Source organism: Pelmatolapia mariae, linkage group LG22, assembly GCF_036321145.2.
Source record: "Pelmatolapia mariae isolate MD_Pm_ZW linkage group LG22, Pm_UMD_F_2, whole genome shotgun sequence".
Taxonomy (NCBI): Eukaryota; Metazoa; Chordata; class Actinopteri; order Cichliformes; family Cichlidae; genus Pelmatolapia; species Pelmatolapia mariae.
The window spans coordinates 9,906,200-9,969,826 of NC_086245.2; the positions used below are offsets into that span (position 1 = coordinate 9,906,200).

Genomic DNA, 63,627 nt, shown 5'->3' on the forward strand with positions numbered 1-63,627 from the left:
TGACTTAGGAGTGCCCTCGTACTGAGTGATTAAAACCAGTGATTAGTATAGAAAGAAAATGAGAATAATTCAATAATGTGTTAAGGTTTAAACATGTATTTCTCTTGTCAAGTTGGCTGTTGAGCTGTGGGTTTATGCAAATTAGCTGGAGCAGAGACACTTCCTGTGTGCGTGTGTGTCGGAGGCTTTCAGTTCAAGAGAGAGCGGTGGCTGTTGAAGATTAGTTGGCGAAATATATAATGGTAAAGTATCAGGATATTTGATTACGGTGGTCAGGTCTGTTCAGAGGGGCAGATTTGGACAGGAAATTTATAATTTAGTGAGGGTACGTTGTTGAAATCGGTTTAGATCTTATGCTGAATGAACACATGGTAAAGTGAGGAAGGGTGACATTGTGCAAACGGTCTTTGATCTTTTGACGAGGTTTTCAATGTGTTGAATGGGTGAAATTTAAGATTGTTTAAGATTTTTTGGGGCTGTTGTTTTTCATTTTAATAGAGGGAGTTTTGATAAACATGGACATGTCTAAAAGGGCCCATAGTTTTTGTAACAGTGCACTTAGGAAAAACCTGTCAGGTGATTTTGTTTTGTACTTTGATGAGCTAATAATCAGCTCTCTTTTTTCATTTTTGTTCTAAGCAGGCCTGGAGGAGAGTGAACTGACGGCGCTGACAAAATTACCAAGTACGAAAATCAGGTGGGCATTACAGAATTATAATTGATTACAATCAGAGACTGATTGGCGGCAAGTCTCTGTCTAAAAATGGATTGTATCGATTCAATCCAGTCAAGAGTATAGCGAACTATTTTCCTAAAAAGGAAAACGAAATAAAACAAATGATTGAGCTCATTTTGCTGATGTGGAGCATCTGATGACGTGCGCAGAAGGCTGCAGATCAGCAAAAAATATCATGTGTGGATGAGTGTGAGTGAATGTGAGTGACTTGGACTAAGGTGGGAATGAATAAATGTGGACAGATTTATCATGTGAGGAAAAGAAAGGGGATGCTTTGTTTTGCTTTTGCCATAAGCAGGACAAGTGGGAGACTTAAATCTGGGGATGCTGATTTTGGGTTGCTGATGTATGCTTGGAGAAAATTTCTTTTTACTGGGGTTAGATTATGGGATTACATTATATTGTTGGGAGAATGCTAAATGCTAAAAGGGAAAACATTGTTTGATGAAATTCAAGTTACCATTAACTGAGGTAACTCATGATTAATAACTGTTTTGTTTAAGTTTGTTTTTGTGATGACACAGATTGGATGATATAGGGGGAGAGTGAAGTACAGGTTTTGTTTCCAGGAAGTTCCAAGGATCCAGACTTTGCATGGAGCAATGATTTTGAGAAGATTTGACATGATGATTAAATTGATTTTGTTCCTTAAACACAGGTTTTCAGGGCTGGAGCAAAATACCGGAGAGGAGGATGGCTGAGCTGTTCTGAGAAATGATATGATATGACTAACCTTTTTTTTCCCTTTTAATTTTTTAAGCTTGGGTGACGCATTTTGAGTTTTTTGCCACATGAGATGTGTCAAAAAAGAGAGGGATTTAAGATTTAATTTGTTTAATTTGAAATGGGTTTTAGTATGATTTTATAACTATTGGGGTTGTTTGATAATTTAGATAGGGTAAAACTGAGGCAGAGATTGTTAATTCTTTAAAGAGAGGATTAAAATGAACTGAATTGGGTTTAGAAGATAAATTGCTGGTGTTAATAAGAAGTTGTACACCAAATTTAGAGGGAAACTGTGGGAATAAAGGATATGCTTTGGGGAAAAATAGTGAACATTTTATGAGAAGAAAGTGTGGGATCTCTTTTTGATTTTTAGAATAAAGTTGTTATAATGTAGGCTTTAGAGACAGATAGTAAATAGATTTATTTCTGGGGTAGAGGAGAGCTTTTTATGAGGATGTTAAAAGTGTCACTGACCCGAATGAATAGCATTGAAGATTACATACACAGGAATGATTTTTTCATACACATTGCATTTTGTGCTTATTAAAGAAATGTTGCTCAAGTCAATAATCTGAAGGTCAGAAGCTTTGTTCGGCGCGATGTCCGAGCAATTTATTGTGCAAGATGACAGAGCATTGAAGGCTGCGCACGCTTACAGACATAGAGTTCATTCACACATATGGCAGTATTGATTTGAGGCCGAAGGCCTGAAATCCATTTAGCATTTAACTGAATAGGAGTTTCGCTTGTGACTAGACTGTGTGACACGTAAAATATTGAGATAACACCTGCAGCTCTAAATTAGTCTTATTATACAAAAAGCAGTTACAGAATAACAAATGCTCGTTGAAGTGACCAAGTTTTTGTTTAAAACAGAAGCAAAAGGAGAAAGCTTATATATTTTGGTTAAGTCTGATAAAGTATAAATTAGAATGTATCATTACATTAAGAGCAGCAAAAATGAAATAAAATGTTATATTAAAACAGGGTATAACACAGGAAATGTGAGTTTTAAAATGAAGTTAGTGTCAACACACAGAAGTTGTTCTTAGGGAGCTTTTAGCTATGATAAAATTAATTAACTATGTGCTTACACTGAGTGATTAAAGTGGTTGTTTTCCTTTGATCCTTTAGGAGAATAAGCGTTTATGATGATTTTGCTTGTGATAGGTGACTTAGATGAGAGGCATTTGCAGCAGCAGCGACAGTTTGTGCACAGGATGTTGATGATCAGATAAGGACCAACAGGAAGCACATGCAGAGACGTGCTTCCTTTGATCCTCTTAAAGACAACGCTTTCAGAGGTTCACAAATGCTGAGTAATGTTGAATAAGATATAAAAATAAATGTCGAAAAACCAAATACGTAATTAGGTTCATGTTTTGAGTAACATTAGGTTGAGTAACATTAGGTTTGAATCTGATTTGTTAAGTCACAGGATGCCAAGAGAGGGTCAGAGCTAAGAACAGTGATCCTAATGTCCATGACGTCAGGGGTGGACAGGGAAGCAGCTGAATGGGCCAAGGAGTGACCCAACATAATGTATGGCGACCTCTGGTGGTCCAGAGGTCGAGAGAGGGAATTGAGAGGAGTAGGAATATTTTCCTGCTATTATTTGCTGCTATTTTATAATCATCATTACCATTTCATGATTGAGAGTGATGTTGCATTCAGATGCATTCAGATGTTCAAATATATTGGTATTATATTAGTCTTTATTACAGGTTCAGTTATAATCAGTTGAATCTATAATTTAAAGGTTTTTGAATGTTTTTATATTCTTACACATAGTCTTCAGTGGGTGAGAAAACTGAGTTGCAGGCTGACAGGAAACGGCGTGCTTTTGCAGAAGTGAAACCGAAAGCAGAGTGAGTGCAAGCCAAGGAGTAGGGTGTTTATTATGCATTTATCTTTGAGTTAAGCTTTAAGTAGTTGTGTTAGATTGAAACAGGTGTTTTATATATTTTACATATAAGTCAAGATCATTACACACAGGATGGCCTTAGCCTGGTTGCCTAAGTTGAGGTCAACTAAGGTTCAGAAAGCAGATGCAAACTCTGCACGCACAGATAGACGAGACATACACATACAGACACCTATAGTGAGAGAGGTCATGACACGTACGCAGTACACAGCATGCACGCGCCCCCGCACGTGTACGCACACACACATACACACCATAGTAGATCTATTTTGGTAGGGCAGAAGTGAAGATGTATTTTTGCTGCAAGTGCAAATTGTGCCGGCGTATTGTCTGATGCTTACAGGAAGTGCACCTGATGTCCGGGGAGATAAGGAGGCGCTCATGGTGCGACACCAGGATGGAGATGAGACATGATGTATTTTAAAATATGTTAAAAGTTAGCAGGAACATTTTGTGGTTTAGGCTGACGTGAGCTGTATTGTGTCTGTTTTGCAAAAGAGGGGGCTGTACTATCTTAACCCTATAAAACCTTTGTCTAATGATTGTAAGTTCAGTTCGACGCTGAAATCTGCACAGCGGTCGGACTCACACATGTGTATTCATTAAAATGTCGTCTAATTGCACACCGGACCGGATCTGTGGTTATTTATGGATTCCTCTCTCAACATTGAACCCCTAACAACATCCACAGGACGTGGAGATTAGAAAGAGACTGAGTCATGTAGGTCACAAGGCTGTGTAGGACTGATGACTCTGACCTGCTGCTTGATTAACCACAGATAGAATATCTTATGATGTTACTCAGGTTTATCTGGGGATAAATTTACAGAAAACACTTTTCTCTGTATTAACTTGTGCTTTCCTCTAATGAAGCATTTAAAATGCCTCACTTGTTACATGCTTGTATGAAATAGTGATGGGTTAACAAAGAGATGGGTTTGCTAATGCTAATGAATGGGTCTGCCTCCCTAAAATATATGACAGTATTAAACCAGTATAAAAAATTTTTAAATGGTCATTTTAAAGCTAGAACATTGAATGGCCTTTCAACATTTGTGTGTGTGTGCTTTTTAAATTCCCATTTCTATACCATTTTGTGAGCATCTTTTTCTTACACAATAGTGGTGATGTAGGAGGTGTGAAATAAGTATGAAGGTATTTGTTCGGTCTGTCTAGCACAGGCCCACCGTTGGAACGAGACAATTTAACTACACAAAAGCATTGAACACCAAGTAGGCAAAGTTCATTGTGTTACTCATGCATGAGGGAGACCGGACCGGAGCCAGGTGTTGTTCCGCCCACTTGGTCTCCGTCGGACTCTCAGCCAGGTTCCCCATAGCACTCCTTTTATTGCGGTTACATGAATATGCATAGGGTCATTAACATATGACGTATACATACACACAAAGAGTACCTTGCCTGTGCGTTGTGTAAGTATGTGTAAGTGTGTGTGTGTGTGTGTGCGTGTGTGTGTGTGTGTGTGTGTGTGTGTGTGTGTGTGTGTATATGTGTGTGTGTGTGTGTGTGTGTGCGCGCAAGAATGTGAACCTGTGAAGACTCCCCAAGCTGGTGGCAGGAGTCTACCGGTCCATCTAAGCAAAAAGGCTCTTATGCTTAACCAGATACAGAGTAGGTGTCCTCCTATACCATAAATCAGTAAGAGCAGATATAACCTCTCTCCTGACCTTAAGTTGTGTGTGCATGCCAGAGTGCTCTGGAATGCACACAAAGTTTGCAGACTATTAAGGATCAAAACCTCTACCAATCTACAACTGGTCATAAAACTCTAAGCATATATGAGTAGATATTTCAAAGCATAAATGACAATCACAATACAAATCCAACAGTATTAACGAGGTACTGACAAAGAAGCAGCAAAAATACAGAAAGTGAAAGAAATAAAACATAAATGTTGATAAAACCATTTTGGTTGTAGGTGTTAACATGTAATTTAACACATATTAACTATGTAACCTTATACTGTATTTGAGGGTTGAAGTTGTCCGTGTGTGAATGCACACACGTGCATGTGTCTTTGGAGGAGTCTGCAAATGCATAAATATACAAAGAACTCAGAAAATCTCAGATCTTTCAGCTGCTTAGTGTGGAAAAAGTAAGGAAACAACTAATTAAGTAAACATGATCAGCTCATACTATATCATCCATATGCTGGTCTCATGTGCTCGTTTTCCCTTTTAATTCTCTCATTTCCCTTAATTTTCCTTCTTTTTGTGGTCAGTGTGTTTACATTATATATTAAAGTGTCAGTACTGTGTTCCTGTAAAAGAAGCAAAATGTGCACAGGTTTTAGTTTGTGGATGTTTGGGATCAGGGCAGAAGTTTCAAAGGGTCAAGATGAGAAGGTCACAGAGGAATCACCGACCTTCCAGTGAGCTGCCTGAAGCATATTAAAGGGTCCAGCCTGTGCTGTGCAGGCTGCTCCTGGGATTTTTACACAGTTTAACTGCTAATTCACATTTCACAACGTGATGTAACAAAGGAAATACTTTGACATTTTTACTGGAACCATATTTGAGTATTTTCCAGCCTGCCATTTGTGCTGTTGCAGCTGTATGGTGAGCAGAGCTGTGAAAGTTCAAAGTGATTTTGAACGCATTGTGTTAAGGTTAAACAGTGAGTTTAAAGCACATCTCTCTGGCTTCTAGTTAGAGATCAGATCCTGTGAGACACTCACAGAGTGAGTTTTTTAGTTAACTGTTTCAGTTTATGCAGCTCCAATATGAATTACTTGTGACAGCCACTAAAAAAACCCATTAACACAAACTTACAGCAAGCACATGATAAATCCATTGTAGTCTGAGTACTACGCCATCTAGTGGTAAGTACTCTGTAATTTATGGTACAGGTACAGCCTGAGAGAATGCCTGAGTTTGTTAGCCTGAGCTCAGGCCTAATGCACTGACTTAACTTATTTACAAACAACTCTTCACACACATTTGCTGATCCACCGTTGCAGAAGTGTAGCAAAAGTCACACATGAAAAGAAGGTAACTGAAACTTATTTGCAAATTTACAAATCTGATCACACAAACAGCCAGTTAGTTTGGCAGAGAACTGTCAGGTTTGTTTCATCTGTTTTTTTTATCAGTTGTTGATGAATGTGTGGCTGCTCCATGTCAGTGCAATTTATGAAATATAAGGTTAGCAGATTTTGACAATTAGATGGACTATTCTGCATTCAATGTTGTACACAATGAAAAAAAATCAAGCAATTCGAAGAGATGTAGCATAAACTATTTTATTATTTAAGACATAGAAAACAAAAAGGTGTTCAAACTGTTGACAGCTGTCTTTTTTCACTTGACTAAATATGCTAAACATTTGCAAATGCAAACAAAGAATAAAAAAATCATTCCAGTGCTGAGACAAAAAAAGAGCTGAGATGAAATAAAAGTCGAGTTAAACAAAATTCAGTGTGGATTTAACAAGTTTAGATGAAATTAGTCAAACAGATCTCAAATCATATATCTGTGAGAATAAACTTTAACTTAAACATTGAATCAAATTACATTGAAAATTTCACCACTAAATTACAAAAGATGAGGTTTTTGTTGTGGTTTCAGATGCAATGTTTGAAATTAATGATCGAAGAGTGTTAACACTTGTCATGAAATACATTAAAAACAGGACACGGAAAAAGATTTAAATCATTAGTTTAGTTTCCTCACATTTTTTGACTATTTGATAAACAAAAAATCTTTGTTATAAACAGGTAAATGATATGCTAATTAACAAAATTAGGTTAAAAATTTATTTATCTGGAAAACACTCTGAAAGCCTAGATGGACGCAACACTGAGAATGTGACTTCTATTTTTCAATTTGTATTTTTGGTGAATTAACTTACAGTCACTCATAACATCTTCTTCATGTTAATAATTAATAGAATTTTCTTTTTCTCAAACAAAATCAGACTGTCACAGCTGGATTCACGAGTTATTAGGTGAAAACAAGTATCATCATTTTCAGCAGATTTGCAGTTTCTTTGGCTCATTTAAACATTTCATCCAGATTTTTAATGGCTTCTTCTTTAGATATGACTTTCCATTGATCTAGAATCGCTGCTTTGCCCTTGAACTTTTTCCCATAGTTATTTTCCAGTTGCGTTTGAAATTGACAAACAAACCATTTACAATATGCCAGGTTAGCCCCATCGGGAGTGATTCTCCAGGTATCATACAGTGGACCAACAGTTTTTTACTGTTTGTAGGGAATGGCAAGTGTTGTGCAGAAAATGACGCTGAGCTCTTCAGTTTTTCTATAGTAATATCCTATTTATCCCATCAGGTCGATGAAAAGGAGTTTGATGGTCATTAGGACTGTGATCTTTCATGGTGTTGGTACAAACAGCTGCACAGAATCGACACTTTACCCAGCAGCAGTTACAAAGCTGATCTATGAGGATTTCTTCAGGCTTCCGCCTGGATTTCTTCAGCTTATCCAGTGAAAGGCTGCTCATCTTCTCAGTGATGGATGTAAATCGTTTCTGTATCTCTTCCTTGAGAAAGTCAAAATCTTTTATGTCACTGAAGTTTTCAGAACAAATGTTGTCAAATGTCAGCTCATCCTTTAGGACATTAGAAAATTCCTTCAGCCACATATCTGTGTCTCCTCTCTGATTTTGGACCTTTTGTGTTGCAGTAAATAAAGCCTGAGTCACACTTGTTTCGATGTCATCAACATTTTTCTTGAGTATATTCACAGCTTCATCTTTGTGACCAATGTAGATGTATTTCTGCACTTCTGCTTTAATGAAAGCTTCTGTTTGTCTCCTTGGATTTCCAATGTATGTGATGAAATCATCAAACTTTTCTTTCTTAGCGAGTGACATCAAAACATGTTTCTCCAAGTTCAGTCTGTTCCTACTGAATGCTGGGAAATTACACCTCATCCTGTCGGCGAGATCAATGGCAGTCTTGTTACAGACAGCCTCAAAAGTGGATGCTTTCAGCTTCTCACAGATCAGTTATCCAAGCACAACTGCAGATGAGTTTTCTTTACAAAATCTTCTAAAGACTCTGTAATACTGGATTTTCTTGCTTTCTAAATAGGCCTTTGCATCATTGTTCTTTACAAATTTTTCCTGGGACTCTAAAAGCCAACTCTCTGCTCTGTAGAACACATACAGCAAGAAATCAACACTAAACTCCTTCGTCAAGGTGTGTTTCCTCTCTGACAGAAATTTCTGCAATTCTATTGTTACATGATTGGCCATTTCATACAAATAAGTTGTTGAGTAGCCTCTTGTAACTACAGGTTTGCTTCTGATTGCATCAAGTGAGTCTTTTTCAGCTTTGTTAATGAACAATCTGATCTGTTGTTGTTCTTCATGGGAGAAAGGGCCAAATGAAATATATTTGTGGTAGGCCCCAATCATTCTAATCATTGACCTATGTCTATGTATCTTTATATAATATGAATGATGACCCACCTCTGATATATTCTTGTATCTGCCACTTGTTTTACATTCATCTATAAGAGTTGGCTCAAAACCAAGTTCTTGAAGGATCGTTAACTGATCTTCTTTCAAGTTGATGTCTTCAACAGGTTTTATACCTGCTGTTAATTCAGTAACCCAGCTGTTCCAAACAGAGCTAAACTGTCTTTGAAGCTCTTCTTCATCTTTGGCCTTATCCTTCAGTTTCTGAGCGAGCTCTTTGCTCTTCTGCAGAAGTTTGTTCTCAAACTCTGATTTCTTGTCATCCATCATTTTACGGCCTTTCTTCTGCTGGATAATGCCATCCAGTTTTATTTTTACTCTGTTCACTTGTTCATCATAACATTCTTTCATTTTGATTTTAAATCGTTCTCTCCACTGAGCCAACATTTCTCTCTCTTTGTCATCCTCAAAGTACTTTGTCATTTTTTTTCTGACTCCTTCATATGTTTTACTTGTTTCTTTAAAAAGATGAGATTTTTCAACCTCATCAAGTTTTCCATTTTCAATTCTGTTATGAAGTTGGTTTTCAATGGTCAACATGTTGCTCCTCAGGGTCCAGGTCCAGCTCCCATACTGGACTTCCAGTTTTCTGTACACTGCAATTTCAAGTGTGTTTTTAAAACTGAAAACAAAATTTTCATTCAGCAGTGCAGTCCACAGGTCTTCAATGTTTGTTTTGAACTGTGAGAGAGTGATTCCAGCAGACTTTGAAGCTTTAGAGAGGATGGCGTTCTTCACTTCCTGGATGCTCTCACTGTAACCTGGATTTGGAGGAGCCATGGGTGGACTGCCCTCCCACAGCTGGGCACAGTATTTCACATCTTTCTGAACATCAAATTCAATGACATCACTGAAGCACTCTGCATCATAAACTTCCTCTTCAGCTGCTAGTTTGGCCATCTGGTCCAGTTTTTCCTGCAGGCGTCTCTTTCCATCCATGTTTTTCTCTGCTGCTGCAACATCTGTGACATTCTGGTGAACAAAAACACAACTGGGAGAAAGTTTAACTTTCTTCATCCTCATGAAAGCCTGAACAACAATCTGCAGGATGTCTTGCATCTCAGATGGATTCTCTCCAAAGATGTTGATCAGTGTCAGGTTTCCCAGACCAACAACAAATGTTGCCAGTTCATTGTCATGATGAAGATTGTTACCTTCTACCTCAAGAGCACGCAGTCCTTCAGTGTCCACCACCAGAACATAGTCAAACTTCAAGTCTTTCTTCATCTCCTCTGATACTTTGAGCAGCTGCATGAAGGCACCTTTGGTGCACCTGCCAGCACTCACTGCAAACTGCAGCCCAAACATGGTGTTCAGCATTGTTGATGTTGCACTGCTTTGTAGGCCCAAAACTGACAACACAAAAACTCTCTGGTCCCCCAGTTTCTTGATGACTTCTTCTAAAAGACTGGAGATCCATGTTAAAGGCACATGACCTGCAACACCATCCATCAGCTCCATCGGGTGTCCTGATATCATCAGCTGTGCAGCCAGCTCAGGGTATTTAGACCAGTCAGTGTGTCTGCTCTCTCTGTGTGTTGTTTTATGGGCTTCATAGATCTGTCCCATTTCTCTGAAGATGTGCTCCAAACCAAAAGTTGCAGACTGAAGTTTCTTCGATATGTATTCAAGTTCAGTTTGTTTTCTTAATAACAGATATGATTTGTCCGGTTTGTTCTTCAAAGCCAAGACCTCAGACCACTTTTCATCATAACTTTGGAGAATTGAAGAAACATCATCAGTGGAGAGCTCATCTATGAAGGTCTGAGTCCATTTTAGGAAATACTCTCTGTCTGTTTGTTTTTGTCTCATTAATGAGAGACTTCCAGTAAACAACTGCATCAGTTTACTGCAGGAAGCAGCACATTGTTTCTGACGTATGTTCATCAGCTCTTGTTGCTTTTGACTTTTCTCCATTTCAATGTCTCCTCTGAGATGAAACATTTCTCTGTGTATTTTGCTCCACTGATGCCACAGTTGGCCTTGACAAGGGAGAAATTCATCTTTGATCTTTGAGACATCCATGTTATCCTTTTTAAGCAGATTGATTATTTTCACAGCAACAGATTTCCCTCTTTGACAGGCTGGGTCAGTTTCATCCACTCTGATTCCAGAGAGCTCAGCCATGGTTTCAAGCTGGAAGGATGGTTTCAAGATGGGACCATCGAGAGAAGACAAAACTTCTCTGATGATCTTTTTCAGCTGTTCAGATACATCTGACTGGCTTTTGTCTTTGAGGCCCATTGTGTACTTTCCCTTTTTTGTCTTAACAGCATCACAGCTGCCATCAACAGTGAGACAAATGAGAGGCTTATGTGACTTAAAAAGAGATGATATGAGTGATTGAATTTCTTCATTGCTTTGCAGAGATGCCACAAGAAAAACATTGATGTAGGATTTTTCAATCAGTATGTCACGCTGTATTTCTGTCAACAGAGCATCACCATGGAGATTACAAAAGGCAATGCAGTCACTGAAGTCATCATTAGGTTTTCCAGCAGGGCAGTACCAGGTAATCTCTGCCACACCATCCATCAAATAGCGAGACTTGGTGCTTCCTAAGGAGTTTCTGTGGAAGAAGGTGTCGTGACGGTTGTTGATCAAAGTGTTCATCAGCTGAGATTTAGACACTGACAAAGAACCCAGACGGAAAAATGACACCAAGGGTGTTTCAGCTTTGTAGACTGGAACACTCTTCATGGTGACAATCTTAGAGTCATCTTTAATTGGAGTTACCTTCCAGGTTTTTGTTATTTCTCTGAAAGTCCACAGAGGAAACTGAATCTCCTTTGTAACTGGGTCAGGAACAAGCAAAGGTAAGGCATACTGACACTGAGAGAGCTTCGTAATCATCATCTGTTTCAGGAAGCTGTCTGAGCAATGAAATACTGCCATCTGAACGTCCATTGGATGAACAGAAGCCTGCTCTTTCTTCTGTGTGTCCACACTGCTGCTCACAAAAACATCCCAGTCACTGCAGGAGGCTTTGAACAACTCCTTGGTCTCACAGCTTGATCTTACAGAAATATATCTGGCCCTGTAGTCTAACATTAGCAGCCTATGGAGAAAAGTGTGAGGTAGATCTTTCTCAGATTCTACATGGTGCTGTTTCACAGGTGGACCTATTTGAAGAAAATCTGCTGATGACAACTTTTGTTGAATTTTGCCTTGAAGATGAAGTCTGTCAAGCAGTGTTTCGGTTTCTATTTGACATGACTTGTTCCGGCTGTCTTCTTCCATCACTGGCTGTAATAAATAAGCAAATAACACACATCATGCATTCAGAATTGACAGTGTCAAAGAATGAGACTATTCTTAAATATTCTCTAAGCTCTTGTGACAAATATTTGGGCTTTCCCACCTTCTCTGTGTTTCCACTCATGTTCTCATCTGAGATACCTGCAACATAAAAATGAACCAGAAAGTGACATATACACAGCTGGATTAAATCAACAGTATGATAAAATTAAAATCATCAATGCAACATCGAAACTGAACTATTGTTTAAATAGTAACCATTGCTGTTTCACAGGTGTAAATGCCCACATCCTTCTGAAATTATATTTAGTGCTTATTACTTCTGCTGCCGTGTGACACTACAGGCATGTATAAAAGTCAAAGATTGAATGTAACAGCCTGCTCTGTGGAAGAAACTGGGCATCAATAGGCTATTTAGGTTTCTGCAAAACATCTGGTCACTTTCTACAATGCCTGAACTTTCACTGTGAAATTCACATGTTAATCTTTGACCCTTTTTGTTTGTTGTTAATATCACTATTTTTTTTTTTACAAATATGCCAATATTGTTGTGATATAATACAGGGGGGGGCTTAAGAGGTGAAAACAGATGTGAACGTTAATTTTTTGATGCTGGAAAGCTGTATGTGCACACAACTAACTACAGATAATGGTCAAGCCAACCTGTCCAAGTTCAAACTAAGTTTCAGGATTTACTGGGATTTTCCATCCAACACAGCCATCTGTAGGGTTTACACAGAGTGGTTGCCGGGCAGAAAATGTTGAGTGAATAGCAGTTCTATCTGAGAAAATGCTTTGTTAATGCTAGAAGATAAATGAGAATGACTAGACTGGATCGAGCAGAAGGCAACAGTAAATAAAATAACCACTTGTTCCAATAAAAGTGTGCAAAAAGAGCATCTGTGTGTGTACAACATAGGGTTACTACAACTGGCCAATAGAAGAAAATTATTGATTAGTCTGATGAGTCTCAATTTGTGCTGTTACATTTATGGAGGAGGAGGATGATCCAGCCATACACACATCACACAAACATCACATTGGGGAGACAGGTCAGAACAGGTAGCGTAAAGAAAAAGAATTAAATGTACAACACAATAGGGTAGAGGAGGAGAAAAAAAGGGAACTCTACTCAGACTGAGCTTCTGATAGGAGATCAGTATGAGACCAGAAAACAAAAACTCAAAAGCACATGAATCTTCACACCGTAACACCATGAAAACACATGACAAGCAACAGGGGTGAGTAGGGTTAGAGTAAACCAATGTAGACAGCAGCATCAGGTCGCAGCATTTCTGCGCGGGTCCAGCTGACCCACCGTCTGCATCGGATGGGGGGCAAACTTCAGAGGCAATTGAAATGGGGGAGGGGAGTGAGTCTGCGTCTGTGTCAGTGTATGTGTGTGTGTGTGTGTGTGTCTGTGCGTGTGTATCCTGTGTTCAGCTTTAAGAGAGACTGTCCTTTCACCTGATTAAGCAAAAGTCAACAGTTCTTCAGCTAATACAGGTGTCCTTGAAGGATAGGGTCAGAGAGACCAAACACAGTCCTGTTATCAGGGACAAGAATTTGTTGTTCCAGAGCCGCATGAGTGAGGGAGATGATTGTTTGGGTTAATGCGAACAACTGCACCAATTTCGCAGTCATTCTTAATGCCCATCACTGGTCACCAGGTCTATCTATTTCCCGTTGCAAAAGCGTGAGCTTCTCCAAGATCTTCTCATATGGTGTTCAATAAAAATAGTCTTAGTACACTTGAGCCACATTCGCCCCATCTCCATCTCCAAGAAATGTTGCCAGCACTATGTTGAATTCATGTCATAAATAATTAAGGCAGTTCTAAAGGCAAAGGCAGTCCAACCCAACACTAGCAAGGTGTACCTAATTAAGTGATTAGTGAGTGTATATGAAAAAAGACTTTTCACTACATAGCTTGTCCACTCAACTTTGAGATCTCCTAGAACACATAAAATGTGGCTTGGGCTGTCTGTATGCCAAAACATACTTGGAAAGCATGCTGAACCCCAAATTGGTCCTGATGTAGTAATCTGTAAGTGACAATAACGCATGGAATAAAATAAAGTGCTGTTTAAATGGGTTACCACTCCATGAAGTGTAAAGCACTTTGAGTGCTCAATAAAACAAGAGCTTTATAAATACCAGTACTCCAGGTTTGTTCCCATGTTTAAAGAATGGATTAATATTTATTAGTAAAACAGTGTAGAGTAGTGGAAAACTGAATATTAATATAAGTTAAAAAAAAAAAAGCTACTTAAATTAAACTAACAAAAATAAAGTTTAAAAAAGTGTGTGGACAGTGGGATGGCGTTGGCGTGCATAGCTGCCAGTAGCACTGGGACATTAGTGTTTATTGATAATGTGACACATGACAGAAGCAGCCAAATAAATTGTGGATGAGGTGTTCAGAGACAAACTGTCTGCTCAAATCCAACTAAATGCAGTCAAATTGATTGGGCAGTGTTTCATAATACAGATGGACAATGACCCAAAACAACCCAGGAGTTTATTAAAGCAAATAAGTGGAATATTCTTGAATGACCAAGTCAGTCACCTGATCTTTACCCAACTGAGCATGCATTTCACTGGTTGAAGAATAAATTTTGGACATAAAGGCTACAAACAAACAACTGAAAGCTGCAGCAGTAAAAGGCCTGGCAGAGCATTAAAAAGGAAGAAAGCTAGCATTTAGTCATGTCCATGAATTCAAGACTTCAGGCTGTCATTGTCAGCAAACAGTTTTCAACCAAGTATTAGACATGAAAATTTAATTTTCAGTTATTTAATTTGTCCAATTACTTTTGAGACCTCCAAATGAAGGGATTGTGTTAAAAACACTTTAGTTTCTCCCATTTTTATGTAATCTTTATGTTGAACCCACTAAATTAAAGCAAGAAGTCTGCACATCAACTGAGTTGTTTCTTTTGAAATTTATTGTGTTAATGTGGAAACTAGGAAATGGTTGTCTCTGTCCAAATATTTATGGACCTAACTGTATTTTCTTTCATCTTTAGAATCATATTTATTCTTAATGTTTTCATCTGTAAGTTAGAGTTAGGGTTTAGATCAAACCAAAAGCAGATCCCATGTCTCTCCTTTGAATTGTTTTATTGTGTTTCTCCACCTTGTATGCACCTTGTGGGAAAATGGTAAGTTTTTTTTTTAAAGGCATGCATGAATTAACTTCTCCCATTGTCTCAAACTAAGGAGGAAATAAAAGACCAAGAAATTATTAGAAGTTCCTTAGAGATGACTTTTTGTTAAATTAAGCTATATTAACTGAGATGAATGGAAATCTGACTTAAATCATGTGCCACCATAAGTGTAATGAAACAAAACCATAAGAGTGGAGCGAAAAGAGTATGATCATGTTATCACTGAGACCAAGCAGCTGGGAAATTTGTCTCAAAGGGTGACTGTAAAAAGGAATTGTAGCCCGAAATAGAAGTCTCGGTGCACCACCAACAAAATAATTTTCTCTATTCTGCAACACAAAAAGCACGGGGGAAAAAAAAATACTTACTCAAGACTCTATTCTTAGAAATGTGGATTCAGAGATATCAGGGACCAAAAATGTTTGTATTCCAGGGCCCAGAGCAGGCGACACTGAAAGAAATTTGAAACTGCTGGCCAAAGGTAAACAAAATTCATATTGAATTAGTATGTGACTTTGCTAAAAATAAATAAATAGAATAAAATAAAAATATAAATAAATAAATAAATAAATAAATAAATAAATAATAAAAATGTAGGACTCTGGAGTTTTCTCTGGTCCCCTCCACAATTGGGCCTTGACAGACATGTGTATGTGTATGTACTGAAAACACAGTGGGGAATCTTGGAGTCATTTTCAACTCATTCATCATAATCAGAGGTGAGTTTTCTCTCAATCTACTGCATGATTAAAGGACATTCTGCTTAAATTCAACAAGCTCAATGCAACATGATAACAGCATATCAAAAATTCATTAAAAATCATCCTTGATAGGTGACATCAAAATCTCAATCGATTGATTGTTTTGTTCACCTACTCTGCATGCCTGTATAATTTCATCTGAAGCTGCTCAGATAAATAAAATTAAACAATTATAATATTCATTATATTTGAAGAATTAGATAACACTTATCCTCAAATTCAGCAGTTAATGGAACATGATGACGTCATATTAAAAATTGTTAAATTAGAATCAGAAAAAAAATCAATTGAATGTTAAATGTATTAAAAATCATCCTTGATAGTTGATGTGGGATTCTCAGCAAACTTCTCGGCCGACAGTTAAGTGGAGAGGGAGAGGGGGGAGCATGCAGCAAATGGACACAGATCAGACTCGAAACCAGGCCAGTGCTTTTTAACAAAACGAAAGTAAATACAACATTAAAAAAACAGTAGATGCCGGGAATCTTAGAATAGTTTGAGATGAAACTCGGCACAGATTTAGAGTAGGTGAGTCGAAGGAGGAATCTGAAGGAGAAGAACTACCAGAAAAGAGCGCAAAAAATATGTAAGCGTCGGCTGTCACGGCATGAAGCCATAGTGCTACTCGCTGATCGTCACTCCTCTTTAAGCCTGTAACAGCTCTTGTACTGGCCTTTTATGATCGTACAGTGACAAGCACTGTTTTAGAGGCAAACAAGAAAAAATAATATTCAACATACATACCTGTCTCGTTCCTGGTTTGTGCAGCTCGGTTTAGTTTCGATTCTAAGGGAAGTTGTCAGCGGGAATAAAAGAAAGTTCCTGTCAACCTATAAAACAATGGGGGGGGGGGGGGGGGGGGGGTAAATTACATTAGGAAGACGATGCATGTATACACTGGCTTGCAAAAGTATTCGGCCCCTTTAAACTTTTCCACATTTTGTCACATTACAGCCACAAACATGAATCAATTTGATTGGAATTCCACGTGAAAGACCAATACAAAGTGGTGTACACGTGAGAAGTGGAACGAAAATCATACATGATTCCAAACATTTTTTACAAATAAATAACTGCAAAGTGGGGTGTGCGTAATTATTCAGCCCCCTGAGTCAATACTTTGTAGAACCACCTTTTGCTGCAATTACAGCTGCCAGTCTTTTAGGGTATTTGCACATCTACAGACTGAAATCCTTGCCCATTCTTCTTTACAAAACAGCTCCAGCTCAGTCAGATTAGATGGAGAGCGTTTGAACAGAAGTTTTCAGATCTTGCCACAGATTCTCGATTGGATTTAGATCTGGACTTTGACTGGGCCATTCTCACACATGGATATGTTTTGTATTAAACCATTCCATTGTTGCCCTGGCTTTATATTTAGGGTTGTTGTCCTGCTGGAAGGTGAACCTCCGCCCTAGTCTAAAGTCTTTTGCAGACTCCAAGAGGTTTTCTTCCAAGATTGCCCTGTATTTGGCTCCATCCATCTTCCCATCAACTCTGACCAGCTTCCCTGTCCCTGCTGAAGAGAAGCACCCCCAGAGCATGATGCTGCCACCACCATATTTGACAGTGGGGATGGTATGTTCAGAGTGATGTGCATTGTTAGTTTTCTGCCACACATAGCGTTTTGCACTTTGGCCAAAAAGTTCCATTTTGGCTTCATCTGACCAGAGCACCTTCTTCCACATGTTTGCTGTGTCCCCCACATGGCTTGTGGCAAACTGCAAACGGGACTTCTTATGGTTTTCTGTTAACAATGGCTTTCTTCTTGCCACTCTTCCATAAAGGCCAACTTTGTGCAGGGCACGACTAATAGTTGTCCTATGGACAGATTCCCCCACCTGAGCTGTAGATCTCTGCAGCTCGTCCAGAGTCACCATGGGCCTCTTGGCTGCATTTCTGATCAGCGCTCTCCTTGTTCGGCCTGTGAGTTTAGGTGGACGGCCTTGTCTTGGTAGGTTTACAGTTGTGCCATACTCCTATGTACAGGAGATAGTCAAAAACACATTTAAGCATTTAAAATCAGTTTTAAACCAACGTGAAGTGTCACAAACTGCAGTCAAAATCTCCCTTTTGTCAAACACATTTATTGCAACCAACTGTGAGCACCAATCTGATTTGATATATTAGAGTTCCAACAGCAGAGTGACACCAGTTTATGTTTCTGATGTAGAGAAACGACCACTAGTACCTTGGATTTTTGATCTCCTTTGCATAATTCATTGAGGGAAAACCTTTAAAGGCTTCTAACCACGTGTAATATTGTCATTATTGGAATTTTCCCCCTGGCTTCAGTAAATGCACTAATGTTATTTTACATTAAACGTTTGGTGATTCTGAGGTGATCAGGTTGGAATACTTTCCAGATTTTTTCGTCTTCATACAGAATCACCGGCTTAACAAGATTTCTCAGTCATTTCTGGACTTTCTAACGCTGCCTCTTGTTCTCCCTCAGTTCTAAAAGCCGTCGGCTCGGCTTCGGCTATCGCCTTCACCGTGACGACCTACCATCACTCACTGCGCTCCTTCCTGCCTGACAAGGAGAAGCAGCAAATAACCTCATCAGTCATCTACTTCATCTGGAACCTGGTTCTCATCTCTTCTCGCCTCACTGCCCTCGCTCTTTTCGCCTCTGTGCTGCCCTGCTTCATCTTCGCCCACTTCATCTGCTCTTGGCTGATTTTCTTCTTCTTCGCTTGGTGATCCAAGACCAACTTCATGGATAGTCCTTGTGGAGAATGGCTTTATCGAGCCACTGTTGCCCTCATTTGGTATTTCGACTGGTTTAATGTGGCCGAGGGGAAGACGCGGTACAGGACTGCGCTCTATCACGGGTATATACTGACTGATATTTGCATCCTCTGTGCTGTGTGGTGCTGGAAGATGAGCACAGATCCTCCTGATTTTGTGATAGAGCCCATGCACGCTTTAATCACAGCTGCCTGTGTTGTTGCAGTTTACGTCCTCGGTCTAATACTTAAACTTATTTATTATAAGTTCTTCCACCCAAACCTTGACAGAGATGAGCTGAACGGGGTCAGCACAGAGCAGCAATCTGTAGATGAGGTGGACTTCCGCATGATGAGATCTACAACAGAAGTCTCAGCACACTACAATAAAAGAATGAGGAAGCTGGCCAAGAATTTCTACTCATGACCTGCATCATTTGACATTCACAGGATGTGGAGGCTACAAAGAGACTGAGTCATGCAGATGTCATGAAACCAGCTACTTTTTAAAGCTACATCATAAAGGCTGTGTGATATTGTGGATCACCTGCTTCCTAATCAACCACTGATACATTCTCACAAGGCATTACTCAACTTAGTTTGGAGACGGATTCTTAAAAGCACTTTCTGCTCTTCATTAAGTGGTGCTACCGTCTAACAAAGCATTTCTAGACAGCAGTCATTTGTTTTCCTTTAAAAGGACAGGCTTTAAAGTCAATAACATGCGTGTTTGAAACAGTTATAGAGATCTTTTTGAAATATTATTGCACTGCATTATCTTTTCTGAAGAAGAGAAGTGTTTAAAATTAATTCAAAGAAATCTTAATTATAACAATGCAATATTCTAACGATGTTGCACTATTGTAAACTGTACTTAACTCAAGTCTCAAGTACAAATGTTCTGTTTTACAGAATTAATGAGTTGCCTTAAAATCCCAAGAGAGCCTCTATGGACCTGAAATCTTGATTTCTTGAGCAATAGAGCACCTCTCTCTCCTGATACAGATTTATTCTGGTTTAGGTTTGAAACATGGGATAAGACTGACATTTTTGAATAATATACATGGTTCAGTGTCAGACTGTTTTTCAACAGCGTTTGCCAAGATCGCTTAGACTGATGTGGATGTAACACGACGCATCTAAAATACATTAAGGCTGCTACATGGTGAAAAGATGCCAATGCCTCCCGTTTGACTCCCAGTGTTGGTGACCTTTACCATCAATAATGTAATTGTTGTATTTTTTTATGTTAAGCAAACTTGGATTTAAAAAGGTGTATGAAGCTACAAAACATATTTATGTCACATAGTGCCTACTTAAGTTTGTTTGATGTGTTTATGTTAATTTATTCATCTATTGTAACAAAATTCCCAACTTTGGGATAAAGTCTATTTTGTCTAAGAATATAATATTATTATTGTTATTATTATTATTATTATTATTATTATTATTATTAGTTTTAATGGAAATAAATCCTTATATGACATATGACTATTCTGCAGTGGGTTATTTATGATTATGTGGTCAATTATTTATTTTTTAAATGCCTGAAAAACACATAATATTAGGTTTAGAGCTATATGAAACAATAGTTTAAAGCTTTGTCAGCCACTTTCAGTTACGTGTGCAAATTAATCCAATCAAAAGGAGACAAATTTTATTATAAATTAAACACACTTTAATGTGCGTTAATGTGCGCAGTGAAGGATTCCACTTCTTGTGTCTTGATTTTGACCCAGGTGTCGTCTACATATCTGTACCAGTGGCTGGGTACTCTTCCTTTGAAAGAGCCAAGAGCCTTTCTTTCCACTTCCTCCATGTAAAGGTTGGCTACAATAGGTGACACGGGGGAGCCCATGGCGCAGCCATGTTTTTGTCTGTAGAAACCCTCGTTGTACTTGAAATATGTAGTGGTGAGGCAGAGGTCTAACAGTGCGCAGATCTGATCGGGTGTGAAGTTGGTCCTGTCTTCCAAGGAGCTGTCTTCTTGTAGTCATTTTCTGACAGTCTCCACAACCTCCGTGGTGGGTATGACCTCAGGAATTTGCATGATAAGGTGGGGCCAGGTTTCATAATGAGCTCACCCGAAACCCTGGCTGATTGGGACCCACACCCATTTTCACACCTTGGCTCAGGCGATTCGAGGATCATCAGGGGGTCCTTTTGTCCCTCTTTGGGGGGAAACTCACCACTGGGTTTAAATCTGGGACTCCCCACCATTTGACCTTAGAACTGAAGAAGCTTCTCGGATGAGAGGTGAAACGTCTTCAAGCAACTTAAACAAGTCCAGACGCTTTTCTTTACAAGCTCCTTTGACTACGATGACCTGGATGACTGAGAACCTTCACAGACGTGATTTTATATGCAATTTTGGTCAACTTCCTTTAAAAAAATGGGCCAATACTTGCAGGCTTTTGCAATTAAAGTACAAGTACAGCACTTTCAAATCTAAACATTTATTTTGCATTTAAATGCATTTCTATTAAATGTGAACATAATAATATTTATAACAGATGATGTGTGTTAAAACTCTCTGACTGTTATCAGTTGCAGATCTTTTTTTTTTTTTTTTTACACTAAGTTCTTCTGATTTCTCAATGGAAATACCACAGCATTGCTGGAGGGAAACCTGTCAGTAGGAGGAGTCTACATGCATGAAATATACCGATACATCTTTAAGACGCTACTGAAAAAAATGGGTGGATCAGTTTGTAGGAGGTTTTTTTTTAAACCAAAGTTTGGTTCTCACTGTCAGTCATTCACAGGTTATATGTGAGTTATAATCAGCTGTCAGTTATAAGATGCAGCTGTGTTAGAAGCAGACAGCGAGACAGGGAACATGTCAGACACTCAGGGTGAGTCTAAATACTCCTGCTGGGATTTTCTCATCACTTGTGTGGGCCTGCCCTTGTTTCTGACTGACATAGGGCTGGATATATGGGCCGCTATTATCTTCTACCAAGAAAAGGCATATGCCTGCCTCGGTGTTCTGCTGCTGCTACTTGTGGGGTCAACACTGCTGGCTCAAGCTTACAGCTGGCTTTGGTACAGCTATGACGATTTTAAGATGAAGACAAAGGTTGAAGGCCTGCCTACCCAGAGGCAGCTCACGGTTCTGCACGTTTGTCAGCTGGGAGTTTATGTCAGGTAGTATTAAAACAATAATAATGTGTATAAAGGCTGAGGCTTTATTTGCCTGTTTCTAGACAGGTGCAGTTTTTTGTAGAGTAGTTCATGGGAAACACAAGCTGAACCATTAAGTGTTGTGCAGCTGAACTGTACTCCACTACAGTGGTGCACATAGTATATAGTCTGCTGCATTAAGTAATCTACACATTATATCATCTATTTCATTCCCTATTTTTTTGCAATATTTCTGTGTTCAAATCAACTGTTGTGAACATGAGAATATTAGAAACATACGCTGTTTCCTTGGTTTCAGAAGATAAACTGAGGACACATTTTATTTCCTTCATCATAAGTGGGTAAACTGGTTTCATTTGCTCCTTTTCACGCAATGAATACCTGCTGGCTCGCAGGAATGGTTCCAGAGAAATTCATCTCAGTGTAGCTAGAAGGAGGATTCGGTCTGACTGGTTATGCTTCATATTTTTCTTTTTCTCAGGCATGCAGGAGTCCTGGAAATGGCAGTACGAAGCATGTACAATAGGCTCCCTGAGCCTGAGAAAGGTGCCAGTACACCAGAAGAACAGAAACCTAAGACTGAGGACATTACCGTGTCCTTGACCCACGATCTAAGCATGTTACGGATCATAGAGACATTTTCAGAGAGCGCCCCTCAGCTCACGCTCATGCTCACCATCATTCTGCAGAAGGGTCACCTGGATCCTGTGACAGGTGCAGTTTTACATTTTTATACAAAAATGTATTTTTGAAATCTGTCAAAAAAATTTTTACATCTAGAATGGACTGAATTCACTGAACTGAACCCATGTTTTTAAACATGGCAGGTGCAGGATTTTTTTTTCCATTCATGTATAGTCTGGTATGTTTGAGAAAACAGTGAGAGTCACTGTGTTCTTAATTATTTAAGTGAGTGCTGAAGTCCTGAAGTAGAAACACCTATAGGAATGTCAGTTAAGGCTTTTAAGGGTAAATTCAATAAGGCGAGATCTCTTGGAAGAATTTAACATGATTTTTTGAGATAGAGAAATTAATGGATTTGGTAATTAGACTCCAATGACCCATCATGGCAGAACTGGGTCCCAGCAGTGATAGGATTTAGGACAGGACCCCCCGGAGTCTAGATGGTGATGATGGTGAAGACAGAGGCTTGCATAGAGGTCTGGCTGAGGTGTCTGAGGTGGATAAGGGGAGGAGGTGGATTGCATGAAAGAGAGTCTGAAAGGGAGAGTGACACAGAACACAGATTTAAACCGTGCAAAGCGGAAGCTGATTGGCTCAAAGAAGGCGGGCGAGAAAACGATTGGACTAGAGCAATGATGTTAGTGTGTCCCATATGATGACATGATTATAAAATCAATAGCCGACCTGAGATTTCAGCACATTGTGCTAAGTTGAACCGGTCGATCCTTCCAATAACACTTCTACAGATTTTAATTTCATGTCGTTGCTTGTGTGAACATTCAAGTTCCCCAGTAGGACAAGAAAGTTCCCGTCCAGGGTACTTTCCAGCAACCAGCCCAGACACTCCAAGATTGTCAGGTACACTGAACTGTTATTTGACACATGAACGCAGGCAACAGTCAGCACCTGTTCCCTGAACTGAAGGCACAGGGAAGCAACCCTCTTATCCACTTTGGAAAACCGCAATGGAAAGTCACCAAGCCAGAGGAGATACGAATATATCCACCCCTGAGCGCCGGCTGTCACTGTGAGCAACTCCAGATAGGAACATAGTCTATCCTCTCTCCAGAACCCATTATATCATCCACCTGACACCACCCATATCCAAACCTAAACAAAACTGGTAACAAATATCACAGTTACTGATCAGGAATAAGTATCAAAAAGTATAAATCAATCAAATAATTTTGCCTTCACTCTAAAACACATTCAAGGCTCTTACATTATTCTGACACTGTCTCTTGTTCCCTTCAGTGTTGAAGGCTGTTGGTTCAGCTTCAGCTATCGCTTTTAGCGTGACAGCCTACCATCGCTCGCTGCGCTCTTTCCTGCCTGACAAGGAGAAGCAGCAAATAACCTCATCAGTCATCTACTTCATCTGGAACCTGGTTCTCATCTCTTCTCGCCTCACTGCCCTCGCTCTTTTCGCCTCTGTGCTGCCCTGCTTCATCTTCACCCACTTCATCTGCTCTTGGCTGGTTTTATTCTTCTTCGCTTGGCGATGCAAGACGGAGTTCATGGAAAGTCCTTGTGGAGAATGGCTTTATCGAGCTACTGTTGGCCTCATTTGGTATTTTAACTGGTTTAGTGTGGTGGAGGGGAAGACGCGGTACAGGACTGCGCTCTATCACGGGTATATACTAACTGAAATTTGCATCCTCTGTGCTGTGTGGTGCTGGAAGATGAGCACAGATCCTCCTGATTTTGTGATAGAGCCCATGCACGCTTTAATCACAGCTGCCTGTGTTGTTGCAGTTTACATCCTTGGTCTAATACTTAAAGCTATTTATTATAAGTTTTTCCATCCAAACCTTGACAAAAATAAGATTAAATGGACCAGCACAGAGCAGCAACCTGTAAATGAGCCAAACGTGGGTGATGAAGTGGACGCATGTAGGTTTACAGCCAAAGCAGCCCCCTCCCCACCACCACAACCATGTTGTAATAAAAGAATGAGGAAGCTGGCTGAGAGCTTCTACTGCTAACCTGTTTCACTTTCACAGGAGGCTGTAAAGAGACCGAGTCATCACAGGGCTGTGTGAGATTAAGGACTCTAACCTTCTGCATGATTAACCACATATACAGTCTGCTCCAGTTTATGATTTCTGCTCGCTATTAACTGGTTCTACTGTCTAACAAAGCATTGAAAGATGCCATTCAATATCTGTTTTCCCTAGCTTTAATCTTCAGGTGTGTAATGTGCTTGTATGAAGTAGTTATCTTTGGCTGTGAAGACATGTTCTTCCATGAGTTTCCAGTGGCTTTTCAGTCTTAAAGAATATAGTCATGATTTTTAATTAAAATCATTTATGATCATTTAAAATACACAAAACATTTCATAAATAATATTTCAGCTTCCAGAAAAAGAAGCAACGATATTTCCTGTTTAAAAAAAAAAATCTATGTATATAATTTGTTTTTTCTGTCTGCATGTCATTGTGTAAATTACTAATTGAATTTGAAATCTAACTCAGTTTTTAAGATGTCTTTAATTATGAAAAACAGCAGATTTTTTTAAAAGTTTTTATGCAGATTTTACTCTAAAGTTCCAAGATAACTATCTAATTAATTTAGGTGCTCCTATTGAGACTTCTTAGCACCAAGATTTGTTTGATATATAACCCTCAAGATGTTTTGTTTACATTGATATGTTTTTGTCAAACTCTGATGTGAGCCTTCCAATTTCACCTGCTTTGGATGTTTTCAGCTCTTTCAGTGCGCGTTTTCAGCAGTGATCAGCCTCATCTCAGTCTTCCATCAACGTGCTATCAGGGTTTAAAGCCACATTTTAATGAATAATTTGCTTAAGGTATAGTCAGAAACACCATATGAAGGTTCTTTGTTATAAATGTTTATATTTGATATTTTATTTGTAATAGTTGATTACACTTGCCTCTCTCCTAATTTCATGCTTGTTTAAAATTCAGGCGCTGCTTACATATAATCAGTTTTATGTTCTTAGTATCAGCCTGAGTGTGTGCAGAGAGGCTGCTGGTGTTAGATGCAGGCTTCTTTCTTTATTAGGGTTTTATTCTGGTTTTTCTTTCCTGACACAAACCTCACATGAACTTGTGTCTGCTCCTGGTGTCAAAGCAAAATCATTCCTGTTATAACCACAACACAAAATTCTACATAATTTTACATCATCTCATGGTGGGTAAAAATCCTTTGAAAAACTCCTGAGGATCGACTCCAAATGTTTATCATTTCTATGTTTGGACCAAGCCCCACCTCTGATAAATTGGTCAGCAAGTCTTACCACAAGGTTTTGATGGGAAATGGACAAACTGAAGCAATCAGTGAGGCAACAATCTCCTTTGTGACATAAAAGTACTTCCCCGTCTTATTACCCTGACACATTTTCACCTCTAAAGCTCCCAGGCTTCAACAATTAGTTAAATCAAACAAGTTTCTTATTTGTTACAAATAAAGAAAGAAAATATATCACACATGAAATTTTATGACAGAAAATAGCCTTATTACCTTAAAAACTTTAGGAAATGATCTGTGTGGTCTGTCTGAATACAACTGAGATGTTTTTCATATGGATTAATCTTACATTAGAAACAAAACTTGTTCTTTCTACACTGCAACAATTCTTATGAAGAACTCCAATGAAAATCTTTTGAAAGTTGTAAGTTGTATTTATACTAAATATGTTGTGAATATTTTCTGTGGTTTACATTTGTAATTCAGTTTCTTCTCAAACAGTTTTTCATATGAAATAAAAAATACAAACTGAGTCTGAAACTTTAAAACATGTATTTATATTATATTTAAATCTTACAGAGGCGTTGGGAGTAAACAGTGATTGTTCTCATTAAATAATTAGCAAGGCAAAGGTTAAAATATCAATACTACAATCTAAATATCAGGAGAGCAAATCAATATGTTTTCAGATGTGTGGCTACATGTTGGTGACCTTTTCCTGGATTCTGGCTCCACTGACAGGTGAGTCATGACAGGTAATCAGCGTGGGTGGCATGTTGAACCTTCCCTACGTTGAGTGAGTGTTCCCTACGTTGGGTGAGTGCTGAGTGTTTGTATATGTGTGCATGAGGGTGGGAAAGCATGTTTGTGTCTGTGTGTGCCTGTTTGTCTGTGTCTATATGTCAGGTCGGGTCTTAGACTCCACCTCCCTGGGAACTCCCAGGCCCTCCAAAGTGTGGAGGCCTATCTCCCCTCACCACACTCCCTGCCGGTAACTGATGCCCTCAGGGGTCGGTGCATTGGTGGTTCTTGGTGTCCGGGGCTGGGCGCTCAGGTATGCACCAGCTCACTCCCGGTGGCTACTTGGCGGGGCCTGGTGCCTGTCGCTCGGTCAGGCCTCTTCCGGGGCAAAGGGGGCCCTCGAACCTCCGGCCTCGGGGCCTGCGACTCGGTTCACTCTGGCACAGCTGGCTGCCGGCAGAGCCGGTGGGCACGCCAGTGCAGCCCCCTCTAGCTTCTGCTCCGTGGCTACTGGGTGACCCCTCGTCTGGGGATCTCCTCAGCCCTTCCCAGGAGGGTGGCACGGATGCCCCTCCGGTGGTACTCCTTGGGCTCTCGCACTCTGGGGCCTCTGGATGTCTGAAGCCTGGATCTCCTCCATGCCTGCTTCATGCCCTGGGGGACGGGGCTATGGCCCTCCACACCCTCTAGCAGACCGTTACATGGGGAAACCTTCTGTATACAAGCGCGCTGATCCACACAGGTGTGCACACGGGTGTTCACTGTTCGTAGACATAAACTACACCTTTCTTAGCTGCTACTTCAAAGCACATTGTGCGCTGTCTGTGCTGCACAACAACATTCAATATTTAGTATTTATTGCTGTTCACACTTAGCTAGATTAACGGGATGGTGTTGTGTTTAGTATGTTGCTTTGTTTGTTTTTTTTGCTTGTTTTCTCTTCTTTTTCTCTCAACAGGTGATCCAGGAGAATTTTTTTTCTTTTTTTCTTTGTCTTTGTAAGTGCCCTTTCTCACTGTCCCTCTTCCCTTCTGTTTTTCTTTTCCTTCCTCTCTTTCTTTCTCCCTTTCCTATCCCCCAATCATGCCTGTCCCATCTGTAACAACTGAAAATAAAATAAATAATAACAACAAAGTTTAATCAAATGGACCAATACGGCAATGCCATGATGATCCATTTGGCAAAATAAATCCATTTGGTATCCTTGTTGGTCTTCAGACAACAATTCTGACGGCTAAAGAACCAAATGGGACAGACAAAAAAAAAAAAAAAAAAAATTAGCAATAATTATTATGATAGTGTTCAGTTTTCAGGGTCTCTATTTGACTCCAAATGGCCTCACATGTCTTTGAAAATTAGAGGAAATATATAAAATAAACAGAATTCTTTTGTACATTAGCATGTTTACCATGGAAAAAAGGAACAAATAAATTCCACTGAGTATTACATGATCATTATGAACTATTATTATGTATTATTTAGAGCTATGGTATATATTTCAATAGACACTTAATATGCAGACCAAGTAAAAAGTGAACATGCTGAACGGATGCAAAGGTCTCTTAGTTTTCTACATTTTTGCTTATTTTTACTTGGATTCACACTTTGTTAAAGCTGCTTTTCATTTTCTGATCTACAATAAAAACACCACAAATCAGGGATTCTGACAGTTTAATTGATCCTAACTGTTTTACAGGAAAGGAAAAAAGAAACTCTTCTTCAAAAGCAGAAACACATCAGACTGTTGAGAAGAATATGAACGTATGTTCACTCCAAACATTCATCACGATCCCTCGACAGAAGCAAATTCCTTTAAACTCTGAGCCGCTGTGCAGAGTGTTCAGAGTGACCTTACAGATGCAGTGCAGACAGAACAATGAAGTAAAAAAGTTGACCACACTAAGATAACACTTAATGACAATGCAGATGATATTTCCAGTTAAGCATATGGACGATGGTTAAAAACACAATCTAAATATGCACACAGTCACATGGGACACAAACAAAGCTACACAGAAAAATATTTAAACTACAAGCAGAAAAGTATTGCACTGTCATATTTCTTTGTTTTGTGTGCACAAGTGTGGACTGTCATATGGATTAGTGATGATCACTTAAAATAACTGCGAAGTTTTATAAAGTAATCTCTTAATTCTCATATATTTCAGTTTTGACTGTAGATTTCTGTAAATGTAACAACTTTCATACATTAAAAAAAAACCAAAAAAACAAAACAAAACAATATCCTGATCCCAACCAAGCATTTATCATTTGATAAATGGTTTGATAAACAATTATTGGTTATTTAATAAACCAAATAATTTATGCTTTTATCAGGTTTCTGTGACTTTTCTCAGACAAGAATTATGTTTAGTTTTAAATTAAAACAGTAAAAAAGTTTCATGGTTTAGGAAACTGAGCCCTAAAGTTCACAGAAAAAAAAGCTATTTTAATAAATTAACCATTTCAGTTAAAAGAATTGGGAACTTATCTACCACTGTGTTCACAGCACACCACTGGGATTTAGACAACAGTCGGCTTTATTCATCACTTGTGGGGATGTGTTTGGTTTAAGTGAAGAAGCCTAAAGAAGACAGGGGAAAGGGCGCCCCCTGGCTAGCACCAGTTGAAGGTGCAAGCATAGGACATAGGATATGTGTTAACCACATTATGTCACAATATACTTTTAAAAAATACTGTATCATGATTTCTTACTTTTCAGCTTATGCCATGGCTGCAGTAATAGGAATACAAATCACAAAGGCTGTACAAAGGTCTAGTATTATTGTGGATGGCTGTATTGAAAAAATAAGCCCATGTGTAGGAGTTAAAAAGAAAAAATGCTAAATCTACTGTAATGAAATCATCGTCAAATCACCAACCTTCTGATCAGTAGGCGACCTGCTCTAAACACATTTCTATGTGTTTAGATAACAAAAGCTAGTGTTTATCTCACTCACCCACTCCGTGTTTGTTTACTTTGTTATCAGAGCTGACACTAAAGTAAAATCTTTGTTTACTTTAGTTTCATTTCAGACTTGAGCTGATCTGATATCAGACAATTTAAAGTTAAAACACTTTCACATCAGCAATTGTTAATAGAAAGTGATCAGATAAACTTTTTTGATGTTTATCAGATATTTGGATTGGGAATCAGTGACAGTGATTTGATGCATTAATTGTGTTGAAAATTTGGAAGTATACAACATCACCTACTTGATTATTTGAAAAGGTTTTTTTCAAACAGCACAAAGAGTTTGTGTTGTATTCTGTTTTTTCTGTTTATGGGGCGTAAGCCTGAAGGACACGTGTTGGGAGTGAGAAATATCTTTATTAACTTTATTAACTTAACACTGGTATGAGAAGATCTGAAATATAAATGATTTAATGCATTCATAACAATCTCTGCTGATATCAAAAGTCCAGATCGTTGCTTATTTTTCATTTTTCTCTCGTCAATCTTGATGTGTTGATGTTGATTTTTTCTTATTCTTTCATTTTTGTTTTTACAGTTTTAAGTTGTTTTAAATTGTATTCATGTCTCGGTGGACATACTACAGTTGATTATATGTATGCATGTGTGTAAAATACAATATGTCTTTAAGATGGGTGGATATCAGCTCATATCATGGGTGGATCAGTTTCTAGGAGGTGGTTTTTAAACACTGGCCCTTTCAGTTTCAGTTTATGAGCTGTCTTAAACCTTAACATATAGCTGCTTCAGAAGCAGGCCATCGAGGCAGCATGCCGGGGTCTGAGGATGAGTTTAAATGCTGCACTCGGGACTTTCTCTTCACCTGTGTGGACTTGTTGCTGTTCCTGTTTGATATAGGGTTGGATATATGGGCTGCTGTGTCCCTCTACAAGCAGGAGGCCTACGTGTACTTCAGCCTCCTGCTGCTGTTTCTCTTGGGCTCGTCCATGTTGGTTCAGGTGTACAGCTGGCTGTGGTACCGCTACGATGATTTTAAGATGAAGACAAAGATTGAGAAGAAGCCGAGCCAGTGCCAGCTCAAGCTGCTGCATCTTTTCCAGCTGGGGATCTTCTTCAGGTTGTTTCATGAGTGTGTTCAGTGTGTTCATAGTGCCCCAGGCAACATCTTTACATTTCCTCACCTGTTCCTAGAAATATTTGATTTATAGGAAATAAATTTACATGAACTTGTTTGATTGGCAGCTGCACTACAGAAGTACACACATGTAGTAACATTAAATCATCTACAAATTATTCTGTTTAATTTCCTCTTGATTTTAGGTTTCTGTTTATAGACCCATGAATCATACATCCAATTTCTTTTCAGTATATAAGCTAGTCACATCACTCGCTGACTTACTTTTTTACTACTTACGTTCTGTAGATTTTTCTTTATTATAATTGGGTAAAGCCTGTTTTGTTCGGACGTTTGTTGCTCCTTTTCTGCTTCAAGATATTTTCAGTTCAGCATGTCTGGCTGAAGGATTTGATGTAACTGGTTCTTCTGGTTCTCAGGTATGCAGGAGTCATGGAGAAGTCTGTGCAAAGCTTATACAGAAAGCGCGCTGACGCTGAGAGTGTGGCCAAGTTTCTGAGACAGGATCTCCGCATTTTGCGTTTCATTGAGACGTTTTCAGAGAGCGCCCCGCAGCTTGCTCTCATGCTCACAATCATTCTGCACGAAGGTCGGCTGGATCCTGTTACAGGTACAGTTTGTTACTCAGCTTTTGATCACGTATGCTTGGATCACTCAGGTGTAGCTTTTCATTGAAAGTAGAATTACGAATAAAACCACATTCAAAGTTTTCTCATCTGTTTATAACCTGAATTCCAAAAGTATTGCGACGCTGTGTAAATTGTAAATAAAAACAAATTCCAATGATCTGCAAATTAATAAACACTTATTTTATTTACAACAAAACATAGAAAATATATCAGCCTATCATCAAGCTAATTTTGAGTTTGATGGCAGCAGCATGTGTCAATAAAGTTGGAACAGGGTCAAATTTCCCACTGTGTAATTTGCCCTCTTCTTTTAACGACAGACTGTAAATGTCTGGGAACTGAGGAGACCAGGTGCTGGACATTTGGGAGAGGAACACTGTCCCATTCTTGCCTGATGTAGGATTCTAGCTGATCAACAGTTCTGAGTCGTATTTTTTGTTTCATGATGCTCCAAATGTTTTCAGTTGGTGAGAGATTGTGACTGAAGGCAGACCAGGTCACCCAGACTCTATCATGAAGCCTTTATAATACACGGAGTATGCAGTTCAGCCTTGTCTTGCTGTGTTGTTCAGTTTGTTTCTAAGGCTCTCTCTACAAAAAGGTCTGTATGGGAGCAGGTGTTGTTCTAAAACCTTTCAGCATTGATGGCGCCTTTCCAATTCAACAGGTGGTTCAATAGGCAGCCACCATTTGGTGAGAGATGAGATGATGAGATTTTATTTGTCAGTTGCAGTTGCCCACAACCGAGATGACAGACCTTGCCGACCGTACATACAATACACAAATATCACCTTGGGGAGACAGGTCATGGTAGGTAGCAAAAGGAAAAACAGTGAAATGTGTAACACAAAAGGGTAATCCAGGAGGAAAAGAATGCCTTAAAAAAATGAGTATGTTGCATGTACTTCATTCAATAGTGGACATTGGTTGCACACAATTGTTTTACTTTGGCAGAAACTTAAACAACTTAGTTAAATCAACACAACTTATTCATATTCAATAAGCCTGCTCATTTTGTGTTGATAAAACGTGATGAAACATGTTTAGATGAAGTAGTTGAGCCTTGAAATCTGGAACTATTCAATAACTTTTACCCCATTACTACTTGGTCACTACATATTACATAATGTTCAACAAAGTTTAGAGTCCGGTTTACATAAAAATTAAATGGACTTTCAACAACTACCAGTCTCCTATCCTTATCCGGGTTCTGGGGGGCTGGTGCATAACCCAAAGTGATAGGTTAAGAGGCAGGGTACACCCTGGACAGCTCACCAGTCTATCACAGAGAGACAAACAACCATTTACACTCACATTCAGGAGCAATTTGGAATCACCAATTAACCTAACTTTAATTGTGTTACTGTTAACTGTGGGAGGAAACCAGAACACCCAGTGGATTGTGGATTTGAACCACAAAGCGATGGCATACACGTGGTGTGTGTGTAGCTGTCTGCCTCTTATAACTCCAGTGGTTTTCCTGCAGTTTTTCAAATCTCATGTGATCTTGTTAATTTCATGAGTCCAGAAACTAACCACTCTTACTAGATTGTAACAGGTCATCTCAACAGGAACAAATTAAGTTGCTGAATTTCATACAGATCCTACATGATTTAATTACTTTCACCATAGAAACATGAAATTATTTTCTTCAAATTACAAGTTAGACTTTTTTAATGTAACAACCACCCAATTTACTTTTTTCGATATACTTAAAAAAAGTAGAGGCGGCTGCTCGACTTGACTGAGATGGATGCCTTCCTCAAACCACGATCCAAAGCACGCGAGACTGAAATCCTGCGCAGTGTCGCGGGATTCAACATTGCTATATTATTGACTTACTTCAGTCGAACATGATATGAACAATTTAATCTAGCCTCTCTGCATATCATGTAGTTTCTACACTATATAGTTACACTTAACTTTAAAGCATGAGTCACTTGTGTTAAATACATGCAAGCTGCTTATGTAAATCCAAGAGCTGGCCAATTCCTTTTTTTCAGTGTAGATGATGAGGAACACTAAGGAACATTTTTCTGAAATTGTTCACTTACTTGTCCAGCCTTCTTTTGCCTCCATGAGACGTGTTGCTGCCATCAAATTCAAAATTGCTTCAATTTTTTTGTGAAATCTGGTCATCAAATTTTGGAAAGTGAAATTGCAGCAGAGAATTAAAAGCATCTTTGTTGGAGCTCACACTGAGATGTGAATAGAACAGAAATAAATATACTAACCTATTATAATTGGTTGATGTGAAAATTTTAAATGCCAAATGGTCGCTGTTTCTGTGAAAACAAACATCATACAGTCTAAATAATAAAATACTGAATGACAAAAGATGTTTGAAAATATTTGGGGTTGCTTTTTGAACTCATAAATTACTTGGATCTTCTAACAAAGAATCAGCGTTTGTTCTAACTCTGCCCCTCGCTCTCCCCTCAGTGTTGAAGGCCATCGGCTCGACTTTGTCCATCGCCTCCTTTTTGACCACCTACGATCACTCAATGCGCACCTTCCTGCCAGAGAAGGAAAAACACCACATGATCTCATTAGTTTTCTACTTCATCTGGAACCTGGTTCTCATCTCTTCTCGCATCGCTGCCCTCGCTCTTTTCGCCTCCGTGCTGCCCTGCTTCATCTTCGCCCACTTCATCTGCTCTTGGCTGGTTTTATTCTTCTTCGCTTGGCGATCCAAGACGAACTTCATGGATGACCCTCGTGGAGAATGGCTTTACAGATCCACTGTTGGCCTCATTTGGTATTTTAACTGGTTTAGTGTGGCCAAGGGGATGAGGATCAGGTCCGTGCTCTATCACGCGTATATCCTTATTGATATTTGCATCCTCTGTGGTTTGTGGTGCTGGAAGATGAGCACAGATCCTCCTGATTTTGTGACACACCCTTTAACCACGGCTGCCTGTGTTGTTGCTGTTTACGTCCTTGGTCTGTTATTTAAAGTTATTTATTATACGTTCTTCCATCCAAACCTTGATAAAGATAAGCTGAAAGGGGCCACCATCCCAGAGGAGCAACCTGAAGATGAAGAGCGATCTCATTCAGTTCCTACACATCTCCTTAAGGCCACTGACAATAAAAGAATGAGGAAGCTGGCCGAGAACTTCTTCTGCTGACCTGCATCATTTGACATCCACAGGATGTGGAGGTTAGAAAGAGACTGAGTCATGTAGGTCACAAGGCTGTGTGGGACTGAGGACTGAGCTGCTGCCTGACTACAGATACAGACACAGATACAATATCGAATTATTTTGCTCAGGTTGATGTGGGGATGAATGTACAGAAACTCTTTATGCTCTGTGTAATCGATCCCTTAATTGATTAACTTAGGGACATGGATATTCTAGGTACTTTCAATGAGGAGAAGAGGAACAAGAAAACTATAACACCTCCTTATGCTGTTTTATAGAGAACACTCTATGGCATTTATTACAACATAACACATAACAGTCTCATCAGCAACTTCAATAATATGCAGAATGTTAACAACACTTCTGAGACAAAACCCAATATAATCCCCCCTTCAGTCAGTCAGTTCAGTTTCCATATTAGTATTAGTCCATTTATGTCTCTTATCACAGTTCTACCTCCACCAACCACTCTGGTTTGGTGAGGAAAGGAAAAAAAGTAAAATATGGTGTTGAAGTAAAAAAATAATAAAATAAATTCAGAGCTCTTAGAAAAACTTTGTCAATCTACCCGGGTAGTGTGTGTGTGTGTGTGTGGATAAGCCCAGTGCTTATCTGCAAAGATGAGTAAAATCCTCGTTCGCCGTCCTTCTGGGTGAAGCGATGCGTCTCTGGAAGAAAACCCCTGGATTCGCCTTCCAATCGCCGATCGAGTATCCAGCAACTGTCTCTCGCACTATGTCTCAACAAAGTAAACAAACAACTAGAAAAAGGGATGCGTGGTAAGCAAATCCTAATAGTCTGTAACTATAAAAACCTTAACACTTAGAAAAAAGGTTCTTATTCTCTTCGGTACTCCATGCGCTGGGTGCGTTCTTCTTCTAGCTTGCTGGCTATCTGCTCCGCTGCAGCTCTTCTTCTTGCCGCATAACGCAGTGCAGGCCAACTATAGCGCCATCACTGCCCTCTGTTGGATAGCATTAGTACTGCATACATTAAACATTAAATCACTGGCTTGAACAGCAGTGGATAACCTTGAGAGGGTTACACTCTGTATTAACTGGTGCTTCCCTCTAATGAAGCATTTAAAAATGCCTCACTTGTTACATGCTTGTATGAAATAGTGATTGGTTGACAAAGAGATGAGTTTGCTAATGCCAATGAGTGGGTCTGCCTCCCTAAAATATATGACAGTATTAAACCAGTATAAAAATCATGTTAAATTTTAAATGGTCATTTTAAAGCTAGAACGTTGAATGGCCTTTCAACATTTGTGTGTGTGCTTTTTAAATTCCCATTTCTATACCAGTTTATGAGCATCTTTTTCTTACGCAATAGTGGTGAAAAAGGTATTAACAAGGTATCGACAACGAAGCAGCAAAAATACAGAAAGCGAAAAAAAAAATAGAAACATAGAAAGATTAATAAAAAAAAATCATGTTTAAAGGTTTTTAATTGGCCATTTTAAAAGAACGTGGAATGGCATTTCTATATTTGTGTGTGTGTGTGTGTGTGTGTGTGTGCTTTTTAAATCCCCTTGTGTGGATATGTCCATTTTCTTACACAGTAGTGTTGATGTAGGAGATGTGAAATAGGTATAAAAGTATTAACGAGGTACTGACATAGAAGCAGCAAAAATACAGAAAGTGATAGAAATAAAACATAGAAAGAATAATAAACCCATTCTGGTTGTAGGTGTTAACATGTAATTTAACACCTACTATGTAATCGAGGGGTGAAGTTGTCCATGTGTGAATGTGCACACGTGCATGTGTGTGCAAATGCATAAATATACAAAGAAATCTCAGATCTTTCTGTTGCTTAGTGTGGAAAAAGTAAGGAAACAACTAACTTCCATATGCTGGTCTCATGTGTTCTTTTTTCTCTTTTAATTCTCTTATTTCACTTAATTTTCCTCCTTTTTGTGGTCAGTGTGTTTACATTATATATTAATGTGTCAGTACTGTGTTCCTGTAAAAGAAGCAAAATGTGCACAGGTTTTAGTTTGTGAATGTTTGGGATCAGGGCAGAAGTTTCAAAGGGTCAAGATGAGAAGATCACAGAGGAATCACCGACCTTCCAGTGAGCTGCCTCTAGCATATTAAAGGGTACAGCCTGTGCTGTGCAGGCTGCTCCTGAGATTTGTACACAGTTAAACTGCTTATTCACATTTCACAATGTGATGTAACAAAGCAAGTACTTTGACATTTTTACTGGAACCATATTTCAATATTTTCCAGCCTGCCATTTGTGCTGTTGCAGCTGTATGGTAAGCAGAGCTGTGCAAGCTCAAAGTGATTTTGAATACGTTGTGTTAAGGTTAAGCAGTGAGTTTAAAGCGCATCTCTCTGGCTTCTAGTTAGAGATCAGATCCTGTGAGACACTCACAGAGGGAGTTTTTTAGTTAACTGTTTCAGTGAATGCAGCTCCAATATGAATTACTTGTGACAGCCACTAAAAACATTAACACAAACTTACAGCAAGCACATGATAAAGCCACTGTAGTCTGTAAAAACTGAGTCGGCCTTGTATCAGCACAACCACTGCTACCAATTTCACACTTAAATTGCCGAGTACTACGCCATCTAGTGGTAAGTACTACAGCCTGAGAGAATGCCTGAGTTTGTGAGCCTGAGCTCAGGCCTAATGCACTGACATAACTTATTTACAAACAACTCTTCTCACACATTTGCTGATCCACCGTTGCGGAAGTGAAGCAAAAGTCACACATGAAAAGAAGGTAACTGAAACTTATTTGCAAATTTACAAATCTGATCACACAAACAGCCAGTTGACTTAGTTTAGCAGAGAGCTGTCAGGTTTGTTTCATCTGTTTTTTATCAGTTGTTGATGAATTTGTGGCTGCTCCATCTCAGTGCAATTTATGAAATATAAGGTTACCAGCTTTTGACAATTAGATGGACTATTCTGCATTCAATGTTGTACACAATGAAAAAAAATTAAGCAATTCAAATGAGATGAAGCATAAACTATTTTATTATTTAAGACATAGAAAGCAAAAAGGTGTTCAAACTGTTGACAGTTGTCTTTTTTCACTTGACTAAATATGCTAAACATTTGCAAATGCAGACAAAGAATAAAAAGATCATTCCAGTGCTGAGACAAAAAAAGAGCTGAGATGAAATAAAAGTCGAGTTAAACAAAATTCAGTGTGGATTTAACAGGTTTAGATGAAATTAGCATAAGACAGTCAAACAGATCTCAAATCATATATCTGTGAGAATAAACTTCAACTTAAACATTGAATCTAAAACTGAAAATTACACCACTAAATTACAAAAGACGATGTTTTTGTTGTGGTTTCAGATGCAATGTTTGAAATTAATGCTCGAAGAGTGTTAACACTTGTTTGACAGCAGTTTTGAGATTTAGTTTTCTTACTTTTTTTGACTATTTGATAAACAAAAAAAATCTTTGTTATAAACAGGTAAATGATATGCTAATTAACAAAATTAGGTTACAAATGTATTTATCTGGAAAACACTCTGAAAGCCTAGAAGGACGAAACATTGAGAATGTGACTTTTGTATTTCATTTTGTATTTTTTGTGAATTCACTTATAGTCACTCAACATCTTCTTCATGTTAATAATTAATAGAATTTTCTTTTTCTCAAACAAAATCAAACTGTCACAGCTGGATTTATGAGTTATTAGGTGAAAACAAGTATCATCATTTTCAGCAGATTTGCAGTTTCTTTGGCTCATTAAAACATTTCATCCAGACTTTGAATGGCTTCATTTTTAGTTATTTTTTTCCATTGATCTGGAATAGCTCCACTGCCCATGAACTTTAACCCATAGTGCTCTTCCAGTTGTGTTTGAAATTGACATACAAACCATTTCCAATATGCCAGTTTAGACCCATCAGGAGTGATTCTCCAGGTATCATACGGTGGATGAGCAGCTTTGTACTGTTTGTAGGGAATGTATTTCTCTGAATCACCCTTAAGGCAAAAACTGCGATCACTTGAAACATTTGTTGTGCAGAAGTTGACACTGAACTCTACTGTGTCTCTACGGTGCCATCCCTTTATCCCATCAGGTCGATGAAAAGGAGTGCTGTGGCCATCAGGACTGTGATCTTTCATGGTGTTGGTACAAACAGCTGCACAGAATGGACACTTTACCCAGCAGCAGTTACACAGCTGATCTATGAGGATTTCTTCAGGCTTGTGCCTGGATTCATTCAGCTTATCCAGGGAGAGGCTGCTCATCTTCTCAGTAATGGACGTAAATCCTTTCTCTATCTCTTCCTTGAGAAAGTGAAAATCTTTTATGTCACTGAAGTTTTCAGAACAAATCTTGTCAAATGTCAGCTCATCCTTTAGGGCATTAGAAAATTCCTTCAGCCACATATCTGTGTCTCCTCTCTGATTTTGGACCTTTTGTGTTGCAGTAAATAAAGCCTGACTTACAGTTGTTTTGATGTCATCAGCATTTTTCTTGAGTATTTCCACAGCTTCATCTTTCTGATCTCTGAAGATGTACTTCTCAACCTGTGCTTTGATGAAAGCTTCTGTTTGTCTCCTTGGATTTATGATATATGTGATGAAATCATTAAAGTTTTCTTCTTTCATTCCTTCTTCTTTTTTAGCGAGTGACTTCAACACATGTTTCTCCAAGTCCTGCCTGGTCCCATTGAATGCTGGGAAATTACACCTCATCTTTCCAGCGAGATCAATGGCAGTCTTATTACAGACAGCCTCAAGAGTGGAAACTTTCAGCCTTTCACAGATCAGTTCTCCAAGTACAACAGCAGATGAGTTTTCTTTACAAAGGCTTCTAAAAACTGTGTAAAACTGTGTTTTCTTGCTTTCTAAATAGGTGATTGGATCATTGCTCATTTTAAATTTCTTGTGTGACTCTAGAAGCCAAATTTCTGCCCTGTAGAACACGTAGAGCAAGAGATCAACTTTAAACTCCTTGTTTAAAGTATATTTCCTCTCTGACAGAAATTTCTGAACTTTTTCTGTCACATGATTGGCCATTTCTTGCAAATATGTTTGCGTGTAGCCTGTTGCAGCTACATGTTTGTTTTTGATTGCACCACGTGACTCTTTTTCAGCTTGGTCAATGAGCGATCTGATCTGTTCTTGTTCTTCATGGGAAAAAGCACCTCTTGCTTTATATTTGTTGTAACTGTCAACCAACAGATTACCACCTGTCTTCATATAACCTGAATAATTACCAACCTCTGATATTTTCTTGTATCTGCCACTTCTTTTACTTTCATCTATGAGAGCTGGCTCAAAACCAAGTTCTTGAAGGATCGTTAACTGATCTTGTTCCAAGTTGATGTCTTCAACAGGTTTTATACCTGCTGTTAATTCAGTAACCCAGCTGCTCCAAACAGAGTTGAACTGTCTCTGAAGCTCTTTTTCATCTTTGGCCTTATCCTTCAGTTTATGAGCGAGCTCTTTGCTCTTCTGCAGAAGTTTGTTCTCAAACTCTGATTTATTCTCATCCAGATTTTTACAAGCTTTCTTCTGCTGGATAACTCTATCCAGTTTTCTTTTCACTCTGTTCACTTGTTCATCATGAAACTCTTTAATTTTGATTTCAAATCGTTCTCTCCACTGAGCCAAGATCTCTCTGTCTTTGTCATCCTCAAAGTACTTTGTCATTTCTTTTCTGACTTCTTCATATGTTTTGCTTGTTTCTCTGAAAAGATAAGATTTTTCAACCTCATCAACTTTTCCATTTTCAATTCTGTTATGAAGTTGGTTTTCGATGGTCAGCATGATGCTCCTCAGGGTCCAGGTCCAGCTCCCATACTGGACTTCCAGTTTTTGGAAAACTGAAATGTCAAGTGTGTTTTTAAAACTGAAAATAAAACTTTCATTCAGCAGTGCAGTCCACAGGTCCTGAATTTTGGTTTTGAACTGTGAGAAAGTGATCCCAGCAGACTTTGAAGCTTTAGAGAGGATGGTGTTCTTCACTTCCTGGATGCTCTCACTGTAACCTGGATTTGGAGGAGCCATGGGTGGACTGCCCTCCCACAGCTGGGCACAGTATTTCACATCTTTTTGAACATCAAATTTAATGACATCACTGAAGCGCTCTGCATAACAAACTTCCTCTTCGGCTGCTAGTTTGGCCATCTGGTCCAGTTTTTCCTGCAGGCGTCTCTTTCCATCCATGTTTTTCTCTGCTGCTGCAACATCTGTGACATTCTGGTGAACAAACACACAACTGGGAAAAAGTTTAACTTCCTTCATCCTCATGAAATCCTGAACAACAATCTGCAGGATGTCCTGCATATCAGATGGATTCTCTCCAAAGATGTTGATCAGTGTCAGGTTTCCCAGACCAACAACAAATGTTGCCAGTTCATTGTCATGATGAAGAGTGTTGTTACCTTCTACCTCAAGAGCACGCAGTCCTTCAGTGTCCACCACTAGAACATAGTCAAACTTCAAGTCTTTCTTCATCTCCTCTGATACTTTGAGCAGCTGCATGAAGGCACCTTTGGTGCACCTGCCAGCACTCACTGCAAACTGCAGCCCAAACATGGTGTTCAGCATTGTTGATTTTCCACTGCTTTGTAGGCCCAAAACTGACAACACAAAAACTCTCTGGTCCCCCAGTTTGTTGATGACTTCTTCTAAAAGACTGGAGATCCATGTTAAAGGCACATGACCTGCATCACCATCCATCAGCTCCATCGGGTGTCCTGATATCATCAGCTGTGCAGCCAGCTCAGGGTATTTAGACCAGTCAGTGTGTCTGCTCTCTCTTTGTGTTGTTTTATGGGCTTCATAGATCTGTCCCATTTCTCTGAAGATGTGCTCCAAACCAAAAGTTGCAGACTGAAGTTTCTTCGATATGTCTTCAAGTTCAGTTTGTTTTCTTAATAACAGATCTGATTTGTCATGTTTGTTCTTCAAAGCCAAGACCTCAGACCACTTTTCATCATAACTTTTGAGAATTGAAGAAACATCATCTATGGAGAGCTCATCTATGAAGGTCTGAGTCCATTTTAGGAAATACTCTCTGTCTGTTTGTTTTTGTCTCATTAATGAGAGACTTCCAGTAAACAACTGCATCAGTTTACTGCAGGAAGCAGCACATTGTTTCTGACGTATTTTCATCAGTTTTTGTTCCTTTCTGCTTTTCTCCTTTTCAATGTTTCCTCTGAGATGAAACATTTCTCTGTGTATTTTGCTCCACTGATGCCACAGTTGGCCTTGACACGGGAGAAAATCATATTTTATCTTTGAGACATCCATGTTATCCTTTTTAAGCAGATTGATTATTTCCATAGCAGCAGATTTCCCTTTTTGACAGGCTGGGTCAGTTTCATCCACTCTGATTCCAGAGAGCTCAGCCATGGTTTCAAGCTGGAAGGATGGTTTCAAGATGGGACCATCAAGGGAAGACAAAACTTCTCTGATGATCCTTTTCAGGTCTTCACATACATCTGAGTGGTTTTTGTCTTTAAGACCCATTATGTAATTTCCATTTTTTATCTTAACAGCATCACGACTGTCATTAACAATGAGACAAATGAGAGGCTTCTGAGACTGAAAAAGAGATGATATGAGTGATCGACTTCCTTCATTGCTTTGCAGAGATGCCAAAAGAAAAACATTGATTGAAGATTTTTCAATCAGTATGTCACATTGTTTTTTATGTGATAGAGCATCACCATGGAGATTACAAAAGGCAATGCAGTCATTGAAGGTATCATTGGGTTTTCCAGCAGGGCAGTACCAGGCAATCTCTGCCACACCATCCATCAAATAGCGAGACTTGGTGCTTCCTGGGCAGTTTCTGTGGAAGAAGGTGTCGTGACGGTTGTTGATCAAAGTGTTCATCAGCTGAGATTTAGACACTGACAAAGAACCCAGGCGGAAAAATGACACCAAGGGTGTTTCAGCTTTGTAGACTGGAACACTCTTCATGGTGATGATCTTTGAGTTGTCTTTAATTTGAGTTACCTTCCAGGATTTTGTTATTTCTCTGAAAGTCCACAGAGGAAACTGAATCTCCTTTGTAACTGGGTCAGGAACAAGCAAAGGTAAGGCATACTGACACTGAGAGAGCTTTGTAATCATCATCTGTTTCAGGAAGCTGTCTGAACAGTGAAATACTGCCATCTGAACGTCCATTGGATGCACACAAGCCTTCTCTTTCTCATTTGTGTCTGCAGTGGTTTTCAAGAAATCCTCCAGATCACTGTAATCTGTCTCAGTGTTGTCAGACTCTGTGGTCACCTCAGGACTGTCTGGTCTTACAGGAATATATCTGGCCCCGTAGTCCAACATTATCAGCTTATGGAGAAAAGTGTGAGCTACATCTTTTTCAGATGTTACATGGTCCATCTGTTTCCCAGGTGGACGTATTTGAAGAAAATCTGCTGGTGACAACTTCTGCTGAAATTTATCTTGAAGTTGAAGTCTTTCAAGCAGTACCTCAGTTTCTGTCTGACTTGGCTTCTACAAACAACAAATAAAGAGGTACCATATGTAACTAAATTACATACATCATATGGCAGAACAGAGTAAATACTCATTTTGATCTTTTGAATAAACATATATTCTCCTACCTTCTTGTTTCCACTCGTGTAACCATCTGTTGTTTCTGCAGGATTGCATGAACCAGATATGCATTATATTCAGTGCGTGTTCCTGCAAATCCTTTCAAAGTTATGAACATAGCTGTTGATATATTTTTTGCTTTTTGTGTTACTGTATAATGAAAAATGTTACCGTTGTCATCAGTTTTGGCTGATTCATAAAATTTATCTCCTGGTTTTCTCTCCTTGTCATCATCGCGTTCATCCACTGGGCCACTCTGCGAAGTAAAAAAATGACCCTGAAATTTAGCTTATCAGTTTAATACCATTGACATATATGACAACAGAAGGAAAAGGTCTTGCTTTGTATTTTATTGAGAAGACAGGAAACTATTTTAAAATGGATTTGACTGACATTTATATATATAATACATTTCTAGTCTTATTGACTGCTCAAAGCAGCTCATGAACTGCATCAAGACCTGTGCTGATTTTCCAATAATAAGCTGATGTAACATATGTGATTGCAAACCTAAAATACTTTTTGCTGTTAAGGGACAGAGGAAACCCTTCGCTTATTTAAGCTGTTATTATAACCAAGTGATCTGAGGCATTACTAAACTTCTGCATTCCTACTCCTTATTGTCAGACTTCATAAAAGTCAGAGTGTGTAACTGAAATCTTTTTTACCCTTACATGCAGTTCATATTTGAACCATAACTGACCTGATCCACCACAGGGTGGTTTTCGTCAATTTTGATCCAGACCAAGAATTCCCTCATCATACATGTGTATCCTGAATTTTGAACTACAGACTTATTTAGAGTGCATAAGCAGACAATCTGACATTCATAAATGGGTGATTAATCCTTGATAGCGTTTCAAGAAGCAACACTTGAGTAATGCTTGTTTTTAGAGAAACAAACATGTTATTAAACAATATCATGTTTTATCTCAGACAAACAGCCATAATAATTTTTATATATTTTCTTGAGGAACATCCTGGAACTGTTACAAACTGTTAAACTCTGTCCTCACTGCTATTTTATAAAAAACAAACAAACTTATAATTTACATTTATAGTTATCAATATTGAGTCAACATTAGTTACGCTTCTAAAACGCTTAGAACATAAAACACAAAGAATAAATCCTTAAGGCAAAGTAAACAGAGTAAATGGATTTGTTTGTTATTTTATTATTTATTATTATTTATGCATTTGTAAAATTGAAGGTGCAAATATAATTGCATTTATGTAGCGCTGTGAACTCATTATTCATGTAATTGCAATTTAGAATAACCTATTAACCTACTATAATGTATGAGTTTGGATTGTGGGAGGAACACGTAGCTTTAGTAATGCAAGGCAAAATAATATTTTAATGTTCTCATAGGGAAAAAAAAGCTTGTATTAGAATAAGAACAAAAAATTATATCATTAGAAGCTGTCTATGCTGCCTCACCATAAGAACATATATTAAAAAATCTGAGAAATCTAAAAGTAGAATTAAATGAAAGGATTAAAAAGACAAAACAATTTCTGATCAATAGGCTGCATTTGAAGAACTTTGAACATGGTAATAAATCTGGAAAACTCCTTGCTGACCAGTTAAAGGTAAATAAAGAAAAAACAACTCTTCTATGAAGGATTTGACTGCAAACATTACTCATGATCCACAACAAATAATTAAATATTTTAAAGACCTTTATGAAGATTTATATTCAACACGGATTAATCCATCTGATGCTGCCATTGAAGAATTTCTTAACTATATAAATCTTCCCAAACTAAATGACGAATGACGTTTCGGGTGAGCTCATTGTGAAACCTGGCCCCACCCTATCATGTAATTTCCTGAGGTCAGATGGCCCAGGATGTGAGTGGGTGTTAAGGCGTCTGGGAAGGGAACTCAAAACTGGATTATAGATGGCAGACAGTTGGTGTCGTAAACCACCACCTCTGTTCAAAGATGGTCGCTCACAGTGGACGTAAATGGCTTCTTTCACTCCTCTTTCAAACCATCTGTCTTCTCTGTCCAAAATGTGAACGTTCGAGGATGCCAACGTTCACTGTGAGCAACCTTCTAGGCTGTTAGTTTGTTTCATTGACTATGCAAATATTAAATAAATATGTTGAAAAAGGAAAAGAACTGCTCTCAGACAGTGAAAAAAAGAGCGAAAAGTACTTTGTGAACTGGGTGAATAACTTAGATATTGCACAGTTAACCAGTTTGATGTACATAATGTAGTGATTTTTTGTTATCTTTTTTATATGGGCATTTTTTTCCTATGCTTGTCATTTTCTCTGCATAGGATGTATTTTGTGGGTATAGGGTGCCATGAGTATAATTGGAGGAGCAGTTTGCCTTTTGGCTTTTGTTAGTTTGTTTCATTGACTATGAAAAAATTTAATAAATATGTTGAAAAAAGAAAGGTGCAATTACCGCTAGAATATCATCAACTGAAATCCATCATACAGGAAACATTTAATTCCAATCAACTAAATCAACAAAAAAAACCTACTTGGTAACAGAATTTTTACATATCTTTACCCCCAAATAGTTATCAAAAATGTATAATTTATTTTATAGTTAAAATGGATTCCTACCACTGCCCGCTGGACACTCCTGCCCCTCCCTGGGATGCGGGTACTTTTTGGCTCTGAGGTGCATGGCCGGATGTTCTGGTGTGGTCGTTGACCTGCTCTATTGGGGGTGGTGGTCCGGGATGGCTTGGACTTGTTCAATGGGTCCTTTGCCTGGTGTTGGGTGGTTTTTAGGGATCTTGAGCCCGGGGGCCCGGTCCTCAGCTCGTGATAGGCTAACTGACCTCTGGCGGAGATGAGTGCCCGTTGTCTCTGGTTCTCAGCAACTCTCATACTTTGGCTCTGGGTGCGCCGTTTGGGGCCTCCCCACTTCTCCTGCTGTGATTGATGCGCAGTTGTATATACTTAAACATATACATATGTCAACATTTCATAATGGCATAGTTAATAATAACTAATAATAATAACAAAAATCACAGCTAATATTAGGAGAAAATAATATTTGCTGCTCCTGCTTTCAGTTACAACAGTCCAACATCTTTATTTATTAGCACACATTTTACTATAAAAGAAAAATAATCAATTAAATATTAGAATAATGAAATTGATTCATTAATTTTAATTGGATCTAAAAAGTTAGATCTCCACATTATTGGCTGTATAGGGTTATCATACTGGCTTCACAATTTGCAGCCTGACAAAACTACAGTTGTATCTTTAGATGCAGAGAAAGTACTCGACTGGGTAAACTGGCTATTTTTATTAGCAGTTCTATACAAACTTGGATTTGGTTCATTCTTCATAAATTAAATGAAAATACTGAACAGCTCGATCTTACTTTTCAAAGCTTCAACCTACAGAAGTGTACCAGACAGGGCTGCCCACTTTTCCCCTCGCTTTTTGTCATTTTCATTGAATCATTAACAGCAGTAATCTGAAAAAATGTAAATATTAAAGAAATTCAAACTGAAAATACAGACTATAAGATAAGCCTGTGATGTATTACTTTTCCTTAGAAGCTCACAAACCTCTCTTTTCACACTTGGTGAGTTCACATTCATATCAAACTACTCCATCAGCTGAAGTAAATCAACAGTTTTGCCTCTGACTTGTAATTTTCAGAACCTCCACCACCCTTTATGGTTGGGTAACATCAGATATCTAGGTATGAATTTTTCTGCAAAGCTCTCAGACCTGGTATGGTTGAGTCATATTCTATTGCTAAAGCCAGTAGAGGATGATCTTGGATTAAACCAAGGTTATTAGACAGACCTTGGCTGGACCTAGAACAAGAACTCTGTGGAAAAGTAAAACTCCCTCATCTGCCTTTCGTAAGGTCCAGTATAAAGCATCATGACTGCTTTAAAAGCCACAGCATAAACACCTCTCCAACAGCCTGATGGGAATTTTGAACAATAACTAAGTCTTTACTGATCCAGTGTAAACTAACAGCCATTTGAAACAATCTGGATATTTGTCAGAAAAAGGAAATACAAAATTTTTAATCATGGCATGAGAAAGGGATAAAGAGCATGTTACACCAAAATGGAAACTTTATTTTGTTTCAAGAACTAGAATCAGCCACAGTAAATTTCTTGGATATCAGAAACTGAAATCCATCATACAAGATCCAATCATCTGAATCTACAGATACCTACTTGGTAACGAACTTTTACATATCTTTACCACCAAATTGTTATCAAAAATGTATAAGTTATAATTTAAAATTGATTCCTACCGCTGCCCGCTTGACACTGCTGCCCCTCCCTGCGATTTGGGTACTTTTTGGCTCTGAGGTGCATGGCTGGATGTTCTGGTGTGGTTGTTGACAAATTCTTGGGGTGGTGGTCCGGGATGGCTTGGACCTGTTCAGGGGGGCCTTTGCCTGGTGCTGGGTGGTTTTTAGGGACCTGGGGCCCGGGGGTCCAGTTCTCAGCTCGTGACAGGCTGACTGGCCTCTGGCGGAGATGAGTGCCCGTTGCCTCTGGTTCTCAGCAAAACTCACACTTTGGCCGTGGGCGCCCCGTGTGGGACCTCCCCAGTTCTCCTGCAGGGATGTAGGCGCAGTTGTTGTCAGGTTTATATTGTTGATTGTCATTTATACTTAGAAATATATAACCACATATGGTTAGAGGTGTATAATCAATTGTGTAGTAAATGGCCTGCATTTGTATAGCGCTTTACTAGTCCCTAAGGACCCCAAAGCTCTTTACACAACCAGTCATCCACCCATTCACACACTGGTGATGGCAAGCTACGTTGTAGCCACAGCCACCCTGGGGCGCACTGACAGAGGCGAAGCTGCCGGACACTGGCACCACCGGGCCCTCTGACCACCACCAGTAGGCAACGGGTGAAGTGTCTTGCCCAAGGACATAACAACCGAGACTGTCCTTAGTAGTCTGCAAAGACTTTGTGTGCATTCCAGAGTGTTCTGGCATACACACTCACATAGCAAACATATCTATATCTGTTTTAGTCTAAGTGCCTTTTGTTTAAATGAACTGCCGGACTTCCAGACCAGCAGGTTTAGGGAAGTCGTTTATGGGGTCACATTCAGACCACACACACACACACACACACACACACACACACACACACACACACACACACACACACACACAGGCGGTCCTAGCCTGTTTGGCGCCCCGGGCAAACATGCCCTCTGGCGCCCCCCCCCCACACACACACACGGACGCACACACACATATATGACCCTATATAAGAAGAGAGAGAGAGTATGCATAGTATGCAAACGGCTACCAAACAGACATAATTCGTCATACAATGAGAACAGGACAAATCAACAATTGACACTGACTAATTAAAATTATATTATTGTATATATTGTTTGGAGTTTAGTCTGTTACTGTTACTATTTTTACCAGTTCTTCTTGGAGGAACTGTAACCCACATAATTTCCTTAGGGATTAAGAAAGTATTCTGATGCTTAATGTTTTAGGATACATGACCTGCCATTATCCAATGACACATCTGCTTACCTGTATCTTTTGCTCGTTTCTCCTTGTAGGAGCCATAATTAAATGTATTGAATTTTAATGATCACTGGGTTTTCATTTGTTTGGTTGCTATGGTGATGTGTAACGGGAGTCACGTGGGTGGTAGCGGCGACATTAAGAGGGCGTTGTCAGTCTGTCTTTCACTGGTTTGATTTTGACAGAGAGCAGGGCTGGGTAGCCGTAGTTTTTGTTGACCGCAGCACAACGAGTTTCCCCTTGTTACATTAGAGCTGTGATGTTTTAAGAGTTTGAATCGCGAGCCGATCACATTGCTCTGTAAACTTTTCAAGCACTTTAATAAACAAGCAAGCAATTCCACCTCTCGCATTATTGCGTAAAGTTGACAGCGCGTCAGGCAAATAGGCAGGCTCCATCCCCGGCCTCTAGCGACTGTGGAAGTCGCTACACTCCTCCTCTTCTTTTCTCTTTTTTTTAAACTTTAAAAACAGGTTGTGTGTGAGACTTTAAATCAACAAAATATAAAATATACATTTTAAATTGTTATTGATCCCTTTACCCCTGGTCCCAAAGTGTATATTTATTTTCTTACTCTTCTTATATTTATTGTTTGTTTACTTGCACTGCTGTAACTGGAGCCTCGTCGTCTCGTCTCTCTGGACTGTATATAGCGGAGATGACAATAAAGTTTACTTTGACTTCAGCAGCGAGCAGGTGCACCGAGGGCTCTCGCGCTCACTTTTCGTGTATAGAATTTCGAAAAAACATTGGTGCAAATTATAAGTCTGTATCATGATGTCTGGTGTTTTCGTGTTGTTGGTTTGTTTTTATTTTGTTTTATTTTGCAAGTTGGTTATTAGATGCTGCTCCAGCCAGCCAGAGAATCCCCCGCCGCCCCGCCCTCTCCTCCCTGTGCCGCAAGCAGCAGGCGCACCTCGCAAACGGAGGGCGCCCTTACTCCCAGCAAATGGGCGATAGAAAACCGATCGGTGCCTATGCCATTCCCAATATGCGCTGGCATGATGTCGGGGCAGCATGAGTACGAGCAATTTTTTTTTTTTGCCGATGCCCGTGATGCCGCCCCCCACCACGATGCCGCCCCGGGCAACCGCCCGTGTCGCCCGTATCTAAAACCGCTACTGCACACACACACACACACACACACACACACACACACACACACAGACACACACACACACACACACACACACACACACACACACACACACACACACACACACAAGGTATTCTTTGTCCACATGTGTACCTATGTTAATAAGCCTATGCATATTCATGTAACCTCAATAAAAGAGCAGTGTTACGAGGGAGCAGACGAGAGAAACTCGGGTCAAGTGAAGGAATGGCGCTCGTCCAGTTGGGTCTCCCTCGTGCACGAGAAACACAAAGAGCTTTGCTTGGTGTTCAGTGCTTTTTGCTGTTGAGTTGAATTGTCTCGTTCCAGCGGCGGGTTTGTGCTAGACAGACCCATCACACAAACATATATACATATATATATGTACACAGTTTATGTGTTTGTTATGTACTTGTGATTCCTTCTCTTCTTTGGAAGTTTAGAATGACTTATGTTTTAGTTTTATATATCTTGTTGTTCATGTTTATTCCCTTTGCACCCAGTCTGTCCTAGTCTCATCTCTGTGCTTTGTAAGTCATTCAATCATCAGGTACATTACCTGTCTGTCTCTTCTCTCTGTGTTCTGTCTCCATTGCTGTCTGCATTTGTCTCTGTTCCTCGGTTTTCTTCCTTCATGTTCCCATGTTCATCTCTCTGTGTTTGACTCCTTTGCTATCCCAGTCTGTCATGTCTACATGTCTGTTTTTCCCAGTCCCTCTGTCAAGCCCACGTATCTTAGTCTGAGTCTCAGGTGTTTCCGCTTGGCCCTAATCTCCTCCTGTGTATCTATTCTGCGCCTCCCTTTTCTCTGCTCTGTTGTCCCCTCGTGCTGTGTGCTTCCCTTGTAGCTTACAAGTCTTCTATTTTCAAGTACATACATCTAGTTTATTTTCTTTATTTGAGCTTCTGTATTTTTATTTTTTCACTCAAGTATCAAATTAAAAGCAATAAAGCTGCCTCTTTTGGTTGATTCAGTGTCTCTGAGTCCTGCTCTTGGGTCCTACACTGCCTGCCACAAAATACGTCTTGACAGATCTACTGGAGTCAAAATGTGGAAACTTCATTTCTGTGCATGGTCACTTCAGAGTTTCGACTTTCACTCCATGGTGAATCCTTGTAATGTGCTGGACAATACTTTATACGGTGGTCTCACTCTCCTATCATCAATAGAAGAGTTTTGCAAAATATGTATGCAATTCTGGACAGAAAGAAATGTTGTAACGTTAATTAGGCTTGCTGAAACAATGGCATGGTGAATTTGCGCCCTTATCAAATCCAAAGCATGTTCAACTAAATACTGGATTGTGCAACCCTTTTTAAATTTAAGTGTGACTTAAACATAGGCTTCATATTTCACAATATTTATCTTTTATAGAAAACTGTTGTGCTACTATTAAATGGTAAATAAGCATTCAAGTGGAAAACGTTACCATTCCTTTGATTCCATATGCATTATCCTCTTTATCATCACCTGTAAGAAAACAGAAAATAATTACAATACAGTCAAAGCAATTGTTTATTTTGTCTGCAAATTTCTTCTGGTAAATGAGGTCATACTGCCAGGGTCACACATGGTAAGTGTATTTTGAGCTCTTTGTTTCAAGTTTCTTTTAGCTCTTTATTCCGTTCGTTTGTGATTTTTTTTTCTTAAGCTTTGTTTCTATTCAATTTTAGTATTGTATTTTTTTTGGTATTATTACTTTTCCAGTGGTTTGTGTATAATTCTTTTTTATTATTAGTCACCTTTCTCAATCACTATGTGTTTATACACCTTTCTGCGTTTAATCATTAGTTCTTATTAATACCTGTCGTTGTTCCACAGCATGTCCTTTGTCCTGTCTTCATCCCTTACCCCAAGCGGAAGCCGCAGATGGCTGCCCGTCCATGAGCCTGGTTCTGCCAGAGGTTTCTTCCTGTTAGAGAGGAGTTTTTCCTTCCCACCCTCGCCAAAGCGCTTGTTTACAGGGGGTCATATGATTGTTGGATTTTTCTCTGTATGTATTATTGTAGGGTCTACCTTACAATATACAGACTGTTGTTGTGATTTGGTGCTGCATAAGTAAAATTGAATTGAATTGAATTGAAAATTAAAATGTAGACAACACAATATTTTTTTTTAATCTTCTCTTTCGCTTCATGTTCCCTACACAACAGATTCAAACTGAGTACGTTAATTAGAATTACAATCGAGATTCATATATATGTATGTATTGTCATGTACTAACATTATTTTATTATTATATTACCTTTGAACAAAAATGGTATGTAGAATTGTCCTTCAAGGAGCCACTTTTTACTTTCTTACTGAGTACATGTCAGAACTGGTACTTTCTCACTTTTACTTGAGTAAAAAAGGTCAACACGTCATGGGCTCGGTCTCTGACCCAGCATTTTGAATTTATTATGCGTTGTGTTTTTCTTATATTGCATTGAAGACGAGTTCTTGTTGTTGTTTTGTTGTTATTGATTATTGGCTAGGAATTGAGAGTTTGTTATTATTTGTTTATGTTAATCACAGCTAGTTCTCTCAAATTCCTAAGTTGCTCAGCCTTTAGTTCTCTGTTGATTAGATCCCTTTGTGTTTCTATCCCCGTGTTAAGTCTCCCTCGCCCTTCATGGTTTCAGGTCTGCATTTTCTTGTATTGTCAAGTTCTTGTTGTCATTTCAGTTCAGTTCATTTTTATTTCAAACATATACATTCACCAGCATTTCATAAAATCTTTCCATACAGTTGTTTGAAAAGGAGTAGGCAGAAGTATATACCGGTACTTATTTAGCCCTACCCCCTCAGGTTTACATCCTCATCATCTAAATTTGAACAACAAAAACGTATACAATGCCTTCAACTTAGAACATAACATCACAAAAAAATATTTTCTCATGTTCAACTAAAACTATATTTAGATTTGCTAATTTGCAGAAGAAAATAAACATCAGTTTAACTGCTGTCTTGGGTTAATTGAATTTCTCTGTCTCATGATTTTTGTTGGGTCGTCTGTGTTACCACCCCCCATGTCTTCATAGCTACAGTTGTCTCAGCCATAGTCACAGTTGTCACAGTCTTAGCCTTTGTGTCATAGTCTTCTAAGTTTTCATATTTGAATCACAGTATTTAGTTTCCCAGTTTAGTTCTAGTTTTGTTTCGCCACTGTGCTTGGACTTGCTGTCATCAGCCATAATAAAGGCTCACTTTTGGTTTAAAATCCAGTTCCATCTCTTCGCCTGTGTCTGCTCCTCAGTCTTCACACACCTGCACACGGTCTTGCCCCGGCAAACTGTGACACAACTTTTCCTGGAGTATTTTAAACACAGGCATTTCTACTTCTACTTAAGTAAATAAAGTCTGTGCTTTTGCCACCTGTGTTAATAAATAATGTAAAAAAATATATTATTAATTCAGTGTCCAACTTAGCAGCCTGAGGTGAGTGGCTTTTATTTTTCTATATTTTTATGTTATTAACATTGAATTAATACAGTCGTTTATATTATTTCACTTTAAATCTTATTATTAAAGCCTTGTAATAAATATGGTCTAGTACACCCCACAGTCCTCTTTAAACTCACCCCTGGCTTCTGTAGGTGTCACTGTGATTGAAGGTGTGATGGCTGTAGTCAGCCTTCAGCAATTTTCTTAATTCAAACATCCTATCAGGCTAAGTTAACCATTCATCTGCATATTTTAATGTTATTTCTGTAGCTTTACTGTAGATATTCACTGTATAAAGCAAAGGGGTGGAGCACCTACTAAGTTTGCTTTTCTTCACGTCGAAGGACATCTGCTAGCTTTTTCTCAATAAAGAAACAAGCACTGCCATTTTGAATGCTGGAAAAATGTTTTCTTTCACTCCTCCTGAGCTCACTGTGGTGCGTGTAGACAGACTACAGCTTCATGTTAAACTATGACAGCTGCATAAAGATGACTTATTAATGGGTGATATCAGAAAGAACAATTGGGGAGTAATAGCAACACCTCAGGTTTTTCCAGAAACCAGAAACAGAAATGTGACTTAGAAGAAAGAGATGAGGTTGGGCAACTGACCAGCAACACAGTGATTTTCTACAAATCTGTATCACTTCTGCTGTTGTTATGATCGGTCTTGTTGAAAAATTGGGTGCCACATGGGCTTAATGTTGCCATACTTTTCATTGTAAGATTAATAGTATGTTAATTCTAACAGCAAACACACAACCCACCCCCCCCCCCAGAAATGCACCTGCTACTCATACAATTTGCAACTATTTAAGGGGACACCCGCCTAATTTAATGCACTTAAATCTTTACAAACTGAAAGAGGGACATACGGAAAAGATAAAAACTAATCAAGCTGTTTTCAGCTGTCTTTAAAACACCACTGTGGTGCATTGCAGCAGAGAGAAAATGGGAACAGAAAACAATACAAAACTGTACATTACCACAACAGCAACACTGCCCCAAACAGAAAATTCTCTTTTCCTTCCTTTTCTTCTCCTCACCTGCCACTGCAGTCTCATCACGGACTTCCATCTCAGTAACTTCTTATCTTTACAGGAAATCTGTGAATCATACAGTCAATCAAAGATGAAAATTAAATTAAATTAAAAAAAACAAACAGATTTATATTTCTCTGTGCACAAGATAGAGAAATAACTGCACATCTTGTCACTGGTGTTAAAATTTGCTGAGAGCTAAGGACCGCAAAACCTTCAGATAATTTTCATCTTCTTCAGGTTAAAGTGTTTCATCTGAAAGATCCTGATTCTGAAAAACGTTACACTGATTTACACTGACCCTTCTCCCATCAAATGCATCTTTACATACTTTGACATGCACAGATTATTACAAGCTATTCTCTCTCTTTTGCATAAACTCACCTCTGAGCTCTTGCTTCTGTAGATGCAGCTGCCTTCTTACGAATCCTACCAGACCCTGTTCTTTATATACAGTGAGATCAGTAACATGCGATGCTACATTTGCCTCTCACAAACTCTTCCCACCTGCTCTTAACCAATGGTTATTGGTTATGAGAGGTATAAGGAGTTCGGGGTTTCTGCATAAACATGACTTCTTAATGAATAAAAGGAACAATCATGAGCTTCACCTCCTGATTTCCCAAAAACCATGTGACTTAGAACAAAGAGATGGGGTTGGGGCACCGACCAGCACAGCAATGGACACTTGTTTCCGACAAATGTGAAGTCACACACTGAGGAACCATCCTTTTGCTTACTCGAGACATTTCCTTTTGTCTGCAGAGGGGATTTTAAAAGTAGGGGTTGCAACACACCATACCTCAGTCTGAGTGAGTGTACCCCAAACACTCACTGGAGCACAGCTTGCAGAGCTACTTCAGACAGAGCTAACATTAAAGGTGAAAACATTTACACTGTGGATTTATTCATCCATTGTCCTCGACTGGCTGTGTACTACATCCTTCTATTTGAAGGTCTTTGTTAGCACCAGAGCCTGGTAATATGTGGATTCTACCAGAAGCCCAGCTGATCACCAGAGGCCTCACCTAACTGGCCAGCCCAAATAGGCCTCCTCTCCTCTCCAAATCAGTGGAGAAGTCACCCCAAGTCTGTTACGAAGTAAATATATATTCTTAGTGCTTATTTTCTGTTTATATTGTTTTATAGAGGCCAGAGTAGGAGAACGCCATTCTGAGTAGAATCTGAGCCAAAAGTACTGACAGGAAACCGCATGCTTTTGCAGAGAACAGGAAGCGTGGCAGACAGAAAGTGAAACTAAGCAGAGCACAAAGCACAATGTTTTCAATTCATTCCTCTTCTGGGACGCCCAGTTTTATCTCAAGCCACAGCATGATGAAAGGACGTTTCTGGTCAAATTCAACAAGCTCAATGCAACATGATAACAGCATATCAAAAATTCACTAAAAATAATCCTTGATAGTTGGCATCGAAATCTCAATGGATTGTTTTTTTTGCTCACCTAATTTACATGCCTGCATAATTTCATCTGAATCCACTCCAAGGTTACAGTTAAATTAAATTAAACAGTTATATTTAATTATAGTCAAAGAATTAGATAACATAATTACATCATGTTGAAAATCCATTAAAATTATTAAAGTATAAATGGAAAAAAAGTCAAAGGAATGTGATAGCCATTATTAAAAATCTATTAGTAATCATCCTTGATGTGGAATTCTCAATAAACTCCTCATCTCTTTTTGATGAGTTCATTTAATGGAGTATTTTTCCCACCAATAAAGCTGTCGTTTTAAGTTATGTTTCTGTGTTCGAGTCCTCCATTTAGGTCCTTACTCCTGCCTGCCACACAGCAGACGGTGACACTGTCTGGTTTTTGTAGATGCTGCTGTCTTATAAATCCTACCAGACCCTGTTCTTTATATATAGAGAGAAATCAGTGACATCCAATGCTGTCTCCCCCTCATCGGCTGCTTTCAACAAATCAGGATTGATATGAGAGATATATGGAGCTTTGAATGCATGAATAAACACTTCAAATGAATGACATCACAGAGAATAGTCAGAGAGTAATGGCTGCACCCCATGATTTCCCAGAAACCATGTGACTTAGAAAAAACTAGATGGGTTGGGCCACTGAATGGCACAAAGTGGATACACACATCCTTTAAAGGTGCACTCACTGTAAGACTGCACTGGTCAAAAAGTGATACAGGAAGTAATATGTTTGTCTGCGTATTTTACAACACAGCAGCTCACAGTTTAGATGAGTTTCTAAGACCCACAGTTTAACTTTCAAACCCAAAAGCAACATCTATTTGTATCTGTTTCATTATCAGCTCAGACAACAGTTTGTAAACAACATTTCCATTATTACACCAGTGACATCATAATTCCAAGTATGTCTATTCAATAGCACTTCTTATTATTCATCAGATGTATTCATGCAAATGCTGCAGCAGTAACATTTCTTTGTGCTCATAGTGTCAAAGGTTTCTCAGTGGGACCGATAGTTTATGAGTGGCAACCATTTGTTTCTGGGTAGCGATTTCCACTGTGATGATTCACATTGATTGATTGGCATAGAAACACAGAGGTGTATATCTCACATCCACTGTGTGTGTGTGTGTGTGTGTGTGTGTGTGTGTGTGTGTGTGTGTGTGTGTGTGTGTGTGTGTGTGTGTGTGTGTGTGTGTTTGTAAATAGTGTCAGACTGCGACATGTAGGTGTGTATTAATGTGTGTGTATTTCTAAACAGTGTCAGGTAATAACCAAACACAACCCACCTGTGTAAGTGAACATCTGTGTGTGCTGGTTTTAGATGGATGTTTACAAACTGCCACAAATCAGAAACTGCTTGCTTAGAATTTTAGGGTTAAACTGAACTTATTTCAGGTCTTTTTCTGTTGTTCAGAATTGATTTGTATACTTCTTCATTTTGATCAGCTTCAGATCCAAGTTTTGTTTTTTGTTTTATTTCGAAAAAGAACATTTAACCAAAGAAACTTAAGTTTAGGTACTTTTTCGCTTTATTTAGTACATTTTCATTTTTTGGTGCTCTTGCTTTTTACTTTTAAGCTGGTCGGTATTTTGGTAATCGTATGAAATTTAGCTCATTCAGCAAGTTCCACTTTTGAATATTTCAAATATTTGTAAGCATTTCAGGCAAATTGTTCACATTTTCAGCATTAACTTTGTAATTTTGATAGGAAATGCATTTTCTAGTTCTTCTTATTAAGCATGGCTATCCAGCATCCATAGCATCACAACCAGGCTGAGGTGAGAGCGGCTGCAGTCCCACGACACAGAAAGGTGATGTGTCCTCATGTTGACCCTGGACCTTTAAACTGAATGTGTTTTGTATGCCATCAGAGCTGACACTCTCAGATTCAGCAAGAAGGCGATTATACTGCTCTGTGATCAGCCTATGGCTGACTGTTGTTGCAAAGGGGTCTCTGCTGAGAGCATCAGCTACAATGTTCTTGGTACGAGGTAGCTGGTACTGGCAAAAGCAATTGGACAAGCTTTCTGTTGTCTGATATTTGTGGCAATGCAGCACCGAGCCCATCTAATGAAGCATCATTGGACAAAGAAAAGGCTGCCTGGGTAAGGACTACACAGTTCAACAGTTTCTCTTTCAGATTAGACAGAGCTGCATCACATTCATCTATCCAGTCAGAGGGCCTCAGTTTCAGGGGCGGATCTAGAGAATTTTTCTTAGGGTCGCAAAGAAATCAAATGGGGTGGCTTTTTTTTTTTTCAAACACATATGCAGGTGGTTACATATGGTTAAAATGATTCAAATGCAGTAAGTATACACGTTTTTATAAATATAGTCTATAACTCAATTATTGTCTGTAGCCCACATAATTAAACACTTTAGTTGCATAAAACATGTGAGTTTTGATTTTATGTACTGTATAGCCTGTATAATAAATAAATATGTAGCCCAATAAGTATAAAATCTAGAAAGCTACACAACATGGGGCGGCTCATTTACAATCACAAGTCTAACTTAAGTTTCACACTTTTTTTGTTAGAAAAAAATCAAATTGTTACATGCTTAAATTACACAAAATGTCAGAAATCTGCACTGTCATGAACACAAATTTAAACCTAATTTTTCATGATTTGTTGGATTAACCCTCTGAGGTCCGAAATACAACCGGCCATCTTTGACTCCTTTTGAGTTTACATTTGTATTTCACGCTCAAATTGTTTCAATTAATTTTTTTCCCTTGCCCGTGTTTGGTATCATTCTTTTCAGCTCAACCTCACTTGTCTGAATTTAGTTGTTTTTTTACTAACATACTGCATTAGTATTACTCATCTGAAATCACACAAAGAACTTAAAAACCTAGTAGTAGTTTTTTTTTTACTGTAAAAAAAAAACAAAAAACAAAAAACACACACAGACATGTTGAGTAAATTATGTTTTATAACTTGAAATGCAAACATAAATTGTACATTTTGAAAACTTATGCACACATTTTGTAAACATATACAGATTTTTTTCTATACAGTTTATTTTTGTACAACCATTTAAAAATATTACTAAAACTAAAATAAGAGAACGATCAGGTGTCCCAATAAGATGCCCCACAAATTATGTGTGCCAGTAAAAAAAATTGTTTGTCCACCACAAGACAGAGGAGAACAGCACAGGGATAAACCTGCAGGCCTGACAAAAGGAGGTGTACCTTTGTGACATTCCCCAGTGCCCTCACTGACACACAAAACAAAACAACGACTACACAACAGAACAACTACAGAAGACAACACAACACACTAACGATACACTCCATGCTAAATGTCACAAATCTCCCACATCTAAAAACTCTCACTCGCTTGCTCTGTCTTGCTGCCGTTACCGTCACTCCCAAAACTTTCCCGTCTCCCTAAACAACCGAATCGCACGTGACTTTAAAAAAAAAAGGTAGACATGGTACATTTTCCCACCGATAGGAAAGAAGTGGCTCTTTTTCTTTCTTTACTGCTTTCGCGCTCTCCTTAGAAAATGCTTTAAAAAAATTTAAAAAACACACACACACAAAAAAACCGTGACGACAGTATTTAGAAAAAAGCATGGCTTATATATATTGTAATGACCTGGCTGGGGTTGTTAGCCAGGTGCATTCTGGGTATTGTGTTGTCTGTGTTTTCTATCGTTCTGCTAGTTCCTATGTGTTTGATTCGCATGTTGTGTTAGTGTTATGTTAATGTAAGCCACAGTGAAGTTGATGTGTGTTCTGTGGAGCGGGTTGAATTGGCATGGTTGGCTGACACCGCGACTCTATGTGGTGGGAGCGTGATAGGGGTTCGGTGTCAGCAGCGTTACAGTGTTGTAAAAAAAACAAATGGTAAATAAATGACTGGTGTGAACCACTACTGCCTCCTGTTGGATCATTTGGGGATTATAAGCCTGCTGCTGAGACGCTCGGGGTCGAGCGGTGTATGGGGCACGAGCGCTCTCCATTCATTGCGAAGTTTGGCAATAGCTGCTAGCGCCCCGCTAGCCGTTTTAGCTAGTGAGCAGTTTAGCCAGTTCAGCTCTACTAACCCGCGGTCGTTACAATTGGTGTCAGAAGTGGGATTCATGAGTGTCTAGCAGACACTATGGAGCCGACCATAGGCGAATTAGAGCGTCTAATCCGAGAAAACTGCTCGCTTCTGGAAAGCATGGCTGCCGAGACCCAGCGGAGAAGACCCGAGCTGGGGCGGCCAGAGGGCCACAGCGCGCCCCGGAACAGCCACCCCCTGCTCTCCCTGCAGCTGAAGGGGATTCCTGGGGCCGCACCACAGCTTCCTGGCAGGACGGCTGCTAAGCTACAGCACTACACTGGGGCGACGCAGCTGGAGCCGTACCTGGCCCAAGTCACGCTGGCTGCCACTCACAACGGGTGGGGTCAAGAAGAGACTGCCACCCACCTGGCGCTCGCACTGGAGGGCCCAGCGCTCCAGGTTCTGCTGGACCTGCCCCTAGAGGAGCAGCGCGACCTCCGGGCTCTGACCACGGCGCTCGGCAGACGGTTTGGACAGAGACCACCAGCCGAACAGAGCAGGGAGGAGCTGGCTCGCCGACGCCGACGTGAGGGAGAGAGCCTGGGGTCCTTTGCTGCGGACGTCCGCCTCTATGCCCGACGGGGCTATCCAACATTCCCAGGAACGGCACGAGAGGGGCTGGGTCTCCACGCCTTCCTGAGGGGCCTCACACCGGAGAGGCTGCGACAGCATGTCCGGCTGTCATCCCCCCGAGACCTGGAGGAGGCATTGAGGGAGGCTGAGCGGGCTGAGGATGTGCTGCGGGGCGAGCCAGTGACCCAACGATCGGCCAGGGGGGTCGAGCGAGAGATGAGCGCGACCCAGTCGGATGAGGAGGAGGAGGCCAGACGAGCCCAACCAGAGGCAGTCCCCCGTCGGAGGCGCCGGACGGACTGCTGTTATCAGTGCGGGGAGCCCGGTCACCTCGCCTGGAACTGTCCTGCACCTAGTCCTCGGGCCTGAGTGACATCACCGACGGGAAATGGCCACGGGGCGGGGCAGTGAGGGAACCCCCACCCCAATCATTAAACCCTCTCCGTGACACTCATCCTGTGGTGGGCCGCTGTGGGTCCACCCGTGGACTATACCTGGACTGTATAATTGATGGACGGTCTTGCCGGGCCCTGGTAGACACGGGGTCCACCATCTGCTTGCTGCGGAGGGGGGTGCTTCCGGAGACGGGCGGTTTATTGCCGAAAGATTGGACCCCTACTCACACAGCGTTGTACACTGTCACAGGAGAAAAGACTGTGATGCCGGGGAAAAAGACTCTGCAGGTGGTGGTGGGAACGAACAGTGTGAACCATGAGTTCTGGCTTGCCGACATAACAGACGAGTGCATTGTTGGACTGGACTTGCTGGCCCACTGGGGGGCACGGGTCGATGTGCCGGGAGTTGCCATCCACCTTGGTGCTGAGACCGTGCAGCTCCAAGTGGGCCGCGGTAGCCAGGGACAGACCCCCACCCCACCAGCACCCCCAAAGCCCTCGCGCCCCACAGCTCCAAGCCACAGCCAGGGGTCGAGGGCGGCAAGGGTGCGGAAGAGGACCCAGGGGTGAACGTAAGCAGGGCCAACATCCCGCAGCCAGAGTCGCCGCCTAGCTCGGCAGTCTCCCCGTCACCTGAGACTGTCGCGGCAGTAGAGGAGCTTGGGCGGCGGAGTGGGGTGCACCTCAGTGCGACACAGCAGCGGCAGCTGCAGAGCCTCTTGGCAGAGTTTATGGATATTTTTGCCGCCAGGGAAGAGGACTGCACAAGGACGGGCCTGGTGCAGCACACTATCGACACTGGAGCAGCTGCTCCAATCCGGCTGCGGCCCCACCGCCTGCCCCTCGCCAAACGCCAAGCTGCCGAGGAACTGATAAAAGAGATGGCAGCTAATGGTGTCATTGAACCCTCGGATAGTCCATGGGCCGCACCTGTGGTTATGGTGCGGAAGAAAACAGGGGGTTGGCGCCCTTGTGTGGACTACAGGCATCTGAACGCGGTCACCCGCAAGGACTCTTACCCGCTACCTCGCATCGATGACGCACTGGATTACATCACTGGGTCCAGTTGGTTCAGCTCGCTAGACCTCCGCAGTGGGTACTGGCAGGTGGAGCTTGCTGCTGAGGCACGGCCCAAGACTGCATTCACCATAGGGCAAGGACTGTGGCAGTTTAGGGTGATGCCTTTTGGACTATGCAATGCACCAGCCACGTTTGAAAGGTTAATGGAAAGGGTCCTTAAAGACATTCCCCGTGCCCGCTGCGTGGTCTATTTGGATGACTTGCTGACTCATGCCAAGGACTTTGAACAGGCTGTTGCTAACCTGCGAGAGGTCCTGACTGCCATCCGCGGGGCCGGACTAAAGCTGAACCCGGCCAAGTGCAACCTTCTTGCTCGCCAGGTGAAGTTCCTGGGACATGTGGTGAGCGAAAAGGGGGTGGCTACTGACCCCGAGAAGGTGGTTGCTGTGGGGGACTGGCCTCCCCCATCGAACGTCGCCGAGCTACGAAGCTTCCTGGGGCTGGCCTCCTATTATAGGAGGTTTGTAAAAGACTTTGCCACCGTCGCTAGCCCCTTGCATCAGTTGACAAACAAGGGTCAGCGGTTTGGTTGGACTGAGGACTGTGCAGCGGCTTTCGAACAGCTGAAAACTGCCCTTGTGAGTGCCCCGGTCTTGGCGTATCCTGACCCCAGCCAGCCTTTCCTTTTGGACACGGACGCCAGCAATTTGGGGGTCGGAGCTGTGCTCTCCCAGAGGGGAGAGGCTGAGGAGCGAGTGGTGGCATACTACAGCTGCAGCCTCAGCCGGGCCGAGAGGAATTACTGTGTTACCCGGCGTGAGCTGTTGGCTGTGGTCCTGGCGGTACGTCATTTCCGACCTTACCTCCTGGGCACTAAGTTCCTGCTCAGGACCGACCACGCCAGCCTAACCTGGATGCTGAACTTTCGCCAGCCGGAGGGTGGCTGGAAATACTACAAGAGTACGACTTTGAGGCCCAGCACCGACCAGGGCGGCAGCACGCCAACGCTGACGCCCTGTCCAGGCGCCCCTGTTCTGCGGAGGAGTGCCGGTACTGCAGGCGCCTGGAGGAGCTGGACCGGGGTCCGACATCGGCAGCAGCAGAACCCGAGGGTGAGGATTAAGGGCAGGAACCTTTCACCGCGGCGGAGCTGCAGCAGCACCAGGTGAGCGATCCAGCGCTGGGGATGGTGAGGGACTGGATGGAGGCAGGGACACGGCCAGACTGGTCCGCTGTGTCTTCCCAGGGGCCCGAGACGAAGTCGCTGTACTCCCAGTGGAACAACCTGGAGCTCCATGGCGGTGTAATCTACCGGCGGTGGCGAGCGCCAGACGGGGGAGGCGACATACTCCAGCTCCTGGTTCCCCGGGCCTTGCGGCCTGAGGTTCTCCGCTGGGTTCATGGGGCTGCAGGTACTGTCCATTTTGGGAATGGCAAGACGGTGCGGCGGCTGAGACGGCGGTTCTACTGGCCGGGGTGTCGTCAGGACGTGGAGATCCATGTCCACTGCTGTGACGACTGCACGGCGCAGAAAGGTCCCAGCCAGCGCTCCCATGCCCCATTGCAGCAATACCTAGTTGGGGCGCCAATGGAGCGGATCGGAGTGGACATCCTGGGTCCGTTCCCTGTTACTGATGCCGGCAACCGGTATGTCCTGGTCGCGATGGATTATTTCTCAAAGTGGCCAGAGGCGGATCAGAGTGCGGTGACGACGGCGCGGACCCTGGTGGATGAGATGTTCACGCGGTTTGGTGTACCGGAGGAGCTCCATAGCGACCAAGGGAGGAATTTTGAGAGCCAGGTGCTGGGAGAAGTGTGTCGGAGGCTGGGGGTGAGAAAAACGAGGACCACCCCCCTCCATCCTCAGAGCGATGGTCTGGTTGAGCGGTTCAACCGCACGCCGGCCACCCAGCTGGCCATCCTGACCAGTCAACATCAGAGGGACTGGGACCAACACCTGCCCCTTGTTTTGTGGGCGTATCGAACAGCAGTGCAGGAGTCAAGTCAGTGTACTCCTGCAGCGTTAATGTTCGGAAGGGAGCTCCGAACCCCGGTGGACTTGGTGTTCG

At 40.4% G+C, this 63,627-nt stretch overlaps 3 protein-coding genes and 2 pseudogenes across 3 annotated transcripts; 3 read left to right on the plus strand and 2 right to left on the minus strand.

Moving 5' to 3' along the window:
* Positions 1-7,396: 7,396 nt before the first annotated feature.
* Positions 7,397-12,086, minus strand: LOC135932257 (interferon-induced very large GTPase 1-like; annotated as a pseudogene).
* A 1,377-nt stretch (positions 12,087-13,463) lies between these two features.
* Positions 13,464-19,506, plus strand: LOC135932276 (XK-related protein 8-like; annotated as a pseudogene).
* Positions 19,507-21,603: 2,097 nt separating this feature from the next.
* On the plus strand, positions 21,604-24,577 carry LOC135932304 (XK-related protein 8-like). Its single transcript, XM_065469736.1, has 3 exons — positions 21,604-21,911; positions 22,390-22,622; positions 23,847-24,577. The coding sequence occupies exons 1-3, from the start codon at positions 21,604-21,606 to the stop codon at positions 24,575-24,577; spliced, it is 1,272 nt and encodes a 423-aa protein (XP_065325808.1).
* An 8,948-nt stretch (positions 24,578-33,525) lies between these two features.
* LOC135933668 (XK-related protein 8-like) lies at positions 33,526-34,599 on the plus strand. Its single transcript, XM_065471789.1, has one exon. The coding sequence runs from the start codon at positions 33,747-33,749 to the stop codon at positions 34,371-34,373; it is 627 nt and encodes a 208-aa protein (XP_065327861.1). The 5' UTR covers positions 33,526-33,746; the 3' UTR covers positions 34,374-34,599.
* Positions 34,600-38,111: 3,512 nt separating this feature from the next.
* Positions 38,112-47,568, minus strand: LOC135932328 (interferon-induced very large GTPase 1-like). The gene is made up of 5 exons (XM_065469782.1): positions 47,209-47,568; positions 45,534-45,848; positions 43,119-43,203; positions 42,956-42,990; positions 38,112-42,845 (listed from the first exon to the last, which is right to left on the minus strand). The coding sequence occupies exons 1-5, from the start codon at positions 47,566-47,568 to the stop codon at positions 38,112-38,114; spliced, it is 5,529 nt and encodes a 1,842-aa protein (XP_065325854.1).
* Positions 47,569-63,627: the final 16,059 nt, after the last annotated feature.

What these genes read in the sequence shown, in the direction of transcription:
- LOC135932328 (XM_065469782.1), bottom strand. Translation starts at nt 47,568, where the DNA reads ATGACAATCAACAATATAAACCTGACAACAACTGCGCCTACATCCCTG. An exon ending in AGCCAAAACTGATGACAACG is followed by an intron (nt 42,991 to 43,118) that starts GTAACATTTTTC and finishes GCAATCCTGCAG; the next exon opens with AAACAACAGATGGTTACACG. An exon ending in ACACGAGTGGAAACAAGAAG is followed by an intron (nt 42,846 to 42,955) that starts GTAGGAGAATAT and finishes TGTTGTTTGTAG; the next exon opens with AAGCCAAGTCAGACAGAAAC.
- LOC135932304 (XM_065469736.1), top strand. Translation starts at nt 21,604, where the DNA reads ATGTCAGACACTCAGGGTGAGTCTAAATACTCCTGCTGGGATTTTCTC. An exon ending in CAGCTGGGAGTTTATGTCAG is followed by an intron (nt 21,912 to 22,389) that starts GTAGTATTAAAA and finishes TCTTTTTCTCAG; the next exon opens with GCATGCAGGAGTCCTGGAAA. An exon ending in TCACCTGGATCCTGTGACAG is followed by an intron (nt 22,623 to 23,846) that starts GTGCAGTTTTAC and finishes TGTTCCCTTCAG; the next exon opens with TGTTGAAGGCTGTTGGTTCA.
- LOC135933668 (XM_065471789.1), top strand. Translation starts at nt 33,747, where the DNA reads ATGCGCACCTTCCTGCCAGAGAAGGAAAAACACCACATGATCTCATTA.